The sequence below is a fragment of the Erpetoichthys calabaricus genome, chromosome 5 (genome assembly GCF_900747795.2).
Source record: "Erpetoichthys calabaricus chromosome 5, fErpCal1.3, whole genome shotgun sequence".
Taxonomy (NCBI): domain Eukaryota; kingdom Metazoa; phylum Chordata; class Cladistia; order Polypteriformes; family Polypteridae; genus Erpetoichthys; species Erpetoichthys calabaricus.
Genome location: NC_041398.2, coordinates 131698704 through 131770792, shown reverse-complemented (window position 1 = coordinate 131770792; position 72089 = coordinate 131698704).

The following is a 72089-nucleotide window of genomic DNA, read 5'->3' as shown; positions in this document are numbered from 1 at the left end:
TGACCAGGGTGCTTCTGGGAATTCTGCAGGAGGTGTTGCTGAGAGCAAAGTAGCCTAGTCAGCTAGTTGTTATTGTGATCTTCATCAGGATAACCCGTGTAAGATGGAAAATCTTTCAGGGTTATTTTTTTTAATTAATCCCAACCAAATTTGTTTTCTTACCGGAATTTGGCATTTCCATAAAGAGCTTCACACTTACTTGCTCTTAAACTCTACATCTAGTGTTGATTTTATGTTTCTTCTTTGTATTACAAAGCTGCTATTTACAGTAAATGCTTTGTTCTTAATTAGTATATTTTAAAGTCTAAAATGCCCCAGGCTGTCTCCACATGTAGAGGTTCACCCTTTTCTTTTTTATGGCTGTGCTATTTATATGAGATTCACTTTTCTGAAAGTTCTACTTTTTGCAGATATGTTCTGTCAAAATAAAGATTTCAGAATATTTTGTAATTAATTTTGGACTATAAATGTTAAAAATCCTTTATATTTTTGACTTTTTGATTGTTATATAATGTTAGGCTTATCCTAACAGGCTTCTCCTCTCATTGCTACATTTGCATACTGAGCAAAAAAAAAAAGCTTTGAGAACAAACTTCGATTTCCTGTTTTTGAACACAGTTATTGGTAATACTTAAGTTTAGGTACTGCAAAAATGCATTTATTACACATGCATTCTTATGTATGATCTTAATGAAAGCTTATTTTTGTGTTAATGATGCTTACAAAGCATCAGTAAGGTGGTTATTCAAATCTATGAAGTGTGGCATTTGATATACTAGTAAAAGCTACTTATGAATATGAAGGATTAATAGGCCATATTTTGAAGTATATAATAACAAAAGAAATATGTCTCTGTTAAGGCACTTGTGACTGTTCCAAAGTGATGTTATTTTAGCAGGCCACATTGCACTGATGAATAAACACTTTATACTTTGTTATTTTGATGTTTTCTAAGTGTCATTTTAACCAAAAGAAGCCTTCGTTAAGGTCTTGTTACATAACAGTATATAAGTAATAGATGCACTTTTGCAGCACCTAAACTGTTACCCAATTGCTTGTTGCATTTTTCCAGTTTTGGTAATTGCAATAACATTCACATTTATTCTTTGTTTTTTGTGAGATTATTATAATGGTTGTTTACTGACATTATCTGTTTTGGGGTGCAATACAAGAATTCTAAATTCAACTCTCCATCATTGAAGTTTTCTATTCACACCCAAAGTCTCTAACCCGCAGAACATCTCTCATTTAGGCAAGGCACAAATTTAAGTTCTTTATATTGTAGTAAATAAGCCCTTTGTCCACCTCTTGAACCCTCAGGTACCACTCTGATGACCAGGTGAAAGTATAATATTTCTTTATTTTCTCTATTATACTGTGCACAAAGCACTCTCCACACCACACTCATAAACCACTGCAATATACCAATCCTCCTCGCCCAGGCACGTCGCCACCCTACCTCCCAGCTCAGCTCAGTGTACTGGGCTTCCCACAGTCCTTTTATATCCCCGGACCCGGAAATGGTTCCTGGCAAAACCCACAAGTCCGTTTTCCTTCCGGGTCAGGGTAAACAGTCCTTTTCTTCACTCCGGGAGTACGTCGTTTCTTCCGGTCACGTGACTGTGACGCACTCCCGGGTTATAGGGCACGCAAGAGCCCACTAGCCCCCCTACAGCGACTCCCGGTGGCCCCCAAGGTATCCAGCAGGGCTGTGTATATAAACTACAAAGTCCATGAGGCCCTGCTGGCATTCGGGGCACCATCATGCTGTCCGGAGGGCTCCTCCTAGCAGCCTGGGGGTGAGGGCCGGACTGGGAAGCCGGCAATCCTCCACAATATATATATTTATATAAAGTAAATATATAAGTATATACACCTGTGACCAAGACGGCAGCTGCTGTGCATTTCTGCAGTTTGTCACCAGCAGCTCCATGCAGAAACTCTGTTAAACAGTATTTCAATGAGAAACAAACACACGTCTATGAAGCTCTGGGCTGGATCAGCCACACCTTACCATGTAACGTGCTTGTTACATGATGCTTAGAATATTTAAACCTAAGCCTTCACTTATGCTTTTGCTATCTCTCTCTCCTTATTCAGACTGTGTTTGACCCAGCTGATGCTTCTCAGCCACTGAACCTGCTTGACGAGGAAGGCTTTGTGTTCCCTGAAAAAGCAAGCTAAAGCAGGACGATCGCTGTCACACTTCGTGTGTGCAGTGTGTTTAAATGTTGAAGAAAAACTTTTATTTTGAATAAAACCTTGGTACTGCTTCTGGCTTTTCAACAATAAAGTTATTTTATTGGACTTGCTTCCCTGTCTCTAGGGCAACTCTTTGACCCAAACTTGACAACATATTTATATATACTGAGTGGTATAGTGGATGAAATGGCATCCCAAATGGTTAAGAAAATAATTTGATCCGGCCGAGAGGCCGTAATGGAAGGACCACAGAAATAGATATGAAGTCCGCATATGAGGAACCTCAATTCCTATCCCAGCTGAGATGGATGAATAATGGAATGGACTAGTGAAGGTTGAATATTATGAACAATTCATCCCCCAGTGTGAGAGGTGAGTTTAATTCCTCTGGCTGGCTCCTAACTTGAATACACACAGGGTTGCCAGGGAATTGTAGTACATTAGTGGCAAGAATACAGTCCTTGGTTGCAGTCAAGGGACACTCTGGGAAGAGAATCTTCCTGTTTCATGCACCTTCAATGTGGCTCAGGCACTAGAGGAGAGGACAGGAAGGAGATGGAACCTATTGATGTGCTATTAGATTATTGTTTGATGGATTAAAACCTGTAAAGGTACTGTTTTTAATAAATTAATATTTAATTGAACTTGCAACTGCCTGTCGTTGAGTAGTGTCTGGAGTCAGGGCACTGAGGCACCCTCTGGTGGTCACTATATATATTTTTTCCCCACACTTGCCTATTCTTTCTTCATTATTTGTGTTTATTTGTTCATTTATATTATGTTAAACCTTGTATCTAGCACAGAAGCAGAAGGCATTATTTCTGCTATAACATTATATTATTATGCACTCCATAAAGTTTTTTTTTTGTATTATTTGTATAGTCCTGCACGTGTTAGAACAGCATCTGGGCAGTGCTGCCGACACACAGATTTAGCTTCCTGGGTCCAGGTCCTATGCCCTGTTTTTGCCCATGTGAACTTTACATTTTCTCCCCAGGTCTGCAAGGGTTTTTCTCTGGGCACTCTCTCATTCCTTCCACATCCTCAAGTCATGCTGGTCTGGCAAGTTAATTAGTAATTCCAAATTGGGTATGTGCAAACTTTCCTGTGCTTTCACTCAATGCTGCCAAAATAGGCTCCAACCCCCACCATATAAGTCTAATTTATATTAAGTAGGTTTGAGAATGGTATGAAATATAGTGTTAAGATAAATAAACATCCATTGCTGATTCTATGTTTGCTTATTCCTTGCTCATTAGTATGTCAAAATTACATTCTATTTTGTTGAAAGTACCATCTACCACCACCAAAGCATACAGTAGTGTAAACAGTGTTCAACTATTCTGTGCTAATACCTTTCTAATCTGGTTCATCTTTACACTGTACTTGTTGACGTATTTATTAAATTAAGGCCATAAGTATTTGCTCCTCTTCCCTATGCCAAAACTCTAACCTTATAACTCTTAACCTGGACTAGCAAATGGCCAAATGGCGCAGATAAAACTTCATAAAAGACCTCAACTACATTTCACCAAATTTGTGTTGCAAAACTTTTGGCCTGCTGTTAGCTTTGAGATCTATACAAATTTTAAAAACGAAAATTCCGAGGTCCCGGCAAGAGCTTAAACATATATCCTTTTTAAATGCCTTTCAGACAGCCTTGGTGTCACAATCTCTCCTAATCCACTAACAGCTGTGTTTGGTGTCCTCCCAGATGGGCTTAAAGTCGAGAAGGACAAACAAACTGTGATTGCTTTACTGCACTATTGGCACATAGACTTATCTAGCTCAACTGGAAGAATCCTAGCCCACCTCTTTTAAGTCAGTGGGTAACTGATGTTATATACTATTTGAAATTGGAAAAAAATCTAATTCTCACTTAGAGGATTTGTTCAAAACTTTTTTTAAAACCTGGCAGGATCTAATCAATAACATTTTAGAATAAGGTTTTATACTGGGGAGAAAGACTCCTTTCTCTCTTTACTACTTTTATTCTGGCCTCCCTTTCTTTCTCATGGGTGGGTGGTTGAATTGAATTTAGTTTTGTTAAGTTTGACTTGATTGTATGGAATGTTACATGCTTTTAATAAATTCAATAAAAGATATGATCTAATGGTAACTTGTGCCTCAGTCATACTTACCACACCAAATGATTAAAGTTGCCATTCAGCAATTTAAATTTTTCATTTTTTTTTTATTACACTTGAACAACTAAGTGTTGTATATCAACATTTTGCACTTTGGCAGTGCCCACAGATTTTCTTGGTATTTTTGTGCATGCTTTTTATTCAACTGAACTAATGATTATGGTAAATATTATTGTTGATTAATTATTTCTTTACTTGTAAGTATCTGGTGTCACACACACATGCATTTAGGGGCAGCGAAAGGGCCCAAAAAAGCGTGAAAGAACAAAAGATAGGGGTTGGAACAGAGTACTAGCACTTTTTCTCTTCTCTCGACAGACTAATGGAAGAATAAAAAATCACCCTCACCTCAATATCATGACAATAAACCACTTCCCAATAAACCAACAGTGCTCGTGATAACTCCACTCCCAGTTTCTCCTTCAGAAGAAGACACTTCTTGTCCCATTCCAATGTCTTCACCTCCATCCCCCTCTGATGACTTCACTTCACTTCACTTCCTGTTGAAAATGTAAATTCCTGCCAACTCATTTCCCCTTCCTCCATATTGCATTTCCTATCATCCTCTTTAATAATATTCCTGTATGCGTCCAGGTGTCCATGTGTGTGTGTCTTCTGGTGAAGTGCGCATGCGCGGGGCACGGTGCGATGCACAATATTACTGTCAGAGAAAGTTACAGGCGTTTTACAGAAATACAAAACAGTATTACTGCGGGAGGAAATTAAAGGTACACAATAAAGTAACGCATATTACAGCCACATACAAGCCAGTATTACTGACAGAGAAAATTAAAGGCATATTACCGACGCGCACGCTTGTATTACCACCAGAGAAAATTAAAGGTATATTACGGACTTACAAGCCACCGGGTGTACAAAACAGTATTACTATCACAGAAAATTAAAGACACACAATACATGGCGGCAGCCCACGAAGAACGGTCAGCTCAGCAAGTAAACATCAACAAAAGAAAGGCTGAAAGACAAAGAAAAATACGACCAACAAAAAGAATGAGGTCAAAGTCCCTTGCCATTTAATATAGACTGTTCCTACTAATGTTTATGCACTACTGTTCTAGCGCCCGTTATTGTAACGGACTAAATGACTAGTTACTACATAAAAATACCATGAAGAAATCTCTGGTTGTCAATTGTATGTTTTACAATTTTTGACCAAAGTTTCAGTCCTTAGGTATTACCCTGCCAGCGGCTATATTATATGGGCAATTCCCCAAACTTTTGATCCTTTTCTAGAAATTTGATTCAGATCATCTGGACATAGTTCTTTTCCAGGGAGATATGTTACATCACTCATCCAAGTGACTTCCTCAGTAAGTCACTTGGATGAGTGATGTAACATATCTCCCTGGAAAAGAACTATGTCCAGATGAACTGAATCAACTTTCTAGAATTTCCTTACCTGGATTATTGAGCATGCATCGAGACATTTTGATTCTTTTGTTCTGTGTTTTATTCTTTTGCACTGGTTACATTGGAAGTCAATGACTAACACTAATTCAGTGAAAAATAGATAAAGAATATGAATAAAATGATAGCTGAAAGTAGACATAGTTTAAATAATTTAAATATTCATATGTTATTGTAGGCCTAGTGAGAACTTCTGCTGATAACATAAAATATAATATTGTGACAAGATTATAACAACCATGTTTATTGTAACTGCATTACACATTTTATGTAGACAGATGATGATGAAGACTTTGATGTTTCTGTAGATTTCAGACTGATCAATACCTAAAATCTAACAATTTTGTGAATTTTAATTAATGAGATAACACATTATTCCCCTTTTTATTCTGATTATCATTGACATCATCATCAGCAGCAGCTATTTTTACATGCAGATATTTATGGCCTTTCATGAAGGAAAGTGGTCACTCATTACAAAATGTAAGGTTTTTCGCTTTAATAAAATATTTCAGTAAGCGAGTATAAATGCTTATAGGAAGACTGTAAATAGGTTAAAGATAAATACGCTGGCATAAAAGAGACCTATTATGTCAGTGTTCATATCGCTCCAACTACAAATCACTTTTCTGCCTTTTCAATTTACTAATCAAATAGTTCTTAATTTATGTGTCCCAAATTTTAGTATAGTTGGACTTCAATGTAATGTAAAGTGAGAATGCCATTTCTAGGGCACTCAAATCAGTACACAACAGTTACCACAAAGTTGGAATTAAAAAAGAAACTGTGTAACCAATTTCTCTAACATTCAATGCTGCAGATCTGAGCAATAAGGGCAGGATTAACTGTGAAAGAAATGCCAGCTCATCACAAAATGGAACACTCTTCCTTAAATTACTTTGTATTGCTCATATTTTTTTTTTATCTGGGAAGAGTTGATAATCATATGTAAAAATAAAATGTGACTCATGGAGAAACCCTCACAGAAGTAACAGAACAAATGTGTGAAAACATAACACTTTATTTTACAGCAAAGTATATTAAACATTCTGTTTCATGAAAAGATTACACATACTGTTAATGTGCAGATTTTTTTCTGTCCTACTTTGAAATCTGTTTTCACCTTTTTCTACCGTATTGTAGAAAATGGCACTTAAACCTACAGTGACAGCATCCATGATTAGGATTTGTCTATACACACTGGAAATGCACACTCCATTTCTACAGGATGAACTTGTGGATCCCAAATAACCCTTGGCCACCAGACAACTTGTTTCAAGCTGCTATTAACTAAATTTCCATTGGGAAGCATAAGCAAAAAATGTGGCTGTTCCTGTAATGGCCTCATATAGATTATGAACAGATTCTGGTGAATACTTAAAAAAAGTATTTTCCATGGCAAAATGTACCACTTTCCTTGCACAAGTTTGTAAGGCTTCAGGAATTTGATCATAATGTTACTTTTATAGGGAAGGATTTTTAGGATGCACAGGAACAAGGGGAGCCTGGCACAGGAAGGGTGAAATGTATGAGTGCTCTTTGCATAGTGATAGTGCCCACCGTCTGTAAAGGAATAATTGTAAGGTTGGTCTGACTTCATTAAACTGGGCAAAAGTTGTGTCTGAATGTTCTCCGCCATTATAGCGTGTGAGGTGGCAGGGAAAGATTCTGAGAGAGAGAGAAAAAGAGAGGATCAAAGTGAGATCATCCTACCAAGAAAAATGGCTAGAGAGGACAATTGTGTATCTTCCAGTAGTTCACTTACACACTCTAATCTGCACACTTTGTCAACACTTAACACCAATACCATCTGGTACCCTAAACCTTTTCACTTGTTGTCCTTTTGCAATGGTAACCACACAGAAATCACAGGTTTTGGTCAATGTCTAAATGTAGCATTATATGCACATGAATTGATGCTAATATTTTATTATTGACTGTTGCTTGTATTTGCTGCTATCTATGAATTTGACTTTGGAACACAGGAATCTTTGTGAACATAAAGTGTGCTTTTCTTTTTTCGTGAAAATTTCACTTTGAATCAGGTGCTTTTGAAAATGTCTAATAAGACAGACTAAGTGTTAACGTTTAGTGAATGATTATCACTTCAAAGAGTGAAGTCTTTTTTCAGCCCATTTTTCAGCATCTAGCAAACTCCTCAGAGCTGGTAAGCAAAGTGTAGGGTTGCACATGTGTTGCTGATCTTATAATTTGTGCCTTGTGTTTTTTTTTTTTTATTTTATAAAAGTCAGCTGCTGCGCATAATCACATTTTCTACAGACTTGAGACTTTTAGCATCTCTCCCAAAGACTCTGCATGTGTTCTTTCTTAAAACAATGTGGTTTTGTTTTGAATGTTCTCAACAGTGAAAAAGAATCCAGTGGTGCAATAAAATGTGTAACATATTACACCATTGGAAGTTTCTGACAATAAAGGCCCAGCTACATTGATGCTTTCCCTTTTAAAAAAATAGCCCTTTATGTTTAGACAAAATTAAAAAAATAATAAAAACCTTTAATTGAAATTTGTTGATGCATCTTCTTGGTAATAGTATTATGAGATTGTATAGTTTTAATGAAAATACATAATACAATGTACAATATATTGTAATAAGTTGTCAAACAACTTTAAAAAATATTTATATTGGGCTTTTTGACTTTTTGTCTACTCATCATTACACATTTATTACTCCTTACCATTAAATGATAGTTAAATCCTACTTCATGGCAGTCCCAATTTTAAGCAAACCTCATTGTCTCCAAAAACATTTCTCATCAAAGCAAAACTAACTCTGGAAAAGAGAAGTAACTGAGCTCATCACGTGCATGTTTTATAGTGCTTTCTAATTTGATTTTTCATGCTTTAATCACTTGTTCCTTACATGAATTTTGATTTACTGTGTAACATTTGCTTTTTATTAATTCTGTTTACTAGTTTTATTACACATCATCTTGTCCAGTGGCATCAAGAGGGTGGTTTCAGATGTTTAAGCCACTGATGTATTGCGCCTAGCCCCTGATATCACCCACCGCCGCTCGGGTTTATATACAGTATGTGTAAGAATGTGTGCGGCACCCCAAGGGTTACCAACTTCTCAATTTAATATACTTGTAAGAATGTATGAGACATCGCAAGAGGAAGCTAAGACTCTGATATCCATAAAACTGAAAATCACCCCGGTTCTGCCCACTACTGGTACATTTTTAAGGAGAAGGCACACATCAGTACCTATATAAATAAAATTATAAGCTGTTTATTTGTCTGTTTCATTGTTTGCCAATCATAAAAAAATGGATGAACGGATTTTACAAAAACTTAAAATATAGGCTATATGGTAAACCTTGGAGAGGGGTTATAATGGGAGGGAAGCAACCTAAAAACCAGTGCTAATGTAGGGATTACAATTCCCACCAGGCAGCAGGAGTGTGCTGGGGCTGATGGGAGGACGCTATTATCAGCACATATAAAGTGGGATTGAATCTGAGACTGCAGGTACAGTGTTTTCTTCTCAACTAATTTGGATAACAACAATATTGTCTTGATAGGTTACTGCCTATTGCTAAGAATACATCATTTGGTCTCATTGTGGTGTATGTTTAACCATATTGAATTTCCAAAAGCCAGTTTTTGTCTATTTATTTTTAATTAAACCATTTAATGACAAATAAGCAAGTCCAAAAGCAGAGCACATTGTTGCTAGACCCTTAAGAAGCAATATTCCTTTTTTAAACCTCCCCGCCAAAAGATTTTAAAACTCCAAAAAACACTGTTTAATGAATATTGCAATTACAGTTGAAAGGAACTGTTTCATTAACCATTACCTATTACATTGTGATATATTATCAGCAAGTTTAAAAAATGGATGGATCGATGGATGAACTGATTGATAATATAGATAACCAAGAGAGTGAATTTTGGGCCATCAGACATGAGCAGTGGTAGATTGCTCCATGTTGGTCTAACATGCAGATAGGAATTTTATTACACTGTGTACATGTAACAAAAACTCTGAAATGAACTGATGACACACCATTTTTATCAAAGCAAAAACTTACATTTTTGAAAAAGCCAACATTATTGTATACTTGCATATTGTTCCTAAGTTTTATAAAAATAAAACAAAATGAAACAGAATGAAGCAGCCAAATTTATGTTTAGATATGGCAGTAAGAGAACGACTGAGGTTAGCATTAGTAAATTTTACTCTTTCTTGATGGTAGGCATTTATTCAAGTCCATTTTATGTTACAGCAATTAAAATTTTAGACTTTGATGATAATACATTGTTGTGATTTATAGCAGTTTTAAATGATCGTTGAATGAATCAACTTTGAATTATCATTCTAATATAATGTTATACTGCTGCTGGTACTGTCTCCTGTAATAATAAGGAGACAGGGAAGGCTGTTGGTAAACCCCAAACCCAATGTAGATACTATACATGGTCCATAGATTCAGTTATTCAACAAACCACTGTGAAGGCAAAGGGGCGCCAGAGAGCCCCAAACCCCAAACAAGAACACACCAGACAGTCCTAGGTTCAAATAAAGGGTGTGTTTATTACAAATATTTTGTAAACACAAGCACAAACACAAGTTTCTTCTCTCCTTTAATCAACTCTCCTCTCTCCACCTCACTGCCCTTCTCCAGTTGAGTGTTGCCTTCCTTCCTCCCAACTCCAACTCCCCTGGACAAAGAAGTGTGGTCTCTTTTATTGAGAACCTGGAAGTACATTCGGTGTCAGGGCTGTTACCCATCACACAGAAATTCCTACATAACAGGAGTACATCTCCCTGCAATGCCATCTTGAGGTATTCACGGACCCAAGGAGGGCTGCACTGTCAGACTACAATTTCCCACATTCCCGGCTGGTTTCTGAAAGGGCGCCGGTATTGAGGGATGCTGAGATATAGTAACTGGGGGAAATAAACAACCCCCTACCACAAAGACAGTTCTTTCCTGTCTTACCGTTTCTTCCTGGCCAGGGAAAGTCCTAGAAATACAGTATATCCGGTTGGGATGCCTGTGCATTTGTCTAGGGCTTCCTGCCCAGGTAAGGAATCTTCTTTTCTGCTCAGGATGTCTGTTCATCCACCCAAGAAGTCCCTTTCAGGTCTGGCAGCTTTCTCTCCCTTGGCCAGGATTCCTGTCTGTCCCCTAGGAACCTCCCAGGCAGGTAAGGAGCCATCTCCTCTCCTGGTCGGGATGCCCATCAATCCCATGTGGCACTTACACTGTCCACTTTACTAGATAAGATTATTTAGATTTAGATTATAGTCGATTTATGAAACCTCACTAAACCAGGGAATATGAATAAGAAGTGTTCCTGGTTCCAGCCCTGTAAGGAATTGCTACCGTTATGGAATCTTACACAAACAGAACAAAGTCTCAACTCATGACAGCAGAAAAATTAATAGTCATCAGAGTGGTAGTGTAGGTGACAGATGGGACATTAGCATTTCAGCAAGCAATGACAAAAGGGTCAACATTCCAAAAACAAATCAATATTTGCTTTCTTGCTTTAACTCATTTTGTAAATATATATATATATATATATATATATATATATATATATATATATATATATATATATATATATATATCATTCACACATAAACTATTGAATCAAGCATTATGACCACCTGCCTAAAGTCCTGTTGCTCCCCCATGTGCAGCCAAAACAGCTTTATCCTGCCAAGGCATGGACTCTACAAGACTTTCAAAGGTGTCCTGTGGTATCTGGTTCCAGATTTCTAGCAGCAGATACTCAAACTCCTGTAATAAGGTGGAGCCACCATAGATTGGATTGGTTGCTCTAAAACAACTCAGATACTCAATTAAGAATTTGGAGGTCAGGGAAACACCTTTAACTTTTTACTATGTTCTTCAAACCATTCTCTGAATCATTCATACAGTGCGGCAGGATGCACTATCCTGCCAAAGGATGCCATTTTCATCAGGGAATACCATTGCCATGAAGTTGTACCTTATCTGCAATAGTAGTTAGTACACATCAAATTGATGTCTAGATCACTGCCTTGACCAGGGTTTTCCAGCAGAACTTATCTTCTCACAGTGCATCCTGGTGCCAAACTTCCCCAGGAAAATGATACACAAGTATCCCGCTGTCCATATGATGCAACAGAAAATGGGATTTATTGGACACGGTAAACATCGTCTTCCATTGATCTAAGGTCCAGTTGCACTCTCAAACTTCCATGTTAGGCACTTTAAATATTGGACAGGGGTTAGTATGGGCAGTCTGATTGTCCAATGGCTGCACACAGGCTACACAGTCCCATATGCAGCAGATCTTGATGCACTGTGTGTGATGACACATTACTCCTGTAACCACCATTAAAATGATCTACAATTTGTGTCACAATAGCTCTCTGTTGGTTTGTACCAGACAGGATCAACTTTCATTGACTTCTACACAGTGAGTCTTGACTGTCCAAGACGGTGTCACTGGTTTGTGACTCTTCCTTCCTCAGACCACTGTCAGCAGGTACCCTCTAGCCTTGCTGTTTTGAAAATGCTCTCACCCAGTCATCAGCCTGTAACAATTTAACCCTTATCAAAACCATGCAGATTTTTGAACCTGTCCATATCTTCTGCATAAAACAGGTATTATAACTACCTAATTTCAGCTTAATATATCCCTGACCCTAACATGTGCAATTTTTACAAGATAGTGAACATCATTTGCTTAACATGGCAGTAGTCATAATGTTTTGGCATATCAGTATGTATACTGTATGTGCTTTACCGCACTGCTGTAAAAATATTTAAAAAGAATGTTTAAATTTTGTAGTGTTACAGTCTCAATTTCCTTTCACAAAATAATTGTTTTAAGATATTTAGTAGTAATAAAAAAGAAGTTTGGTGGTGCTCTACCTTCACATTAATTAAATGTCAATGTTCTCTTTTATTTGACTTTTTTCTACATTCTGTTGCATATTTGTTCCTCCTAACAGTGCTTTATACCAGTGGTTTGTAAAGTTGTTCTTGGAGGCCCATAGTGGCTGCTGGTTTATGTTTCCTAAACTTCTTAATGAGAAACCAATTATTGCTATTGAAGCACATATTGCTCAAGCAGCATGTTCATGCCTTATTTTAGTAGTCTTTTATATTAAGATTCCTCACCCTTAGTCTTTTATTTTATACTTAAACAGCTGAATTCACTGATTTAATTACTCCTTATTAGCATTAAGATGGAAAAGACAATGGAACCGGCAGTTCTCTATCAACTTGTTTCTGTTTACACCTTTATGAATTCATCATGAGCTATCTGGTTTATTGAAATATTTGGGATGAAACTGAAGAGAAAAAACTGAATGACTGAGAATTATTAATCTGCTTCAGGCTTAAAATCATTTGGATGATATCCTTGGAAAGGAAAAAAAATCAACAATATAAAAATAGTCTCTAGCTAAGCTGCAAAGACTTTAACCTTGAAGGATGGCTGTAAAGTAATTATTAATTTGAGCTTCCAGTACCTTATGTGTGGGTCTACCAAATCTAAACTCTAATGGTGAGAATTGATCAGTAAATAAGTTCTGGACACCTGCACAGGGTATGAAGTAATGATGGCCAGTTTCAGTCAGTTGATGGACATTAGGTAATGGTGGGATAAGAAGGAGGAAAGTATTTTGCATAGATTATAAGAAATGTAATATAAACCGATGCACATCCTACTTTAAGTGCTTGCAACATGGTGAAGTCTCTTTATTACTGTGCTGTGTAATAAAGATTGCAGTATATGATTTAAAATTATTCCTACCTGTCTTTGCTTAATAGTCATTTCTACCCCACAAAATGCATTCTATTTGTGATTCCAACAGATAGTGCATCACGAATATTTGTAGTAATGCATTTTATTACTATAAAATACTTTTGAATTTGCCATCTGTTGGAATGACACATGCAATGCCTACACCTTTGTAATATGCCAACTGTTAATGTTTGTGATGCGTTATCTGTTGGAATGACAAACACAATGCATTGTAATGCTAGAAATGTTTTCTTATGCACCACCTTTTGGAATAAAAGAAACATAGAAAGTGGATGGACACACAGACACGTATCCTTTTATTAAGGTGGACTAATCAACAGCTGAAAGCTATCATTTCAGACAATCACCAATGTTTGTTGGCCTTTGTACTTAATTAAAAAATAATTGCAGGAACTGGCTGAACCTAGAACCAAAACTGTGGTTAAAGCAATCAAAAATGAAGACCATGTAAAGACCCCTAGTGCCATGAAGTATGCTCAGCCTTCACACTGACTTGGAGTTATTTTCCTTGTTCTTGAACTGAAGTCATACTATATGTAACTTATGAGTTATTTTTTTCTCTTTCTTATGATCTGAATTCATATGTAACTGTATAATTTGTGCAACTGTTTAATTTTTATTTCATTTCAAAGCACCTAATGTTCTTATTTAAAAAAATAATTATTTAAAAAAGCATTTGGCATACAAAAGAAGTATCACCTTTAGTTGTGCCTATAAGAGTTAAAAAAAATGATGGTACTGCAAAGAAAAATAAGGTTAGATCTTCTGGCCTTGAGATTTAATATGACATTTGATCACTCATGCGTCTATAGTCTGCTGTACTTAAGCATTTGCTTTGATTAACAGGTCTACTATTATACAAAACCCTGCTGTGTCACAACTGTTAGTGGTAACCAAGATCTAAGATCAAGCTCTGCTGCACAGTGTTGAATTTATATTAGTTAGGGGGCCCTGACCAGATGGTACAACATTTTGAGAGTCCTTCACTTTAAAAAGTTTGGAAACCCACCTTCTGATAGAGTGAAGAACAGCATCACAATGTTCTGATATATTTTTTTCTTTCTATTTTTGTCTGTTAAAATCATTAATAGTCTTTTGTTCGACAAATAATGTCAGACCATTCATTTCACTGCAATATTTTATTAAAAATCACCTAAGAGATGCTCATCTGTTGACAAAACAAGGCATCCACTCATTTTCTTTCACTATCATTTTCCATAGGGTTACAAAGAGACAAATTGTATCTCAGCAGAATAAGATGTAAGGTAGAAACCAACCTTGGAAGGACTCCAGTACTCATAGACCTTTTTACTAATGGAAGAACCTTCAAACTAGATACTGGTAGAGGCTAGGATTTTGAAGTTTGAACAGGAGCACCACTGCACATCCATGCTGTTCTGCTGACAAACTGTTCATAACATAACAATCACAAAGCCGCATAGTCCAATTCAGGATTACAAGTGGCCAGCATTTGTACTGAGCTCAGTACAGGAGACAGCATAAAACAAGGTGGCACTCCATTGTAGAGAGCCATAAGTGCATGCTCCCTCATTCTCATTGAACCAGTTTGCAATTTCCAGTTAACCTCAGATGCATTTTCAAAAAAAAAAAAGTTTTTTAATCCTTCCATGAAAATTACCCTTTTTTTTCAAATGCAGGGTTTCATAGGGCTACAGTTAATCCCTGCAGTATATAGTTCAAGGCAAGATCCACCTCTGGGGACCTACCCATGACCACAGTTACTCATAACAGGCCAGTTTAGAACTGACAGTGAAGTTAACCTGTGCATTTCTGAACGTAGAAAGAAACCAGATTATCTAGGAGAACTCCTTTCGCAATATGGGAAGCAGGTACAAATTCAATTATGGAAATGACTAAAACAGGATTTGAACCCAGATCCTCAGAGATTTAGGGCAGTGGCAGGAATTATTAAATAAAATTTTAAAAAAGGGGCTATATCTACAAAATACTCACCTCTTTTCAAAGAGGTGTTCCTTCATCTTTTTTTAATATATGAAATTGATTTTAGGATATGAACACAAGCAAGACATCTTATTTTATATAACTAGGGGGCTTTGCCCCCTGGCTGCACTACGTGCTAGCCTCTTTGCGGTTCTGTCGCTCGGGTATGGGGATGCGGTTATACAATTTAAACAGATTTTTATTTTCATGGGATTTGTTGCATATGCATAATAGAACTATTTTACATTACAGCGAGTAATTAACCATATTAAAAAAGAGTAAAACGTAATTATTTGAAAGTAAATTATGTTTCATGTTGCATTATTCGTTGCGTAATATGATTTTTTTCTGTTTAGATTTGAAATTTACAAGCTAATACTTTTTAAATTTACACTTTTACTGTAAAACTTCAGTTAAAACCATTTTTTGAATTAAATTTTTGTCAATAATGCATTGAATTTTGATTTTGTGTTTGGACTTTCATCGTGACAACGTAACATACAACTGCCCATGATTGAATTTTGCTTCTTTCTCTCTATTAAAATAAAATGAATTTTTCAAATGTTTGGCTCTGAGATTTGTTAATTGTCTTTGCAAAAGCGATTCTAATTGGAATCTGTTAACGTTTTAATATGAATGGCATATCAAGATCTCATTTGTTGTTTAATGTTATCCGCAGAAGATGTACTACATTACCTTTCTTGCATACATCTTTCTTTCTACAGTAATATATGCAGTGGAAGACCGGATGGTGTTAACGGTTGTAGATATTCTTCTGGATATTTTAAGTTAATGTTTTCATCTTCCGCATGATCACCACCAATTGTTCCAGCATAGTCTATTGATAAGCATTTAACCAATTTTCCGTGTAACCAATCGTCATTTTTGGCATTAATTCGTTTGACTTTATAGTTTCTCAGTGCTAGGATTGTCCGAGTAATTATTTCTTTTGTTGATAACCCTTCGTGATGAAATTCTTCAATAAGATTTGGACATAATACGTCTTCTTTAATTGGGAACTTAAAGTGAGGAAAACGTTAAAATGTACAGTATAAGAGCTGAGAGAATAGAAACTGTGCCTGTCAAAAGCATTCACACTAATGAAAGGTGAGAATACTGTGTGTGTGGTTGAAAATGGTTGAGAGGAGGACATGACTTGAAAAAATCTATGGCCAAGGTCTCAACTCGCAGGACTTAAAAATATCTTCCAAAAAGTCTTGTCGCATTGCAGGATTTTTTTATATAATAGAGAGATATAATTTTTTACTTGTATATTGACCCACTTAATCATTTAAACTGTATGGTATTTATATTTTTAAGTGAAGTTATATAATTGAAAGTGTAGTGTTATTTTTAGATTATTTGTCATCCGACAGGTTATCTTCTTGCTATGTGTCTTCTTTGCATCCATTCTCCACTAGCCGACTTATTCTCATGTTATTCTAAAGATTTTAAGCATTTACCTATTGTCCATCCATTAGACTGATTTGCGTTGTTTTTTCTTGTTTTTTGTTTTGAATATGTGTTGTAATATGTATACATTGCAGCTGTAATCCAGTAACATTAATAATTCTGGACAATATGAACATTGAGGTTAAAATGTGATCTGAACATCTGAAATTTTGCCTTACCTGGTATAGAAATATTGTAGATGAAGGGTCCCACGTGTAATGATATCATAAAATATCTTAGTGACATGTTAAGAGATATAATTTCACCTCAGATTGCTATAAATACCACCTCTCTTTTAGTACAAAGAGATATAAATGCATATATATTTTCAACCAGTCAGCATTTTCCAGTCATGGAACATGACAGTTTCATGTTTATCTGTTGGTGGCACTACCCAAGTGCTGCATTTTTTTCACTGTTGTAACAGTTGGCTGGGATCCTTGGTTAGCCATCACGCCAGGAGAATGGAAGGACCAGGAGAGGAACAGTATCCCACGAGAGGGCTGCCGCCCTGGTTAGTGTCAGGGCCATGGGAGCAGAGCTTAGAAGCTCAACCCTGTAGGGGCCCATGGCCACCGCCAGGGAGTGCCTGGACAATCCCAGAACCCTGGACTGCAGCACTTCTGCCTCACCAGGACGTGCTGCAGGAAGATCATCAGGGAGAACCTGGAACACATCTGGGTGCCACATAAAAGGGGCTGCCTCACTCCATTCAAGGAGACGGAGTCGGGAGGCAGAGGACAGAGCTTGCGTGAGAGGAGTGGAGGAAGCAGGAGAAAAGAAGAATAGAGAAAGAAAGAGAAAAGGAAAGGACTGAGCTGTTGTAACTGATTGGTGCACTGTGTGCGGTGTTGTAACAGAAGAAATAAAATGTGTACTTTTTGGACTTGTGTGTCCTGTGTTCATCTGTGGCTGGGGTGATCCTCCACACTGTATATGCGTATGTATGTAAACCAATCAGCCACAACATTAAAACCACCTGCCTAATATTGTGTATGTCCCCCTCGTGCCACCAAAACATCTCTGACCTGTTGAGGCATGAACTCCTCCAGACCTCTAAAGTTGTCCTGTGGTATCTGGCACCTAGATGTTAGCAGCAGGTCCTTCAGTTTCTGCAAGTTGTGATATGGGGCCTCCTTGGATTGGGCTTGTTTTTCCAGCACGTCACACAGATACTCATTCAGAATTTGGAGGCCAAGTCAACACCATAAATTCTTTTTCATGTTTCACAAACTATTCCGGAACATTTTTTGCAGTGTGGTAGGTTGCATTATGTTGCTGAAAGAGGACACTGGCACAATGGAATACTGTTGTCATGAAGAGGTGTATTTAGTATGGAAAGTGCTATGTGTCAAAGTAACATCCACATAAATTGCAGGACCTAGAGTTTCTCAGCAGAACATTACCCAAAGCATTACACCACCTAGGCTGGCTTGCCTTCTTCCCATAGTGCATCCAGCTACCATCTATTCTTCAGGTAAACATACAACTTGACCAGGCTGCCCACATGATCTAAAAGAAAATGTGATGCACCAGTCCAGGCCACCTTCTTCTATTTCTTGATGAACCAGTTCTGATGCTTATGTGTCCACTATAAGCACTTTCGGTGGTGGATAGGAATCACATGGGCAATGTGACCAGTCTTTACCTAGGCTGCCTGATTGGCAAAATGCTGTGAAGCACTGTGTGTTCTGACACCTTTCTCTCATAGTGCATCAGTGAGCCAGAACTGCAATAAAGCTTCTGCTCCTTGAAAACCATTCTGTGCTCTCCTGTGCAACTTTGTGACCCAAGCTTAACTATATATATTAAATTGGTAAGTTAAAAAAATCAACTAATTAATCACATAAATGTATGTAATTAAACACATCTAATATTAAAACAAGTAATTATAAAATTAATACATAAAGTAAATACACACTGAATCACAAAATGAATCTAGAATCAACACAAAGGAATTAAAAAAAAGTTAATGGCATAGTTTAAAGTTAAACAATGACCTTAATCCTAAACTATTAACAAAATACCACTTGAGCAAGTACAACCTGAATCTAAATGCCTTCCTAAAAGGCAAGTTGAAAAGAAGGCAACAAGAAAACAATGCCTATGTATTTTTTCTCAAATTGGCATAGCATAGGAGACACAGACTGATTTAACACTAGAATTACCAGAGCCTACGAAAAAACTCGTAAATCTGTCCCACCTTAAATCGCGTCTTAAATCCGTTTGCACCTCTCCGCCAGAGTCCTTTGTCATCTAAATGTGCTGATAAACACAAGCTGCTAGCAGCCAGCTATTCCATCCCCCCACCGACTTAGAACGAATTTCTCCTAGCTCATGCCTTGCCTTGATTTGATTATCTGGGATTGAAGTGGAGTTTTAGAGTGGAAATAATATAGTGTTATTTGGAATACACACATTTTATGTGTGTTCCGTTTCTATAGTAGTCTGTGCAAACACATTTTTAAAACAGAAACGTTTTTCATATTCTAATAGTAAATGACAAAATGTAGGCATAAACTATATAACGTGTGAAGCCTGAAGTCCATATATCAAAGACACACTTTCACAAAAGGTACAAATAAGAGAACACATGCGATTTTATTCAAAAATATAACTGCACAAAAAAAAAGCCGCGTTAGCATGCCACATTGACACTCTTACTACAACCGCTGCGGTGGTGTAATGGTATCAGCTCCTGACTGGGAATCAGAGGGTGGCGAGTTTGATCCCGCACGGCTCCACTTCGAGAAGTGAACTGCTCTTATTCTTACAATTTTAGAATAACAACATAAATTTGATTTCAGTCTGTAACAGCCGGTGTAACTTATGATACTGGTAAAGGTTAGCTTTTTTATTTATTTTTTTTAATTCACTTTTCATTCTCGCAGTCGCATTCAGAATCAATCCATACAACCCCATCTGACATAAAGACGCGCTATAGGTCTGCAGTGTACCATGATGCATACTACCGCCCCCCAAAAGGGTTCTGACACACAAATGCTGGCGAAGCTGCCTTCTTCGTATCTCACCGTCACTTGAAATCAGCAGTTCTTAGCATTGCACCACGCAAGCTGTCGTATCAACCACCAACTGTAACTTGCTTTCTTTATTCTTCGGTTATAGTCTTGAATAAAAGTGCACTTTTATTTATGTGAAAACAGCTGTGTCAGATGGGGTTGTATGGATTGATTCTGAATGCGACTGCGAGAATGAAAAGTGAATTAAAAAAAAAAAAAAAAAAAGCTAACCTTTACCAGTATCATAAGTTACACCGGCTGTTATAGACTGAAATCAAATTTATGTTGTTATTCTAAAATTGTAAGAATAAGAGCAGTTCACTTCTCGAAGTGGAGCTGTGCGGGATCGCACTCGCCACCCTCTGATTCCCAGTCAGGAGCTGATACCATTACACCACCGCAGTGGTTGTAGTAAAAGTGTCAATGTGGCATGCTAACGTGGCTTTTTTTTTTGTGCAGTTATATTTTTGAATAAAAGCGCACGTGTTCTCTTATTTGTACCTTTTGTGAAAGTGTTTCTTTGATATATGAACTTCAGGCTTCATACGTTATATAGTTTATGCCTACATTTTGTCATTTACTATTAGAATATGAAAAACGTTTCTGTTTTAAAAATGTGTTTGCACAGACTACTATAGAAATGGAACACACATGAAATGCGTGTATTCCAAATAACACTATATTATTTCCACTCTAAAACTCCACTTCAATCCCAGATAATCAAATCAAGGCAAGGCATGAGCTAGGAGAAATTCGTTCTAAGTCGGTGGGGGGATGGAATAGCTGGCTGCTAGTAGCTTGTGTTTATCAGCACATTTAGATGACAAAGGACTCTGGCGGAGAGGTGCAAACGGATTTAAGACGCGATTTAAGGTGGGACGGATTTACGAGTTTTTTTGTAGGCTCTGGTAATTCTAGTGTTAACTGAAAGAGCACGCATCTCTTAAATCGGCATACATTAAAACTTGTGTTAACAATAGAATCCCTGAAGCCTACAAAAAAACTCATAATCCCAGGCCACCTTAAATTCCTTCGCACCTCTCCATTAGTGTCTTTTGTTTTGCAAATGTGTCGATCAGCACAAGCAGCCTGCTGTCCCATTCCTCCCCCCTGATGGAGCTGAGTCTGTCACAAAATTCTCAGAGCTCAGGAGTGTTTATTGTGGTGTGAGGTGCCTGGAGTTGTATAGGGTAAATAATATATATTTTTTGGAATAAATACATTTCATGCGTGTTCCGTATCTACAATGATCTGTGTAAGTGTAGGATGACAGGAACTGCTGAACACATAGCTAAAACAGCAACTTTTTCCATGTTATTCTAATAATGACTTGAAGTGTATAATATGTGAAGACTTTAGTCCAAATATGAGATAAACACGTGCACTTTTATTCAAGAATATAACCAAAGAAAAAAAAATCGATTTACATGTTGCTGACAATGAGTTAAAAACCCAAGCTCAAATGTCAATTGACAGAAAATTTATATGTATTCTTGAATGGTGCAGAGGTACGAATTGCTGCCTTATAACCAAAAGGTTCCGTGTTCGAGTACTGGAACTCTGCGTTTTGAGTTCTGAGCTACTATTATTATTGCTATAATACTATAAACACCACCTCCCTAGTACAAAGCGATATAAATACATATATATTCTCAACCAGGCAGCATTTTCCATTCATGGAACATGACAGTTTGATGTTTATGTCTTGGTGGCACTACCCAAGTGCTGCATTAATTTAACTGTTGTAACAGTCGGCTGGGATCCTCGGTTAGCTCTCATGTTTAATATAATAAAAACATATATTTGATTTAAGTCTGTAACACCCAGTGTAAATTTTGGCTACTTGAAAAAGTTAGGACTTGTTTTTTTATTATTCAGTTTCATTCTGTCAGTGATGTTCATGTGGTACAACAAACTTGCCTCTCCTTCTCTGGCATTTGTCTACATTCTTTTCACAAGAGCAGCAATGATTACAGTTGGTGCTGTGGTTGATGCCTGCTCGGAACTATTTGTTGTACCTGCAATCAAAGATACGATGTCCTGTGACTATCAGACTACCACACGGCATTTGCACTTTGACAACAAAGACACATATGCAGAACGTGAAAAACGACAGAATTGCTGCAATCTCTGACAACTGGCCAAGTTTTGTTGAGAACTGTGTTTTGAGTTATAACCCAGGGCAAAGACTTTTTTGAGTCTGTGGTTATAAGGCTTATGGAGCCGTTTCTGGACAAAGGCAGAACCGTAACAACAGACAGCAACAGAGGATAAAGGAAGATTAACTTTTATACCTAGATAGCACAATTTCTAAAGACCATTATGGTTTGGCGGCCAAGGAGAAGTCAAAGCCACAAGGCTGCAATTTTTTGATTTAGCTTTATAAAATGTAACTATTGTGGAATACTGGGGCACATACAGCCGACCTAACCTGATACAGACAGGGAGCGACACAAATTGCCACACAACACTCGGTGATTTGCAGATAAGCATTTCTTCTCACTCCCCCAAAGTACAGCACAGTCCATACAGCACCACAACACAGACCTTTCTTGAGCTGAAAATTCACAGTCCTTCCACCTCTACTCCTCCCTCGCAATCTTCGTCCTTCTTCCTCCTGACTCAGGCTCTCCAAATGGAGTGAGGAGGCTCCTTTTATGATGGCCCTGGGAGTGTTCCAGGTGGCTCATTAATCTGACCTGCAATCACTCCCAGGTGTTGTGAGAGCCCAGTGTAGGGCTCTGCAGCTCCCCCTGGCGGCCCCCATGGAACCCAACAGCGCTGTGCCAAACTCCAAGTCCCAGCATGCCCTGCATAAATCCATTGTGCCACAGTCATCCAGGAGAGCTGCCCTCTAGCATCCCAGGGGAGGTATTGCGCTACCGATGCTCTCTCCCCTGGTCCTTCCATGCAGTTGGCGTCCTGGCCAGGTAATGGCCATGGCCACCCGTTACACTATGTTTAAAATGCCATTTCTTCAAAATTGTACATGCAAAGCGACTTGTGTTGGTATATGACAAGTATTATATATAACTGATTTAACACTAGAATCCCTGAAGCCTACGAAAAAACACGTAATCCCAGGCCACCTTAAATTCCTCCGCACCTCTCCATCAGCGTATTTTGTTTTGAAAATGTGTCGATCAGCACAAGCAGCAAGCAGCCTGCTATCCAATCCCCGCTAAGATGACTGAGCTGAGTCCATCACAAAATTCTCAGAGCTCAAATCTCTTTATCTGGCAGTGAGGTGCCTAGAGTTGTATAGGGTAAATAATATATTGTTATTTAGAATGCATGCATTTCAGATCGAATCTGTCTCTGCCTCTCTTGTGCACGCACACACACATTCATACATGAAAAGGCAATATTGTAAAAAAAAGTTCAAATGGCATAGCATTTTCAAATAGTGACGATTTCACGTATGAATGTATGTGTGCGTGTACAAGAGAGGCAGCGACAGATTCGATCTCATTCAAGTGGTTACTGGAATATAAAGTAAAGACTTTCTCAAAGGTATAACAAAACAAGTGTGCTTTTATTCAAGAATAAAACTGAATAACAAAAAATGTAAGTGACAACAAGATACCAAGAAGACATGATTCACCAGCCTTTGTGGGTCTGATTATATCCCTTCAGCGATATCTTTTACAGGTAGCAAAACCTTACACCAGCTGTTACAGACCGAAAACAAAGGCTTCTTTTTTTTGGGCACATACACCTTTGGCATGACACTGCCAGATTTAAACACTAGCATGGAGAGTTGTTTGCGCACTAAAGTGACTATAGCTGCAGGTGGAAGTCCCATTTTACTTATGGTGCCAAGCAGAGTTGTGTCGAGGTGCAGCAGTCTATTAGCCAGCAAAAGCACTGTGAAGAAGCTGTCTGTTGTTACGGTTCTGCCTTTGTCCAGAAACGGCTCCATAAGCTTTATGACCACAGACTCAGAAAGTCTTTGCCCTAGGTTGTAACTTAAAACACAGTTCTCAACAAAACATTGCCAGATGTCCGAGATCGCAGCAAATCTGTCATTTTTCACATGTTCTGCACGTTCAATTGTTCATCACCATCAATGACTTGAAAATTATACTCTACACAAGTGCTGTGTCTGCGAATGGCAATCTCTGAGCTCCGTTTGTTGCCATTCTATGTCCCGCCACTTCAGACAGTTCAGCATGTCTAAGAGATTTAATGCTTTTGTGGCTGGTAGAATCATGGTGTGCCTTGGAATTTTGTGTGTTACAAAAACATGCCACCTCAGAAGAATGGTTGGTAAACACTGCACTTCCTACACCTTTGCTCCTGGCATGCTAAAAAAGACTTCCATAGCTGCTGTCATACTTAAAAACTAACACTGTATATTATTTGGATGGTTATGTTGCATTCTTTGCATAAATTAGCAAACATTCTGCAAACTGGAATAATGGGTATGGATAATCATTGCACTTCTGTTTTGTAGAATTTTGCCATTATATTAGGGCAGTCAGCACTGTAAGCTACTTGGCAGATTGCAGAGTTAAATGTAGAAGTATTAGAGACTTATTTTGGTTTTTGTGCCACTCAAAGAAAACTTATTTAGCAGTTATGTGATATGACATTGATTCAATCTTCTTACAGTAACATGAAATGAAAAAAAAGAAAGAGCGTTACTTAAGTTAAATTTTTTTTTTTTGTTTTACATTTGATACCTGTGTTTTTGATTATGTGCAATGCTCATGTATAGCATTTTAAGAAAGTAACTTACAACAAAATATTACATTTCCCCAAACGATACGCTTTTTGGAAAAGCATTTCTTATGTCGACAGATTTAATAAATGTTCAAAATGTTGATATCTTGTTGCAACAAGTTCATTTTTCTCAGTTTGGCTAAAATGGACACAATATAAAATATTGTGTGACAAAACTCAGATGTAACAGGTGTAACTTTGCAATCCATGGCAGAATCAAAATCCTCCTCATGTAAAACAGAAAGTTTTTTTCAATTGAAGCAATACCTAGATAGCCTCTAAAGATCCTGATCATCTGACTGAAATGTGAAAATAGTCTGTTCTTGCTTCATGTTTAAAATGTTAGTATTAATCCAGGATTTGTGATTAGGGCATTATCGATTTTTACTGATGCCCATACAAATCATTTATCATAACTTATTGAAACCCTAAACATTCCATTATTTGGACTTGAAATGAAGGCACAAGTTGAACTTCACAGACCATGCCTCATTTTTTTTTTGTACTGAGGGGACAATTCAGTCTCTGTTTTTAAGCAAGGAGAAGGTTGACCAATAGTGGCTGTTTTGAAATAACCCATAATGCTCATATAATAATAGACTTGGATTCCTGTAGTAAATTCCAATACATGCTAGACCTAGTGTAAAATCTATTGTATAGAGTGAGAAGAAATGCTTCTGGTTCAGTGTGTACAGTGTGTCATCAGGTAATTTTAATACACTATTATTAAAATATGCAGAAAGGAATAAATGACTTGGGTCACATGGTTAAGACACTCTTTATTTCATAATGTTTTCCCTGAATACAGTCAGCGGCTGGGTATGTGTGTGGCAAAAGAAGATGCCTACAGTGCAAGCTTCCCTGTTTCCAATTACCACAGGAACTTTGAGTTTTTTCATGGTCTGGTATACATTTTATTGGCATGTACTTGTGTCTGTCATCAGTGTGACAGGCTAAAATCAGATTTACCAATAATCTCAGTGGGTCAGGTTCACCCTGGGGGCACTGTAAACCAGTTAGCAATGGTTGATTTTAGAGTGTTAAGGGACTACAATGTTCTTGCTTCTATTGAAATTGGGGGCAAATTATAAGGAGAGGATATTTTGCTGCATACTGCCTGTGCAATTTTTCATGAGAAAATGATCAAAAAGAAGATAACACTAAGATTGTGTGTCTTGTAAACTAAAATGTATTTTTTACCAGCTTAGAACTAAAAAAGCAATGTAAAGTAATCAATAAGGTCAATTACCAGTTATTTTATATGCTGTAGCAACAGCGCCATATGCCGGAATGGATCCTATTGCATTTTACATGGCTCTTTTAGGTGGCTCACTATCCTTAAAATGACTGCTTATTGTTGCCTCACTAGATAGAATTCTTTTTGCGACTTGACAGGCTTGCCATTTTTATGAGCGCCCCTGCAGCTGCTGATGGAATGCCAGCTCATGTCGGTGACTTTTCTCTGGCTGATGCAACTTGCCAGAGCTGTTACATAGCCCCCTTCGAAGTCGCCGTCCCCAGCAACCCCTTCCAACTTTTTGAAACTGCACACATCTCTTTGAAATGGTGGGGTGGTCTTCATTTCTTACACAGTCATCCAGCCAGTGACAAAAGCACATCAACAGGGGTGATGAGCACTGCATTATCAGATTTCACAGCATGAATGTTAATGCTGCACTATCATGCAATGCACCATCGGTGTTTAATGCTGCACTTCTGTGCAGTGATCTGTCCATTATAAGTGAGTTGCCAAACCTCCTTGTCTGGAGCTGCAGGTGTACTAGTCCGTTGACCATCTACCTACACAGAACTGATACTGCAAACACCAATTGAGGTCCAGCTTTCAGCTTTGAGACACCCTCCATTGCTGCTCTATAACGTCTCTGCGATCTGCCTCGTCCTTTGCCAATAGTTTTACCAATGGAGTCAATGCCCACCCAATCTGTCATACTTTTTTCCAGCTGGAAGATCTGCTGGCATTTATGCACCCAGACCAGTGGATTTCATCAGATGGAGAAGAGGCGGTGAAGCTGCAGATGTGGCAGACTCTTAGCTGTCTTACCCCCTATACTGATGCTGCAAATGTCTTTTCAGATACCGGATCTGGGCCTCAAAACTAGACAGAAGAACCAAGAAGGTCCATTGCAGTCTCCGCAGCAATTGCCATTTACTAAAATCGGATGTTAGGTCTTTTTCTTTATTGCAATTTTGACACCAATGTAGCACCAGTACAGAGTGCCAGAGTGGATTCCTTTTGCTCTTTACATGGTTCTTTTAGGTGCTTCTCTATTCTTAAAAGGACTGCTCACTGTTGCCACACCAGATGGAATGTTGTTTGCGCCCTTTGAAGGCTTGTCTCTTGCCCCCCTGTCACTGATAATGTAATGCCAGCTCATACTATGGGTGACTAATGTGTCTCTGATGCAGACAGTGCAGTGCAGTGGTTAAGACTTTGGACTTCAAACCTTGAGGTTGTGGATTCAAATCCCGCTACTGACACTGTGTGACCATGAGCAAGTTACTTGACCTGCCTGTGCTCCAATTGGAAAACCAAAAGAAATGTAACCAAGTGTATCATACATGCTGTTAGTTGCTTTGGATAAAGGTATCAGTCAAATAAATAAATATAAATGATGCAACTTGTCAGTGCCATTACAATATCAAGAAACAGTCATCTTTTAGAAGATGATTCAACAGTCATCTTTTAACAATGTATTCATATGGCAACAGTTGTGAACTGAGTTATAGGACCCTTGGAGCCCTTTTTATACCCTTCTTTTTTATATTATTTATTTTTGAACTTGCAGCAGTATTTTAGCATTATAACAGTAAAATCATTACTGATTATTGGGCCAATTTGTATTACTGTTTTCTTATTCTTGCTTCAGGTTTTGTGATTGGGGACTTGTGTACCTTGTTGAAACAGATTCACAGCTTCTTGTTAACCAGTTCACCATCCATTTGGTGGCAACATTTTGGACAAGGCCCTTTCTTGATACAACAAGACTTTGCCCCTGTGTGTAAAGCCAGGATTATAAGGCACCATTTGATGAGTTTGGTGTGGAGGAACTTAAATATACTGCAGAGAGCATTGACCTCAGTGCTATTTGGGATGAATTGGAATGGCAATTTTTAGACAGGTCTTCTGATCCAAAATCAGTACATTACCTCACAAATGCTCTTTTGGCTGAATGGGCAGAAATTCCTACAGAATCTTGTGGAAAAACTTTCCAGAAATGTGGAGTCTGTTATAGCAACAAGGGAATGTGGGGGTTAGAGGACTCCATATTAATGCCCATTGTTCTGGGATGGTATATCAACAAGATCATAAATGTCAGGAGTTCACAAACTTTTGCCCGTTTAGTATATGTCATCATATGTCGTTATTAATGACAGTAGAATACCTGCAGCTCTGCAGTCATATATGGCCTATGGCCTTCTAAGCTCTAGAGGTTTACTTTCTCCAGGATTCAACCGAACTGGAGTTTTTATTCTTTCTTCTCTGGCCATCTGACCATAGCTTGCTATATATCTGTCATTCTAGATCATTTTTAATATTCATTTTTTTATTTCTTACTTTTACTTTTGTGATTATAATTTTCATTTTATTTTATCCACAAAGCACATTGAGATAACACTTTGTATGAAAATGTACTATAGAAATGTTGTACAATAATAACATTATCAATGCATTGGTTCCCCATTTATTATTATTATTGTTAATACCATCTGTTCACTTACCTATTATTTATGTATTTATCTATTAATAGGGTAGAAAAGAACCTGTTGTGCACTTGTCCTGTGTTTATGTAATTGTTGCACCAATGTCCTGGGGAATTTTATTTGATGACACTGTATGCTGCAATACTGTGAATGGATGGTAGGGCAATAAGGCCACTTAACTTGACTTTCATTCTTTTCTTTGTATTGTGTAGATGAAGTTAAAAGGTACTTCCACAGATATATTGGTGTTCCTAATTTTGTGGTATGACATTGACTTCATTTCCCCTTTTGTACATTGTATTTTTGTCAGTTTGTATTCTCTCTCTCTGTCTCTCTCTCTGAACCCTTTTGCCTGCCTGTGATTCCAAGTTTATTTGATCCCCTGCTCTCCATCTTCCTGGTTGCACATTGACATTCTGCTTTTTATTAGAAATTCAGAACACCAACTACAGTATAAGGCCTGTCTGCCATATTACAGTATTTATAAAACACAATTATTTTCCAAGATTTAAGTTAAGCTTCCAGTTGCAAAATATGGAACAAACCTATACTGTGTCAAATAATATTGCTGTGTCATTGTTTAGGATTACAAAGTTGTTATTGGCTTACCCCTGTGATAAACCCAGGGTGTCAGCGAGCCCCAAACCCCAACACGAACATACTTGAACAGTCCCGGGTTCAAATAATGGAAGGTTTTTTATTATAAATACCTCCAAAATGTAACACAAGCACAAATACAGGTCTTCCTCTCACAATACCTCCTTTCTCCCTACCGCACCATTATCTCTGGAATGGATCCTACAGTTTAACAAACTTCTTCCTTTCCCATAGGGCAAGCTAATCTTTAATAAAAAAGAAATTAATAGGAAAACTAACATGTAACATGTATAGTTATATTATTGTATATCTTTCTATAGATAATTTCTTCACATACTGCAGTCATAGCAATATTTCACACTGATTTTGTAATTTTCTGTAATATTTAAAAATATGCACAAACCTCCATCATGTCATCACACTACAGCACCACAGTGTTGCACATACCTGTTGCTATCCTTTCTTTATTACCTCCTGCCCCACCTTATCACCATCAATGGACTGGCTCTCTGTGGCTACTAGTTGGAGAAGAACTGTGAAACACAGACACAATTTTGTTCTCATTGAGCATATACGGCAAGTAGTGTTTCGGTTGCTTAATACTTGAATCATAAATTCACTAAACCATCACCCTTTCTTAATGGTATACCCAGAGCTTAAATTATAAAGCCTAAAGCATTCTACAAAATCTAGGTAGCGGCATTTAGTTACAACTATTCTTGTTGGCCACTAAGTTTTTTAGTGAACTGATGTTAACTGTGTTGTCATGTGAAGCACTGTACAGCAGTGTTAGCTAGATCAATATTTCTCAACCTTTTATGGTGTCAGGGTCCAGTTTTACCTTTTTAAGTTCAATGTTGACCCACAGACAGCACTTAAAGAGTGGGGACTTCTCCCCTTTCATGAAATGAGTGAGATTAGAACAGCAGTTGGATCCCCTTGGTGAAAGAAACACATTTAGAACCACAGGGGGGTTTCCCCTTCATATAACAAGCATGGTTAGAAACAGGCAAAAATATCAGACAGTCCGGTCAATATCTTCAGCGGTCAGCAGTAGCTGAAAAGGCTACTTGTGACACACCAACGGCAACCCACAACGCATTGAGAAACACTGAGCTAAACACGGTGTGTTAATAACGCTAGAAACTTGGTAAGTTTTAGGTAGTATGACCGACTGCAAGGCCAATCATATCTGCTAGCTAGCCACATTGACAACTCCTAGTGCTACTAATGTTGTGAACCAATGCATATGTGAAATGCCAGTTTTTTTCACTGATTTTAAATAAAAATGACATTTGTGTACATTATGGTGCATCTTCCTCCACTGCCATCATTTTTTGCTTAATGTTTGCTTTCTCAGCACCACCATTTATATTTTTTTTTAACTTTGGTGCCCATTGTAAAATGCTGAAATGTAATGAACGACTTAATGAAATGAACGGAAGGATGGATGAATAGTTTCAATTTCAAGAGTGCAGAGTTGTACCATTTGGGAAGGACCATGCAATGGATACCCGTAAGAAAAGTGGGGTTATATAACTTGGGGAGCGGCTGTCAGAAATGGCACTGACCCAGACGGAAATCTCACAGTGTTCCCAATGGCCACTCTGCCCCTGCTGATGAGGCCTTAAGCACAATATCACTTGCAAACAGCAGACATGCAAGCAATAGGTTCCCAAACTAAATGTACTCCTGAAAATCCCTGATAAGAGATGAGGGAACAGGGACACTTCACAGAGTCCAGTACCCATGCTATATGGACTTGATTTAAAAAGTATGCAAACGCCACACTTCCTCTGGAAATAGAAGAAATACACAGTGCACAGAACCTACTCTATATTCCTGAAAATAAATAATATTTGGGAGTAGAATTCACTGAATCTTTTCTGGGATAAAGCTTTGAAAAAATACAGAAAGTTTATATTTGTTATTCTACAGAATGCAATTGCCTGTGATTTTATAGAATACAACTGCCTGTACACTGTTGTGTATTACTTATTGTATATAGGAAAACATATAAGAACAAAACTGTATAAATCTTTTGATAAAACAAAATAAATCCCCAAAATATACTTATCTACAGAGCTCAGTTTATTACATCAAATGATACAAAACACAAAATAACACTCTATTTGACTGTAGTTAAGAGTAGCTATTTGTAATTTTGTTATGGCAAGGTCAAAAATAATTTAGTGGTCCTTAACTGAAGGTTTCATTAACAAGCTTTCAAGTGCAGGCAAGCTATTCTTGAACTTATTTTAGCATTTTTTGACATTTTCCTTCTAACTATTCAGTACAGTACAAAATACACCATATATTGTGCATTGGACTAATAACTCGCAACATATATGAACTGTCGATGTGGTATAATATTTATAATATTTTTGCCCTTACCTGTTCATGTGTTTTCCTGCAAATATGAACCTTTTGCAATTTTAATTTAAAGTTTCAGCTCAGCACTTTAGCAACATAATATTTTGTGTTGAATTTCTGATGAGGAATTTTGACTCTTGGAATTGTTTTGAAAGCACGAAAACAGATAATTCCCCACAAAATACAAGGTGGAAAGAATGGCATTGTTGGAGAAACCCAGTTTATTTTTTTATTATTGAATTTGGCAAATAGTGAGGTAAAAAAAAAAACTGCATCAACCTTTTCATATCCTTTAGTCACTTTATCCAGTACATGGTTAAATAAAGATAGAGCAACAGGCAAGTAGTGTAGCATAGTGGTTAAGACCTTGAACTTTAACCCTTGAGGTTGTGGGTTCAATTCCAGGTACTAACACTGTGTGATCATGACCAGGTGAATTTGCCTGTCTGTGCTCTAATTGGAAAAGCAGAAGAAATGTAACCACTTGTATCTTAACAGTTGTAAGCCATGTTGGTTAAGCCAAATAAGTATACAGTATAATAATAGGCAGGAGCCAACATTGGACTGTATGTCAACCCCTTGAAATGCACAGGCAAGTGTTACTTTGAATATGAATTTAATTAACACCTTTGTACTGTTTATTCTTCAGTCTGCCTTTTAAACATGCTTTGTTTTCTTCTGATGAGATCCATTGTTTCTGTAGCTGTGTGTTTTGGCTATTTTATGTCTTCATTTACACTAAGTTCTGTGTAGACTCAACTGTGCCTATAAGATACACTACCTCCTTAAGAAATCATTGTTTTCACACAAGGTTATTTACATATTGACGGTGTGAAACGCTAGTGAAGCTCATATAAGTCCATTTCACTGGTATAACACATCATAAAATAAAATAAATCCTAGTATTTCTGTACCATTATTTCTAAACCATTACTTACCCTCCAAGTGGAATGCCAAGTGTAGGCAAGGAAAAACGTACTATTTCTTGGTTTAAGCAGTTGTATAAACAACAAAAGGAAGTTGATCAAAAGTTCAAGTTCAGAAAGTTGCACAATGCCCAAAATAAAAAAGAAGTTGTCAGATATCAAAGTCGCAGTGAAAAGGTGAGTTGTAGCCAACCATCTGAGTGTCATATGGAAGTTTAATAGGGTACAGTACCAAGAAAAGTAGTTTATTTTGTCATTAAAGTAGAATGTCATAAACTTCATCCTAAACTCTTTTAATTTACTACTTTTTCAAATCCCATCGTAACTAAAGAAGCATGTTAAATGCTTCCTATTCTGTGTTCTTCTATGTGCTTTATGTGTGTGAATCACTACTTGCTTCTTAAATGGGCTTTCTCCTACGCCGACAGGACACAGAATACATTACATTCGTGATATTACAGCTCTTTGAACAATTTAAATACTAAGATGTGTACTTGATATCATTTTCATGATGAAATTAATTAAAGCATGTATTAAACATGGGGCCACAGTGGCGCACATGTTTAATAACAGTGTACATTATTTAAATGAAGTTAAAATTTATCTGTATAATGTAATATACATACTTTACTGCATTTCATCTGAAAAATGATATCAAGAGCTCCAAGGAAATCTAAATCCACTTAGAAGCCAGTCGTCATGATCTGTAAATACATGCTCTCTTCTATTGAATTGAATTGAATTCCTTTATTGTTATCGTATGGTACAATGAGATTCAATATGCAAATCCTCCATGGACTTATTTTCCTATAAAATGGTAAAATAACAACAACAAAAACAATAATAATACTAATAATAATAATAATAATAATAATGTGATAAAAAAACAATGAAAAATATACAATATGAAAGCATCTGTAACCAACTGTAATGCAAGTTTACAGTGAGGTAATTGTACTTATAAGTACAAACAGTTCTACTGGGAGCACTTGATGGACTGATTGAGTGCATTTATATCTCACGGGGTGAACCTGTTTCTGAACTGCAAGGTTCGTGCAGGAAAGGCTCTGAAGCTTTTGCAGAGCAGGAGAAGTTAAAATAGACTGTGCACATGACTGAGGGAGCATTTGCTAGAAGCTGTACCCCAATAATTCTCTCCGCTCTTGACACAATCTATGGTAGAGCTTTCCGATCAGCTGTTGTAGAACTGTGATTCTACACTCAGATGCATTGGGTTAAAATACTCAGTGATGCACTGAGAGTAACACTAAAGCAGCTATAGTATGTGGAATATTTTGGCCATTCCATGCACCATTATATGATTACAGGTTGGTTACAATCAGATACCTTAAACTAATAAACAATATGCAGTTAATGTCAGTGTATCTGATAAAGCTGTAACAGGAATGTGAATCTAAAAAATAAAGGGAGCCACCCAGGAACAGTAGCACTGCTTTGACAGTGGGTGCCGCCAGTTTGCAAAACCGAGCCAAAAACTTGCGTACGGTATGGTTTGAGCTGGCGTGAGAATGTGCATGGCTTTACACCATGTTTAATTTTTATACATTGCAATGTGAGTGTGGAAACGAGCATACGCAACATTTTTGTTCATACGCACCGTTTATACATAAGGCCCCTGGGCTGTGACTTTTTTAAAAAATATTTTTTCTTTTACAATTGTAATCTCCTCCATTGTCAGCAGGCCATAGTTCATATTTAACAGAGATAGTGTTGGTTTTTATTTATGTTTAATCGGTTTTTAGCTTGTTCTCTATGTGTTTTAACAAATCTGCGTTTATATGTTTACCTGCTCCGTATTTAGTAATTGGTATAATTTCTACTTGGGTTTTGACTGAGAATTGCTCACTGCGCCTTCTCTGCATTTGCATTTAGTGAAGAGAGCTATACAAACAATAAATTATATTGTAATGTCATTAAAGGCTGACTCCTGCCTTGTAAGCTCATTCCAGAGTATAGTAGGTTTTGGCCCCCAAAGCATTGCATTAGATTAAACATGTATGACAATCTTATGTAGTTATCATTTACATGTATGTAGAATTAATACTTTTTCTAAACCTGATTAAACTATCTTTAACATGTTAATGGTTGATATATAAGTCCAGCATATTATCTCTTAATAAATATCATTATTATTTATACCAGTAAGATTCTGAGAGCAAAATATAATTTTAAAGGCATGTCTGCAAAATATCTATACTTCTCCAAAGTTACCAAAAAATATATATATAATTGTGCAGATGTTAGTTTCCCTTTGTTAACAAAGTTTGCTCATGCCAGAATCTGCTAATTACTCTAGCTGATGTTAAGAACAGAAAGGCAAAAATTCTTTTTACGCAAACTTTTCAAGCCGTATCTGAAGCTCAGAGACCACTGTTGTTTTTGCAGACTCTTGTTATCCAGTATAACAGTTAGGGTTTTGCCATCCACTGAAAAATTCAACTGTCCCATTTTGCTCATTTAGACTGTTGAAAGTTATGGTCAAGGTGTCTTTAAGGCCAATCATTTTGCTGCTTCTTACTTTTCCTGGCATGTGTCTGGATGAAATTTTAGAGCTTCACTGAGCAGCAGTGTACCCTGAAGAACTGTTACTTCCTGATTTTTAACGCCACACCATTTTCACTCCATCTCTGGTGTATTGGTGTTACTGTGATTGTAATTAGCTACATCAGCTTTCGACATGTGCTTGTGACATCAGGTCGAATAGATATTTTTAGTTAGGAGCATTTTTTTTATTCTAAGACATTACTTAAATGTCTAGTTTATAAACATCTTTCCATTTACATAGCATTATTCCGTTTCCTAAGTTTTTTTGTTTCAGAATAACCCAACACTAAAAATAAGGCTTTTTATTTATATACTAAAACTTTTCCCTGCTTAAAGTGCGTCACATATGTAAAAAAGGGGATAATGGCATCATATAAATGAATACAATATGTTTAAAAGTAAATCATCATCAAGCAAATTTTGTTCTTTATCTTACAATTTCCTTTCAGAGCTCTGACAGTGCATTTATGAAAATCCACAGAATAAAAACCATTCATAAACCATTAGTCAAAGAATTCGCAGCAAAATGACCAGTGGTAAGTCATATAAAGTCATACATATACGGTATGTATATATGAGTGTATACTCATATAAACCTTTTAAAATGTTGAAGTTAACACTGCTGATTTTGTTGTGTTGATTGTCATTCAACTCTGCTGGAGCTGTTACATTACACTTATAGATTGCCTGCCTTTTAACATCCTGGAGGAACATCACATGGTTCCACCCTGGTCACTTCTTACTTGCTACCTCAGTGCTGCTGCTGCCGCCTATTGTGTTTTTACACCTACAGGTAATGGCCTCCGTATTCCCACACAGACACATGTGCGACTATTGTTACTACCAGAATAGCTATCTTTCTGTCTCCTGTAGGTCTCCTGCAGGACTTTTCACTACCATGTGACAGCCTAGGGGTGCAGTTGCTCCTGGCATACTCTCACCTGAGCACTTCTTCATATATTATGACTAGCAAAATACCCGCGCTTCGCAGCGGAGAAATAGTGTGTTAAAGAGGTTATGAAAAAAAAAAAAGGAAACATTTTAAAAATAACGTAACATGATTGTCAATGTAATTGTGTTGTCATTGTTATGAGTGTTGCTGTCTTTTATATATATAATATACACACACACACACACATAAACATATATATACATATACATATATATATACATATCTACATATATACATATCTACATATACATACGTATATACACATATACACATCCACATAAACATATATATATACATATACAAATTTACATATCTACATATATATATATATAGACATACATATATACATACATACATTCACATATATATATATATATATATATATATATATATACATATATATATATATATATTTATATATATATATATATATATATATATATATATATATATATATATATACTGTATATATACATATGTACTTATTGGCTCCTGTATTTAGGATATAGCAGGTTGGATAATGGACGGATGGACATCTGTATGCATAGCCGTATTTGCCCGTTTTCGTTTTTTTTCTTTGTTCAGTCAAATTTCAGTAAACCCGGAGCTTGTCAGTTCAAATCCTGGTACTGACACCACTGTGTGACCCTGAGGAAGTCACTTCACCTGCCTGTGCTGCAAAAAACAAAAGTAATGTAACAAATTGTACCTCAGATGTTGTAAGTTGGTGGAATAAAGGCATAAGTAAAATAGATAAATATGTATTATACACATAGGAACTATTCATTTATTTTCAGTTAAGTCATCTGCAGCAAACTTTTATAAATGAGGGTTTCTGATTTTTAGATAGTGCAAACTGTTTCTTCTTCATTGACGTTTTCTGTTGGAGAGCTTTTTTCATTTCATTGAAAATGAAAGCAGCAGCTGCCAAAATATGTAGCTTTCTTATTAATTTTTCAACATTGTGTAAAATAACTTTATAAAGTAACATAAAAGGTTTAAATACTGGTTATCCTTTTACACTAAAATATTACTAAAGAGATACAAAAAAAGTAAAATGGATATGTTCTTTTTCTTTAAGGAGATTAAATATTACTGAAGAAAGAAAAAAAAATATTAAACAGCCAAATGGGGCTATGCATACAAACTTAAAGGTTTAAATAAAACAGAAATATATATTTTATTTTTACTTGCTTAACTTGTGGAGGGTGTATCCTGTAGCAAAGCCCTAACTTTTTTCGTGAAAGCCCATTTCAGTCAATAAGTCTTAAAAACAGGTGTAAAGATATTGACAATAAGCTACGCAAACCCAGGAAGACATGGAATCGTTTAAATCAAGTATCATTACATCTTCCTTTCTTAAAGAGAAGTAAGGCAGTACTTATAAGCTTACATATTTATATATAGACATATATATATATATATATATATATATATATATATATATATATATATATATATCCGAAGCCGTGCAAGCACACTCTTGAGAATGCAACGTATAGTTGTACAGAAGAAAAGCAATCTTGCCTCAAATGAATGGCAACCTTTTGTAGGTCTATGAACTTAATTTAAACTTTAGGTTTACACGGTGCTTTCTTTCCGAAGTACCTGCACTCATGAATATGTCTGTATGTGTCAGTCGGTCAAATCCACGCGCTTCGCACCGGCGAAGTACCGCTTTTAAATTTTTATTAAGAAGAAAATAAAACGTTTTTAAATTGAGGGAAAATATACTAATAACAGTTTGTTAAGGATCTGTTTTTTTGTGAAGCTGCCTTTACTCGAGTGATCATTTCGACCTGACTTGGTGGCCAAGTATAAGCGTTACCTGGTAGGTAACCACCCATACAATCAGATTGTGAATCAGACTACGAATGCCGTGAATGTAATTACACACTCACTGCACTTGCTTACGGTAATCGAACCTCGGACGTCAGCGCTAGAGGGGCTTAGCAGCGGTGAAGTATTGCTTTTAAATTTTAATTAAGAACAAAAGAAAACCTCAGAGGTTCGATTCCCGTAAGGGAGTGAAGTGAGTGTCCGGTTACCTACCAGGTAACGCTTATGGTTGGACAGCAAGTGACGTAACATCAGCCACGGTGCCTTCAGTTGTGAGAAGCAGATCATAGAATGATTGAAAATAGTTTTGCATTTACCTTTTTAGTAAAAGGCGAGCTTTTAAGCCTGAGAAATCACCCCGTAAATGCACACGTTTAATTGCACATGTGTTAATATGTATGGTTACACAGTATTAAAAGACAGTGAAGAACGTGATTTACCTTTGTTCCCGCGTTTGATAAAAGGCGAGCTTTTAAGCCTGAGAAATCACCCCGTAAATGCACACGTTTAATTGCACGTGTTAATATGTATGCTTACACAGTATTAAAAGACACTCAAAAATTAACGTCATTTACCATCAGCCACGGTGCCTTCAGTTGTGAGAAGCAGATCATAGAATGATTGAAAATAGTTTTGCATTTACCTTTTTAGTAAAAGGCGAGCTTTTAAGCTTGAGAAATCACCCCGTAAATGCACACGTTTAATTGCACATGTGTTAATATGTATGGTTACACAGTATTAAAAGACAGTGAACAACGTCAGTTACCTTTGTTCCCGCGTTTGATAAAAGGCGAGCTTTTAAGCCTGAGAAATCACCCCGTAAATGCACACGTTTAATTGCACATGTGTTAATATGTATGCTTACACAGTATTAAAAGACAGTGAACAACGTCAGTTACCTTTGTTCCCGCGTTTGATAAAAGGCGAGCTTTTAAGCCTGAGAAATCACCCCGTAAATGCACACGTTTAATTGCACATGTGTTAATATGTATGGTTACACAGTATTAAAAGACAGTGAACAATGTCAGTTACCTTCGTTCCCGCGTTTGACTCGTGCTGTAAATCCCTTCCTTGTTGTTAGTTCACGTGATTACGTAGGAGGCGTGATGACGCAATACGTGACTCTGCCTCCTCCATTAGAGTATATGGACAAAAAATATGTTCCAGTTATGACCATTACACGTAGCATTTCGAAATGAAACCTGCCTAACTTTTGTAAGTAAGCTGTAAGGAATGAGCCTGCCAAATTTCAGCCTTCTACCTACACGGGAAGTTCGAGAATTAGTGATGAGTGAATCAGTCAGTCAGTCAGTCAGTCAGTCAGTCAGTCAGTCAGTGAGTCAGTGAGGGCTTTGCCTTTTATTAATATGTATAGATACATCTTTTAGCTAATAGTATAACTAGCCAGCACCAATTACACATTCATCCAACCATCCATCTTCCAATTCTTCTTATCCAGAGCAGGGTTGTAGGGAGGCTAGAGCCTAGCTACATATAAAAACTCTAAACTAGAATATAATGTGTGATAAAATAGCAGGCAGCAGACTGAAAAAGATATGGGGATGGCCACTCCATATGCTGAAAAATCAGCAGAGCAAAAAAACACGGCTTACAAAGTGGAGTTCACAATTGAACTGGCTAACAAACTGAGACTGCTCTATAAATATGAGTCAGGACAACTGGAACGGGAACTGATGTGGTAGGAAAAGGAATTTTGGGTAGCGGAAATTATGTCATCAGGGGTGACAAATGAAAGCTCAGGTAATGGGACAAAATTGATACAATGGATTCTTTCGAACAGAGAAGAATCTCTGGGTTAATCATCCAAGAAATTTAGTGGGATTTACTTAATCACATACATTAGAATGACCCAGAAATTATCTGGATCAATAACATTCACACATGGCATCCCCATCTAAAGGAGGAGAAATCCTGAATGGTGTACAACTGTCCACTATTACCACAAACACTTTTGCATTTTTTATTTTAAAGAAAAGGAGCTGGAGGGCAGCAACAATGAAGTGCTGTATGATTTCTGCTGAATGTTCCTGCCACTTTTTTCTTATAATGTTCTGAAATCACAAAGGTCTGTTTTAAACGTAAGTAATAATATGGATGGGAACCTGGAAAATTGTAGGGTTGAACATAATATAGCATGGAGCCAAAGAAGCGTAATAATGCATTTTTTTCTGTTCCTTAAAGAGGCACGAAGTCAACATTCCAGAATTAAGATAAACTGGTGTTTGAAGGCGAGGAGCCAATGGAAGCAAATTCTGTGTTTTTTTTTCTCTCATTTTTCACACATATGTCAACCTAACTATATAATACTTCAACAAAAGACTATAAACTATTCCAAAACATACGTGCTTGGTTAGTTCTTCCTTAACCTCCGTTTTACATATACAATATACTGTATGTAATGTAAAACACAAAAAAAAATCCATTGGGTGTTTGTAAGTGTAAGGAAATCAGCAAAAATTCCAGCAGCTGACCGAGACCTCTGCTGAAAATGAAGTAAAGATGGCGAATCATTGTCTCATACAGGAGCATTAAGAACTGAGTAAAAGTCAATAGAAAAATGTTAGTCTCCAGCAACATGGATCATCTGCAATCTAATGTCAAAGAGAAATAATATATTGTGACATGCCAGCCAGCCAAAAGCAGGGCAGCAACACTACAGAGCAGGCATTTTTTTCCATGTTATACCTACAGTTTACATCAGGGACAAATAAAAAAGATACTTGATCTTAAATGGTAGGAATGTATGAGGTTAAATAAAAAAGTAAAGGCAATCTGAAAATTACACAGTAACTGCAATAGATAGAATCTGAAGCAATACAACATGTTTGTGATGGCTTATGCATAGTTGGCACACACGTACCGCAGTGCTGTGCCGTTAGTCTTGTTAAAGCCAAGGTCAAAGGAACATGGACACTCCACTGTGTTGCACCATTGTTTCACAATGCACTGTGGTGAGATTTGTTAGGGTAGTGGGAGTGAAACCTGCTGAAAGTCACCAAAGGATGTTGGCTCAGTACAGACTCAATGAAAAATGTATCAATGGGTATAAAGATTTAAAGCAGGAAGAACAAGTGCAATCGACAAAGGTAGATCTAGTCGACCATCAACATTGTGCATACAAGTCCAGCTTGACATGCGTTAATCAGAGAAGACCAATGGATTACACTGTCCACTGTTGCTGTTCATTTGGATATCGCCTATGGCTCTTCACATGGGCTACTGTAAAGATGGGTACCTAAACAGCTTACTGATCTGCAGAAGCCAAAATCCTTTGGTTGAATTTCATCAGGTCACAATACCCCTTCCCTAAAAAATTCTACTGCAGTGCGTTTTGCAACAGTGGTACAATCGCACAGTCAAGAGTCCATGTTCATTTGACCATGGCATTTCCAGACTAAATGCAGAGCATTGCACTTTGTGTTTTCTAACTAACTAACTAAGTCAGTGCTTCTCAACCTTTAAGTATTTGCGACCCGAGTTTTCATAACAGTTTTAATCGTGCCCCCCCTAATGTTTTTTTGAAAGGAGCCCACTAATATCAATTTGTTCTTTTTTAATTAATGATATATCATAGATGCATATTTTATTATACCTACTTAACTTTTATCAACATTTATCTAACTCTATATTTATTTTTCTTGTATCAGAATGTAGTTTAAGTTAATTTGTTTTGGTTTCAATAGATGTATTATTTATATTTTTGATTCTTGTTTTCTTTTTTTCACATCTTCACGCCCCCCTTTTTGTTATTTCGCGCCCCCCCTAGGGGGGCCTGCCCCACAGATTGAGAACCACTGAACTAAGCCATCACCAGCATGTTGTATTGTGTCAACTTCTATCTGTTATAGTTACCATGTAGCTTCAAAATTGATTTTACTTTTTGATTTACCTCATAAAATAACTCATAACAAAGTCAAAGTAAATGATGGTAAGTATTTGGTAGAAGGGCATAGTTATAAAAGAGTGTAGGAGTAACAATGGAGAAGGGGGCAAGAACAGGACAATGGTTTGATGTTTTGATAGCTACTTTGGTGGCCTTAAAATTAGTATTGAGATAGGTAAGGATGCAAAACAACATAAAAGCACCCATATCCATCATTTAAGGTGCGGTTTATTGTACCTGAATCGAAAAATAGGCAGATTCAAAGAATATAGGAGATGTTGGTAAGACCAGGAATTTCAAGCAGAAAGGAGCAACAAGACCAACACGGAAAAGAAAAAATCAAAACAAGAATAGAAAGAGATCCTAAGAATGTTTTCTCTAAGTAAAATAAACATAGACTGCTTGTTCTGAGATGCACGTCTTCATCTTATTTATAGGTAGTGAGGTGACATCAGAAACTCGCAGATCATTTCACTGCAACTAAAACAATATGACAATACCCATCAAAAATGTAGTAGAAAATACAGGCACTGTAGAAAATTACTATAAATAAACATTTTTCAACAACATTAAAGTTTTCCATTTTTAATTTTGTTAAGAAAAAATAATAGTAGTGTGCAAAAAAAAAGTAATTCAGCACTGTTCAAGCTGTTTTATTCATTTTTTAAATTTTTAAATGAGAAGTTCACATTGTTATGATTTTTACTTTTTGAATGGTTATATTACTTATTTTTGTTCATTTTTGACCATTCTGAATTTGATGTTTTTAAATTTTTTTGTAACTGTTTATTTAATGTTATAAGTTTTCTGACAATGCACATCTGTGTTCACAGAAAATAACTTGATACATGGCTTTTTTTCTGCCTGGAGTGCTTATCTGATTCACTTCATTCATCCTCTGGCACTGAGTGACTGCTAGAACTTTCCTGTGTGTAGAGAATCATGAAAGTCTATATAAGTCACACAAAATGATGAGTCCAGGTAGTTAGACAAATACTCAAGGATGTTGACCTTGGCAAGGCATTAACAATAATAGCTGACAGACAAAGCAAAACAGAAAAAAAGCACAATAAGTAAATAAAGAATACGGTAAAATGTCAAACCAAAGCTGAATAAGAACTAACTTTATCTCAGTGCAGAATACTCTTTTGAATGTTGTCCTTGTTAGTATAATAATGCAGCGCTGCTGACTCACATCTTGGATGATTCATTGTCTATGTGAAGTCTGTGCCCTCCCTGTGGTTCCGTGGGCTGTTGCCCTGTTATTATGCTTTCCCAAATACTTGTGGCCATTAAAGGGTGCACTAGAGCCTTCCTAGAACCCAAATCAAACAACCAGGAAAATAAGAGATATAAATTGGTGCATTATTCACAAAATAATAACACAGGGAATGGGTTGGCACAAGAAGGTACAAAGGTATGAAATAAAGAAACAGGAACAAAGACCCAGCTAACACGCTTGGATTAGATAACACAGGTATTGGAAAACTGCCCATCTAGTTAGGTGTGCAAAAAATTCTTGTCCACAAAATAAACAAAATAAACCCTCCTTTATTCAATGTTGCTTACCATTCTTTCTTTTCTGTTGCCTTTCTTATCCCTGCTAGTCAGTGTCTTATTTCAATTTATCATATCACTCCAAGTGCAAAGAGCTTATGACTGAAAAATCCTTTTAGCCCAGTCCAGGAGCTGCTTACAGGTATATTCCAGAGATATCTCTACGGGGCCAAGACTAGCCTCTAGAACCCCTGGGTCTGTCTTTCTAGAAGTCCTTCTAGTTCAGGTACAGCACACATAGGAACTCTGGTTTCACCAAAACCATTTAAACAGAGATCTAAAATGGGAGATAATGCTTGACTAGTGTAGGCAGGCCAGTTCCATGGCCATGGTTGCAGATGTTATCAATTCTCTGCATCCTGAAGGTCACTTCTTATCCTGCATGACCTCAAAGTGTTTGTAGCACTGGTCTCATGTATTTCTGGTTTTGCCATGAATCTAAATTGGGTTTGGTGAGTTTGAAAATGGATGAATGGATGGATGTTGTCCTATTTAAAAATCTGCTGAGTGAAACAGTATGGCCACCATTGCTGAAAGTTCAAGTGCATAATGTCAAAAATATGCCTACATACTAAAGCCTTTTCATATTATGATAGTGTCAGACTGCTGTCATCAACCTTTATCTGTGTGTGTCACCTTAGAAAGACCAACCTTCATAAATATTTTAGATTGAAAAGGTAATAGAAATTATATCAGTTTTCATTTTCTTTAAAGGAGTTTGTTTTTCTGTGTTCCATGAGCTTGACTTAAAAGTAGGACAGCTTCACCCACAGGGGGAAAGTGTGTTTATTCACATGAGCAGGATGTAATAATCACGCAAAGTCTGACTTAGACGTTAAGGTGAAACCAAAAAATAATGTGTTTACCACTTTGGAGCCTCATACATAAGGAAAAAGAATGCATAGAAATAAATCAAGGCCTCAAACAATGGCATCGTTTCAAAAAGAAAAGAAAATTGTTTTGCCTTCCCTCAAAACATTTCTGTTGCATTTTTCATTTAGGAAGAAGAGCAGAAACAGCTTGTTGTCTCCAGTTTAGCCAAAGTACAATATAATCATCTCATTATTTCACACTGTTCCATTTTAAAGAGCCTGGTACATGTACAGCTTGAATAAAGACAACATAGTGATTGCTAAGCATGAATTCTCCCTTAAGAAAATATACATCAAAAATAAAGCTCAGAAAAGGAGAACAAACAGTATTGAAGAAACATCCATCCATCCATTCATTTTCCAACCCGCTGAATCCGAACACAGGGTCACGGGGGTCCGCTGGAGCCAATCCCAGCCAACACAGGGCACAAGGCAGGAACCAATCCTGGGCAGGGTGCCAACCCACCGCAAGTATTGAAGAAACAGAGAAATATTAAATTATATAAAAAAGAACCAGTAGCTCATTTGATTTGCATTTGGTGCACACAACACTTGTGCATTATATTTCTTACTTAAAATACTTTTGCTATTTCCACTGATGTATGATAAAATCTAAATCAATCTGTTATCTTCTGCTTATTGTGCATTAGCTAATTAAAACTTACTATACATTGAGCTGTATAACGGTTAGGTTCTGTTATTGTAAAAAAGTCATGACCACCAATAAACTTGTGGGCACTATCATTCCAATTATTGAAGTAAATGAAATATCATTTGTGAAGGAATAATCTGTTTCTATAGTCTGTAAACAGCCTTCTGAAAAATGATTATTAATACCTTAGACGGCCCAAGGTGTCTGTTCCCCAGAAAACTGCTCCCATCTTCTTGATTTTAGAGAGGAGCCCAAATTAAAGAGAATGCAATTCAGTTATGTCTCCACAGAAAATTAAGCTAACATTATCATTAATAAAGTACTTTCCATCTGTTACCCTCATTAACCTTTTCAAAATTTAATTTCAGAATAAAATCTAAAACTTCTAAAATCCTATTTAAATAGAACATAGCAGCAGCCCCTAGTGAAATCATCTTCCCACACTGGGGATTGAAAGAACATTAATAAATTATTATTACTGTTTTACAATGTTGAACAAAGCCTCTGTGCGGTGCTGAATAACTATCAAAATAAAAATATTCACAGTCATGTATATTGAAAAAAGGAGATCAAAAACAGAATATACATATGAAAAAGTTTGGGAAGTTTAATTCTTTGGATTTTTGTTTATCATTGGCTGAGCTTTCAAAGTAGCAACTTCCTTTTAATATATGACATGCCTTATGGAAACAAAACAGTAGTATTTCAGCAGTGACATTAAGTTTATTGGATTAACAGAAAATATGCAATATGCATCATAACAAAATTAGACAGGTGCATAAATTTGGACACCCCAACAGAGATATTTTACGTCAATACTTAGTTGAGCCTCCTTTTGCAAATATAACAGCCTCTAGATGCCTCCTATAGCCTTTGATGAGTGTCTGGATTCTGGATGGAGGTATTTTTGACCATTCTTCCATACAAAATCTCTCCAGTTCAGTTAAATTTGATGGCTGCCAAGCATGGACAGCCTGCTTCAAATCAACCCATAGATTTTCGATGATATTCAAGTCAGGGGACTGTGACGGACATTCCAGAACATTGTACTTCTCCCTCTGCATGAATGTCGAACTGTGTTTTGGGTCATTGTCTTGTTGGAATATCCAACCCCTGCGTAACTTTGTGACTGATGCTTGAACATTATCCTGAAGAATTTGTTGAAATTGGGTTAAATTCATCTGACCCTCGACTTTAACAAGGGCCCCAGTCCCTAAACTAGCCCCACAGCATGATGGAACCTCTACCAAATTTGACAGTTTGTGGTGTGAGTGCAGGAAGGGCTTCTTTCTCATCACCCTGCCATACAGATGTTCTTTGTGCAAATTGCGCTGAATTGTAGAACGATGTACAGATACATCATCTGCAGCAAGATGTTTTTGCAGGTCTTTGGAGGTGATCTGTGGGTTATCTGTAACCATTCTCACAATCCTGCGCATATGCCGCTCCCTGTATTTTTCTTGGCCTGCCAGACCTGTCTTTAACAGCAACTGTGCCTGTGGCCTTCCATTTCCTGATTACATTCCTTACAGTTGAAATTGACAGTTTAAACCTCTGAGATAGCTTTTTGTAGCCTTCCTCTAAATCATGATACTGAACAATCTTTGTTTTCAGATCTTTTGAGAGTTGCTTTGAGGATCCCATGCTGTCACTCTTCAGAGGAGAGTAAAAGGGAAGCACAACTTGCAATTGACCACTTTAAATACCTTTTCTCATGATTGGACACACCTGTCTATGAAGTTCTAGGCTTAACGAACTAATCCAACCAATTTGGTGCTGCAAGTAATCAGTATTGAGCAGTTACATACATTCAAATCAGCAAAAGTACAAGGGGAGCCACATTTTTGCACAGCTAGTTTTTCACATTTGATTAAATTTCATACAACTAAATACTGCTTCACTAAAAATCTTTGTTTGGAAAACACCCCAGTACTCAGATGTTCCTAGGAAATGAAAGACATACCTCTGTTATCTTTTTTGTTGAAAATAGAGTAAATTATTATGCAGGCTGAGAGGGGTTCCCAAACTTTTTCATATAACTGTACAGGGTTGTGTTCCCAAAGGAATCCCTGTTTAATGACGGTTACTGAAAGAAAAGAAAAAATAGATGCAAGCACAACTCTGCCACAATCATCTCGGTCCTTTGTTGTGTCATTTTGAAAAACTCTAGAGGTTGGTAGCTCTGGTTTTCCTCTAAAATATGTCAGTGTCTAAATGCTGACTTTTGGTGGAAGTTGCAATTATTTATCTCCCATACTGAAAGGGATGGGGTTTCGACCAGTGGGGAAAAAACATCAGTTGTCCTCAGGGGAAGAAAAGTTAATGCCACTTTGAACTCCTTCCTCATATTTGCCCAGCACAAGCCTGTAAAATGCTCCCTATGCCCATGTGTCTGACAATGTATATCGTTAGCTAAAGTGGGAAATAATGATATAGTTTATATCCTTCATTGTGAAAATGTTCAAAATGGTCCTCCACACTGAAAATATTTCAGTCATCTGAACAAATAAAGATATCTTAAGAATGTTGCATGACATAACTAATAATTCTTTCTTTGCATTTATATAGCGCTTTTCTCACTACTCAAACTAAAACCAAAGACTCACCCAAAAAAACTGTGAGAATCTTTATGTAGTTTATGAATACTTTTAAACTTCCCCTCATATAAGTCTAACCTTAATCAAATCCTAATTTCAGTTTATTAAAAGAAGATCTAATGATTGCTCTGAATAAAATTTAGCACTTTCGGAGCAATCCAAACCCAAAATTACACCAAGTGACCCAAAGTATATTAAAAGAATGCAGTTATTAAACAAAGCAAACTTAAAAGGGAAATGAAAATACAAAACAGGCAACAACAAGTACAAACCTTCCTATCTCTTTGGCCCTGAGTTAGCAGCTGTTAAAACCTTGTATGCCGTGTGGGATGGCTTGTCCACATACTCACCAAAGTACCACAGTGAATCACTCCCTGTTTCACTTTCTGGTTCTTTCTCTTTTTCTCTCCCTTTAAATATGTACAAATTTAACAGGTTTCACAAGTAAGAAGAGATCATTCAATCTATCAAGGCCTTTTAGTTAGATAATAGTTGTCCTGAGTTGTCCTAGTGTTTTAACCAGATAAGCTTGAAAGGTTGTCATGGTTCTGCTTTAACTGAGCTGATTATTTGTTCCAGCTATCCACAATGCTTTCTGGCTTCCATCTTAAATGCATTTTCCTTTAACTCAGGCTTTGTGATTCACCATGTAAAGAAAAAGAATAATGCTGGTTCAGTTTAAACGATGGCTTTGAAAATTTGGAAGATCTGTCATCCTTCTCTTTGAGCCTCTTGGAGTAGGAAATACCCATTTAGTCACAGGATACACATAGTTATTCTCCTCTGCACAAATATTAGTGCTGCAATGATTTTTTTGAAGGGTGGTAACCAGAACTGCAGAGATTTCTAGAAGTGGGTGTTGTTGGTGTACATTCAAAAAACACATTATTGCCAGCATAAAAGGCAATCTGCAGTAATGTCTGGTTTTCCTAATGTAATCGGAGCACTATATTGGACTCAAATTGCAATAAAGTCACCCAGTGAGAATGAAGCTGCTTTTGTTAACAGTATGCAGTGACATTCCATTAATGCACAAGCCATCTGTGATGATAATATGAGACTGACACGTCATGGCTCTATGGCCTGAGTCAGCCCATGATTCATTTATATTGAGGCAAAGCAGCTTTGGCAGACATAATGGCTCTGTACATGGCGTCTAGCTTACTGGTGAAGTAACAGGCAGAACCCTTAGCTTTTCATATGGCATGTACTATTTATCGCAATTGTAATCATGTAATTACATGTGCCAAGCAGATACCCGGTCAGATGCTGGCACCTTATACCTATCCCCTACCCCTGAAATGCAGAGGAGAGTCACCGTAATGGCAAATATTATCTTGCACACTCAGCTGTGGAGCTCAGCGAGATACTCTTGAATGCAGATGGCAGTGTCTTAATGCATTAGAAAGGAAACTGCTCTACCAGCCAATGGAATTCCACAGCATCCTGATTACATATGTATGAGGGTGATTAGCATGTATATATAGCATACTGTATATAGTTGTTTCAGGGTGTAACTAGGCAGGGTACGAGATGTGTTCATATAGTATGCGCACATTTACAAATTGATTGTGATTTATAAAGGATAATTTGCAGAGAAATGTGTGAATGCCAGGTTGAATGCAAAACAGTTGTTATGAGAATGGTATATATATTTTCAGAAAAATTTGGATTTCATGATATTTTTTGCTAATCACACTTCTTTGAAAAGTCACATCTTTGTCACATATGAGTGAAAAATGAGAATTGAGCTGTATTGTGAATGTAGCCATTTTTTTTTCAAATATCAAATGCAAGGTTTTATGCAGTGGTTTATAACAACACCGCAATTGCTCTAGTTTAACAGAATTAGTAGACCAAATCAGGACACCTCAAATTGAATAACTATAAATCCTTAATATATGTGCAGTAAAAATATATAGAGAAAACCTTAAACACAGCAAGCACAGACCTGAAATAATGGAAACTTAAGAAATCCTAGACAACTTCCTGCATTTAACACTTTTTTTCTGTTGGTCTCTAGAAAAATGCTCCATGAGTGTTTCCCTGTATTTCAAACTTTTTTGCCTCTCCTCTGAAGTCAAAAACTGCCTGGCCAATTTGTTGAAGTTTGATGGAAAACTATATTAACATATACAGTAATAATTTTGTGAGTCCCCAGTGTTATTGTTTACTTACTTCTAATTAAACACTGCATATAACATCATTTCTACCTGGGTCTGGGCAAGGTGGACAAGCAGAAGAAGCTTTTTTTCACATTTGCCTGTTTCACCTGATGTACAGTATAATGATCTGCTTCATTTATGACATTGGTAGCAGTTCGCCAACTGCTTCTTCCACTTCAACTATAGTTCTGCTTCAACTATAGTTGTTATCTTTGGTAGTTTGGCAATGGCCTATTGTACCATTTGCTTGATTTGGGCACTGCTTAGTTATTTGCTTCTTCTTATCATGATGGATCTCTTCATTGTCTACTGCTATTTAATGCAGATTTTCTTATTTTTGACCTTCCATTGTATGTAATGTCATGCAAAACGACACACCACTTTTTCACTGCTTTGTTTAGTGTAAAAATGCACATAATATTTTTTCAAGAATTAAATATATTTTTGTGGCTGACTTTGTGAAGATCTGGTGAGAGGACCCTTTGGTTTTAAAGCTCCCTTGCCTCATGGGTGCTGTGGGGTTTCAGCTACATCACTGCCTGCAACCACTTTTGTGCTTTATTGTGGCAGGATTTCAACAACAACTAATTCAGGATTTATTTCATTAATATAAATTACAAAAAAGTAATATTCCAAACACAGATCCTTGAAGGAATCCACTGATAACCTCACCCTGTGCAGAGCATTCACCACTTATATGTACTGGTACTTGTTTGTTATAGCCAATTAATTAGCTTGAATTCCAGCTGTGTAATTTACCTCTGAAGCTGCTGCTTGCAAATTTCAGAATTAATCTTCAGTCCATAATTGCATTAAAAAAAAATTAAAGCCTAATTAAATAATGCATACTTTGTTTATGTCTACTGATCCAGTTCCCAGTTCATATACAGTAATTCTAACAGATAACTTTGGCAGGATTTTAATATCATTAGAACATGCTGGATGATATTTAGTACATTATTTCATTTAATACTCCTGTAATGTATTTCTCATTATAGTTTTTTATAATTTGGCACAGGATATACAAGGGCTTATGCCTTTTAACTACTGGATTCAATTTTCTATCACTGTGAACTGGAATCCCTTTGACAACTTCCCAATCATCAGGCATGTCCCCAATTTAAAGTAATAGTCAACAGTAATTGTCAAAATTAAAAGGTGTCAGAGGGGAACATTTTTTGTAAAATGGGTGGTATTCTTTTTCTCTTATGCAAAAAAACCCCATGTAAATAATAAATGTAAAAGCCAATAGATGAAGGGGCAATAGACACTGTTACAGGTTATTGTTGATGGCTGTCTACAGGATGCAGATATTCTTGTAAAAGAGTTACCTGATTTGAAGGTTGGACTGCTTTGATTGGTATCTCATCAACATATAATATTGTGATACAGAATTGTCGGCTTTCTTTGGAAATTAATGTTCTGGGGACATTAGTTTCTAATCAGCATACAGTGGTATATGTACTTCTTGATAGCTGGAAGCAATAGATAGATAGATAGATAGATAGATAGATAGATAGATAGATAGATAGATAGATAGATAGATAGATAGATAGATAGATAGATAGATAGATAGATAGATAGATAGATAGATAGATACTTTATTAATCCCAAGGGGAAATTCACATACTCCAGCAGTAGCATACTGATGCAAAAAAACAATATTAAATTAAAGAGTAATAAAAATGTAGGTAAAAACAGACAATAACTTTGAATAATGTTAATGTTTACCCCGCGGGTGGAATTGAAGAGTCACATAGTTTGGGGGAGGAACGATCTCCTCAGTCTGTCAGTGGAGCAGGACAGTGACAACAGCTGAACAGCTGAAGCTGCTCCTCTGTCTGGAGATGACACTGTTTAGTGGATGCAGTGGATTCTCCATAATTGATAGGAGCCTGCTGAGCGCCCGTTGCTCTGCCACGGATGTCAAACTGTCCAGCTCTATGCCTACAATAGAGCCTGCCTTCCTCACCAGTTTGTCCAGGCGTGAGGCGTCCTTCTTCTTTATGCTGCCTCCCCAGCACGCCACTGCGTAGAAGAGAGCACTCGCCACAACCGTCTGATAGAACATCTGCAGCATCTTATTGCAGATGTTGAAGGATGCCAGTCTTCTAAGGAAGACTGTACAATAAACATTATTATTGTTTAACCAATGAAAATGTGCTTACACTATTGTTAGGCAGGGGAAATTGATATGTGCCATTGTTTAATCGATCTTCCTGTTGATCTAGATAGAGACTGAGGCAGTTATTTATTTCTGAGCAGTGGGTGATGTGAAAAGAGAGAGCGCAAGCAAAAGGAATGGAGCGAGGGCAGAGGATGGTATGAGAGTGCAAATGGTGTAGAGAGAGGTGGTCCACTGAGAACCTGTTAATATTCCTTCACAAAGAGCTTAGGGGCTCACAGGCAGACAAGGATACCTGGCTCATAAGACACAGGTAACACAGATGGTGGCATCTACCACCAGGTAGGAAGAGACTTTTTCACCAGAGAGACACCAGTTGTGGGTTCAGTAAAAGAGGGAAAACCAATGATAGAACGAAGGGAAGCCGGTGGACAAGGAGCTAGATGCGCCTAGGTCAGCGTAGCAACATGAGGAATCCAGAAGTGAAAAGGAACACTCACTCCACGAGGGAGAGACGCCAACAGAGATTTAAACAAGTTAGCAAGTCTTCTGCTGGGAAATAAGCATTTAGTGAGCATAGTGTTTCAGTGGGACAATTGGAAAAATAAGTGTTGTGGTAACAACACTTGGTGCTACTTGGACTTCACACCACCAAAGACTGCATCCTCCACTATTAGGTTTTAGTAGATTTTTAGAGTGTGGACTGTGTGCTCTTTTTTTAAAAGGTTTTCACTCCTGATATGTTTAGATTCTTATTTACTTTTACCTTTTTAGTGGATTTTATATTGCCTGGCGTAATACAAGTTACTGTTGTTTTTCTTGAAAATACTGCAGTGTCTTTCACTGTGTATTTATTCACCACCCAGTTTAAAGAAATTGTGCAATAATATCTTTAAATTTCAAGAGTTCCTAGACTCTTGATAAAAATGGATTGTGTAGTTGGATATTTTAACTGCGTTTAGGTTAGATTACCTATAAGTGTGACCTAGACACCTGTCACAGTTTCTTTAATTCATTCAGTAAAACTGGTGAAAACCTATTAATTTTCAACTCACTGAAGATTTGTTTTTATTTCTGCCAGGGACATTTGATTTTTTTCTTCTTTTTAAAAACTCATTTAAAGTATTTATTGATTTTTAATAAACACATCTCTAAGACTCTTCAAGCCTTAGAGTTTAGTATTTGTCCTTCCTCTTATTCTCACTTAACACATGGGGGTTGAACTATAAGGAAATTGTTAACTTCTCTATAATTGTAGCAGAGACATGAGGCTGGAGGTCCTCTAGCAGCCCCTAGTTTCCCAGCAACTCTGACCATTTTAAAGCTTTTAAAAGGTGCCAGGATAATGCACCCTTCGGGCAGCCTGCTCTTTCAATGGGGTCACATAGTTCAATACACATTACGATCTGGGACTGTCTGCCTTCTTGTGACCAGAAGATGTGACCTGATTGTTTCCTCTGCAGCCTGCTACAACTGTAGATTCACTCTGCTGTCCCAACCTACTCCCTGCTCTCGGATTTCCACACTGGCATAACATGGGGCATTCCTCTACATCTGTCAATTGGGAAAACTCTCAAATAAGATATGGCCTGATAATCTCTATATATGTATAATGCAAAGCTGACTGAGTGACACACTCATTAATAAAAACAATATTTTCTGTTTTGTTAAAATTCTGAAATTTGGCAGGATTGTAGATCTAGGCTAGTAGATATCCACTAAGAAAGGACATTTTGATAGTTATCAATATTAAGGGTAAAAGCCCCCCTACAATAGAAAAACTAAATACCCCAAAATCTTAAAAATGCTTTAACTGGTTTAATTGAAATTTGGTGACGTTATAGAAAAAAAAAATTAGTTGACCTATGTTTTTTTATATGTTGATATTTAATGATAATAATACTGTAGCAAGTGAGCAACGGTTAATCATGGGCTCTTTATTTTGTTGGGTGCTGAGTAGTAATAACACAAAGAAATGGGGATACCTGTTTATGCAAATGAAGACCGAAGTAGAAGGACAGATATTACACAAAGCTCAAAGAAGACATGCTTAGTAGGTTGCATTCTTGTACCACTTAATCTGTCAGCGTCTTCTTCATCGACAGGATGAAATGACTATGACATGCATACACGTTCAATGGAGGTTAAAGGGTAAGGTTGCTCCGTTTGAATTGTTGATGTTGCTTAAATACAATAAATATACCTACAACAACAGAGTTGGTGACGGGGGCTCTTGGTGGTAAAATACATGCAGTATTGTGGAGAACTGAGAACCCTTTGAGATCAAACTGTGATGTGCCACAATGCTCTGGTGTGCAAAGCAGAAACAGTGAAGTGGCAGTACAGAGTATAGGCCAGTTTCAAGACCTGGGTACAACACAACCAAAGAGAAACAGCATGCCTTGGCTAGCTTAAACAGTTGGGCATTTAAATAAAAGGATCCCCATAGACCAAACACACAGGAGGCAGACATTGTACATGTTTCACTATATTATTTTTTTTCACCTGTTCTTCTCTTTACAATACTTAAAACATTCAATTAATTTCATATGCCACATAAATGTGTAGCATGTAAACATCAATGCTGTATGTAATAAGTTAAAGTAGATCATGATTCTCTGTGTATTGCTTTTGATCTAAATCTTCCAAAACGTTTTAACAGTGCAAGATTACTGATCAATGAGTTTCATTCACATCTGATTAAAGCTACCATTTTTACATGATGTGCTACATGGTGAAATTATACCCCAAAATCCCTTTATTCCTGCTGATTACTTGTTTCAATTCAAAAGAATACAGTTTCCTGTGAAATTGTGTTTTCCAATAACCATCAACCAAAGTCATGGTCAGTCACTAGGAAAAGCATGAATTCTATGGCACAGATGTTTTAGTTGTGGCCAAGTGTATCTAGCATATTCCACAGTAAGGAGCTCCAATGAACCAATAATATTAGCCTTTGGTAACAAATAAATAAATAAATAAATAAAAGTACTCAGTTATTTACATATTACTTCAAATACATCTGATTAAATTGCATCACTTTAACTAAGGCCCATGGTCTTTGGAAAGATGGATAGCACAATTAGTTCAAAATATATGGAAACTGTTTGATGAGAAAAACATAATTTTAGAGCACCATTATTGACACTGAATGATTATCTGGAGTCTGAGCTGAATAAACTAATATTATCAAGTAAATATATCTCTGTGTTTCCCGCAGACTGAAAATTTAGGCCAAACGTTTCCGCCGCTGCCACTGTTTCTTCAAACACAAATGCATGAATGGATGTCTGGTTTGCTAGGCAGATTAGGTGAGAAAGCTTACACACAGTAGTGGGGGCTACATGATTTTTGTTATTCGTATCAGTATTGTTCATTTGTTTCTGTCAGTTTGTTGTCCTTTTGCAGAACTGTGAATTGTTTGTTCTTGTAAGAGCAGCAACCCATTGAAACAGAATGGAGTAGATATATGATTGGCAGCTGCTAACCATTTGAGGTGGGACTTCCTGTTTCTTTATTTGAAGAATTTAGGCCATCTTCTTAATTTCCCATACTTTCCATCAGTCACTGTTCCAGTCTGGACTTTGTGTGTGTTAGATGTATGATATTTTTTGTATGTATTGTATATGTTACGGCCAAAACCCGAAATTGGCCAAAGCGGGAAATGTCCGGCCAAATCGGGAAATGGCCAATGTCGCTGTAAATTGACCGGCCAATGTCCGATCTTTTCCTCGATTTCGGGATTTGGCCAGCCAGTTTGCGAAATGGCATGGGCGATCAGCCAAAGTCGGAAGAAAAAAGGGCATGAGCAGCAATTTGTTGCGCACTTAGTAGTGCAATTGCGTTGAGTGTAGCCTTGGTGGCTCCTGTTCAGCAAAGCGGACGCCACTTGGTTGTTTCACAATAATTAAGATCAGGTATATAAGTAGATTTCACATTTCTGTTATCATTTTAGCAATAAAATAGTGACTTAACATCAGGGACCTATTTTATTGACCTTAAGGTTAGTGTTTGGGCGAGGGGAAGGCCGTCTCAAGTGGCGTCCGCTTTGCTGAACAAGACCCGCCTTGAGCAGTTTCTCGTGTAGAATGGAAATCTCACTTCTGAATCTGCATCTGAAAATTTTTAAACATCTTCACACCTTGAGCAGACAGTCTTACATCAGCACATCGGATTTTGACCAGGGAGTTCTCACCACTTCGCGAAATGGCCGGCCAAAGTAGCATATACGCTGGTCATTTCTAGTACTTCGGACTTTGGCCACATCTCGCGGCCCAAAATGCGAAATGGCCGGTCAATTCGGGAACTGGCTGAACTTCGGGTTTTGGCCGTAAACATATATATTGTTTATTTGGTTAAGGAAACATTGAAGGCAATTTTTTCATTATACCAATATGTAGTTGTTTTTACTTATTAGGCTACTGCATATTTTGAGGCCGTTTCTAATGTATATGTTTTATATATACAGTATATTCCCTTTTCTTTACTGACTGGGTCTGTACTTCTGCTTGGCAATTTTTTTACATTTGCAACACTCCTTCTCTGCAGCTTTCACATTCCTTTCACATCACTTACATGCAACTTTATTTAACACTGCCTACTCCTCACACACTTTCCATAAGTCCAAACAGCTAGCTTACAGAGCACACCAGCAAGCTTCTTCCCTCTGCTATAATTTATAGCTCTCCTGAGTGATTAAGAGATTCCTTGCAAACCTTTATCAATTTTTGAGCAGCTTCATTTACTAACATTAGATTGAAGAGAGGAAAGGTTTGTAGTTGCATGCGTCTGCAAACGATTGAAGAGTATGCTGTCAGGCTTTCAGATTTATTAACCATGGAGAAACACTGCAAACTGGAAAAATGCCTTCTTTTCGAAGGTCAACAGATGGAAAGGACTGCACTAAAATTCATGCTTTGCCTGATTCGTGCAGACCAATAAAAAAGTTTTACTGACTGAAAAAATCTCTGGTACATGAGTTATTTTCTCTAAGTGCATTTTGATAGACCTCCAACTGCTTGGTACAAGCAGACTTTTTGCTCTCTCCCATCATTGCCAAGCCACCGCTGCAGAGCAAGAAGGCACAATGTACATCTCACATGTAATCTTCTCCCAAGCCAGACAAGGCTTGCTTTCTTCCTAATCACACTGTCTAACTAGATAGATAGGGGAACGCGCCTTGTGTGGTGCATGGTGGAGAAGGGACTTTATCTTTTTCCCTGTTTTCTCATATTGGTAACATTCTACTAGGTGTTTCTTGTTTGATATCTGATCTTTCATATCCAACCAAGCCAGTTCCAGGCAACTCACTTAATGCTACAGCCTTTCTTTGGAGCAAGCTCATTCATAAAAAAAAGCACTACTCATCATTATTCTTTGTATTAATATATTTTAACTCTACAGATGACTATGACCAGGGGTGGCACAGTGGCGCAGTGGTAGCGCTGCTGCCTCGTAGTTAGGAGACCTGTGTTTGCTTCTCAGGTCCCTCCCTGCGTGGAGTTTGCAATGTTCTCCCCGTGGTCTGTGTGGGTTTCCTCCGGGTGCTCCGGTTTCCTCCCACAGTCCAAAGACATGCAGGTTAGGTGCATTGGCGATCCTAAATTGTCCCTAGTGTGTGTGTGGGTGTGTGCCCCATGGAGGGCTGGCACCCTGCCTGGGATTTGTCCCTGCCTTCCCACCCTGTGTTGGGGCCCCCTGTGGGGAAAGACCCCCGTTGACGTATAGCGGGTTGGACAATGACTGACTGACTGACTGACATATGACCAGTTGATCAAACTAGGATGTTTGCTTGACAGTTTAAATGTACCATTTAGTAATAAACAAAAAAAGTTTTGTTTGAATATTACTTTAAAATATTAATTTGAATTAAATGATGTATTTGAAAAAAAAAAAGTGCTCAGTTCAAACTTGTTTTGAGTGGAGTACGGGGTTGACTTTCTCCAGGACTCGGGCCTTGGAATGTACCAGCCAGCCAAGATATTTTGAGGCAGTTGCTACAATGAGAGCTCTGATTCACAGCTTGCTGCACTTTTTTTGTTTAATTGTTTCATCTTAACATTCCTCTTACAATGGCCATTAAGCCATCGGGGTGTATTTTTTTGTAAATGAAGTGTAACAAATATATATATATATATATATATATATATATATATATATACACTGTGACTTATTACCACAGTATTTTATTAAACTGGCAGTTTAGTTTACATTGTCACAGCTTTTCTATTTGCCACAAACATTTTGATTTCAATAATTTATTTTCATTAAAATAAAAAGTAAAACATGGGTTTGCAAACCTTCTCACCTACAAACAATGAGTATCTTTTGAATATGGAGCTGCATGTAGCATATTAGCTACAATTTTAAATGGCTCTGTGCCATATTAAAATTAAGTCATGCAATATGCCTCAGCAATTTCAATTATATGAGAATTTTTGAAGTTACAAGTTAGCATTTCAATTGAAATAGAAAAGTGTGTCAGTGTGCACTTATTCAATTTATATATTCTGTTTGTTAATTTGTTTGTCTGTAAGGGTCATTATTATTATTTATTTATTTATTTATGTGCTAATGTATTTATGAATGAAAGTGTTGGTTATTATTAATGTTTATTAAAAATAATTGGGAAGGTTCAATTTAGCATTATGCAAAACAGAAACAATTAGTATTTAAGTAAATTAAACCCACATAAAAATGTAATCATCCATCCATCCATCCATTGTCCAACCCGCTGAATCCGAACACAGGGTCACGGGGGTCTGCTGGAGCCAATCCCAGCCAACACAGGGCACAAGGCCAGGAACCAATCCCGGGCGGGGTGCCAACCCAACGCAGGACACACACAAACACACCCACACACCAAACACACACTAGGGCCAATTTAGAATCGCAAATCCACCTAACCAGCATGTCTTTGGACTGTGGGAGGAAACCGGAGCGCCCGGAGGAAACCCACGCAGACACGGGGAGAACATGCAAACTCCACGCAGGGAGGACCCTGGAAGCGAACCTAGGTCCCCAACTGCGAGGCAGCAGCGCTACCCACTGCGCCACCGTGCCGCCAAATGTAATCATAAACCACTAAAATATAATGAAAATGTTACCCGACCAGTGAAAGTTATGAAGGGGAACCCCTGTTACACACAACAAGCACAATTTAGAATCGCCATGCACCTAACCTGCATGTCTTTGGACTGTGGGAGGAAATCGGAGAGCACCCAGACATGGGGAGAACATGCAAACTCCACACAGGGAAGACGCAGGAAGTGAACCCAGGTCCTCCTAACTGCAAGGCAGAAGCACTACCCACTGCGCCACCATGCCGCACACTTAAAGTGTCAGCTTTACCTAAAGCTTCCCTGAGCCGTGAGGAAGGATTATCTGCTGAAAATGCTATATTTTCCTCCTTTTTGAAGATAACAGACAATAACTAATTTGATTGTAATTGAGAGATATTAGGAAATGTTTTAAAATAAATTTTCAAGTGATAAAGATCACATCTGATGACAGTTACCATACTAAAGTAGGAATATTATATATGTTGATGTGAGCAAACCATTATGTGCACTTCAAAACTTTAAAGTTATTTTTTTATTATTGTTTTTAATTAACCTTTCAGTGAACGTCTATTAAAGTTTTTAAGGTTTGCATATCTGATTGATACATTAATCACCATATTTTTTGTGTTTTTTAGCCTGATATTTGTGCAAGTGTTTTCAGTGCTGGATGGCTGAATACTGTTTTTGAATCTGTAGTTCCAACATTTCCTGTGTCATTTGTTTTCCTGGTTTACAGACTCACTACTTTGCTTTTGTCTGCTCTTTTTGCTACTGTTCTCCTGATTGCTTGTTCACTGACCTTGTCTTTGCTTATTCCCAGTTGACAACTTCTCAGCTCCTGCCCTCTAAGAACTGATAACTGGTGGCTTTAGTCTCCTTTTAGCTGTAGTAACTTTATTGTAATTTGCCAGTATGGAAGAAACGTGAAAAGAAATGAATCACTCAAAATCTGTGATAGTATCATTGAATAACAGTCATTTTACTTTTACATTACATTTCCATATCTCACAGATGATCTTCCTGCCAAGAGGAATTAAAAAATCTATATTAAAACAGATATGTGCCAGTGGAGTTTGTTTGGGTGGTTTACAGAACTTTGAATGATATAGTATGGTAGTTCTTATTATATGTGGATTATGAACAGCATTCTGTTGTGATGTTATTTTACTATATTGTTTATGAGTGGTTTCAAGAATGGGTCAAGTTGTGAAACATGAGGGATTTTAGGACTCCTTAATTAACCCTTTGAACACCCTGAAAGCCTGAAAATCAAATATTAAAGATAGTCCCTGAAGATATATTTTGAAACATATTGTTGTCTTATTATTCACACAGAATCTATTACTGAGATTTCATAAAAATTACAGTCTGAACTGGCAGGCAGCCTCTTCTTAGGCTGGGCAGGAAGTTGGATGTCTTCAAGCACTTCACAGCTTTGCCGGACTAGATGTAGGGAAGGGAAGCACACACACTTGTGGGAAAGAGGACCGACGCTTTGAGAGAAACCCCAATTAATAGGATCCTCCTACATTCATTAGTAATTCCCTTGTTCTCAGTGATGCTGCACAGTGTGATGGTGAATAGCAGTAAATGGCAGTGATTTGAGGCTACAAATGTAGCATTCACATTGCAAGGGAACGTTACTTTACCCTTGACGTGTCTTGCATCTTCCTCACGTTCTCTTAACTTGCTAGAGATGCAGTGCCTAGTTTGTAGAAGGGTGGTATATTGGTTCACAGTATGCAACTGTTGTGTTTATGAGTCACAGACATAGTGAAAGGTTCTCTGAGGCCCATAAAGCAGGCCAGGTTTCCCAACTACTACATGCGATGGTTTGGGCTAAGATGACATAAAATGGGGAACTGGCATTAAAAGTTTGAAATTTCAAGATAGTTCTAGAAAATACCAAAATGTTGTTTTTTAAAAGAATTCATGGAGTCAGCTGATCTAATTAATTTCAGTAGGTCATTCCAGAGTCTGGGTGCTATACAGCTGAAGGCCCTGTCACCCATGGAGTGTAGATTAGTGTGGGTACAACAAGATTACCAGAATCAGAGGACCTTAGTGAGCGGACAGGCACATAGTGATGGAGAAGGTCACTGATGTAGTTTGACGCAAGGTCGTTTAAGGCTTGTAGGTTATTAGTGATTAGTGGAATTTTTATATTCAATTCTGTAAGACAAAGGGAGCCAGTGAAGGTGAAGCAGGATGGGTATTATGTGCTCGCTGCTGCTGGTCTGTGTAAGGACTCTTGCAGCCAAGTTTTGAATAAGCTGGAGCTATGATATAAGATTAGAAGCGGCACCTGCCAGTAGGGAATTACAATAATCGATAAAAGCATGGACAAGTTTCTCAGCATTAAAAAAGGAGAGGAAGAAGCGAACACGGGATATATTATGGAGGTGAAAGTAAGAAAGTTTCTTAATGTGATTTATGTGGACGGAATAAGAAAGGGAGAAAGTCAAAAATGACACCAAGATTCTTTACAGTAGAGGCAGGTCTGATGAGATCACCGCCAAGATTGACTGAGAAGGAGCTCATTTTATTAAGTTGCACTTTAGTATCAATTTGCAGGAGTTCAGTTTTGTTGCAGTTTAATTTATAGAGTTCTGCTCCATCCAAGTTTTAATTTCACTGAGGCAAGTTGTGAGCTGAGAAAGCTCTGATGAAGTTCCACTTTTAACATTGAAATAGAGTTGAGTATCGTCTGCATAAAAATGATAACCCAGTCCAAAGCTACGAATAATATGGCCAAGGGGAAGCATGTAAATACAGAAAAGCAGAGGCTTATTCCAGTACTGCAGAGGGGCTTCATGGTTTTAGTCTAAACTGAGGTTAAGCAGAGACATGATAGCAGTGTTTAAAATTATGAAGGAAATTAGTATGTTAGATGGCAGCTGTTATTTAAAATAAGTTATTCAATCAAAACACATAGATGGAAGACTCATCACAGGTTAATTTCTCACAAATATTAAGGAAGTTTTTCTTCACATAAAGAACCATATATACAGTACATGGAATAACATACCATATAGTGTGGCAGACAGCAGTCCATTGGGGATAAACACATCTCAATATGGAAATATTTTTCAAAATTTAGGAGAAAGCTTTTTGCCACAATCTCTCTGTCCTATTCTTCAGTTTATTTGTGGGAAAAAAAATCGGACTCAGCCTGCCTGTGATCTGAGTAAAAATTAACATTTCACTCATTCGCTGAGTTGGGAAGGGGCTGTGACGTGACACAACTTCATAGTGAAGTAAAGCATATATTCATTTTGTAACCCGCTTAATTCAATTTACAATTCATGTCAATGCCAAAAGCACCGGTAACAAAGCAGAATCAGCCCTGGACAGGTTAACTCCTCACAAACCCACACTTTATTATAGCAGTTTAAATATAGTTTTGTGGCTATTTTGCTTATTTTTCAAGTCTTTTGTTTGTCACTGTCATGCTAGGTTTTTGGGTCACTTCTTGCACTCTGTGACACTGTCTTATTGCATCAGCCCACTGCACATGATATTTCAGATACAGTCTATTAATGATGTGGTTTAAGATTCCAGGCGTTACAGCACAGACTGTGTATTTTACACAACAATAAAGAACAGATTTTCTCAAACTAAAAAAATAACAGCAAATATTTTTGGTTAGAACTTCTGGTAATTATTTTTTGCTTACTGGGCAACATTTTCTAGTTGTGGTATATATAACAATTTTTTCCCCAATTGATTGACCCTTGCCCGTTTTATGATTCAGTGTTTGCCATTCTTAACCTCCTGCCTCCTGTGGAAATTAAATAAATAAAACCTCCAGTGACATACATTTTTATGAAAAAATCTTCTGGTTAGTCACACCATGTCAGTTTAAACCCAGTATGATCAACATGTCTTTCAAACTGCCAGATACATCTTTGTAAACCGTAGGGCAGTAAGGCAACAACCCTGTTCAATGTGCCACCACCATTCTAAAATATAAATAATTCAAAACCAAAATACACTGTGTCAATTAAACCAAAATATATTTGCACATAAAAAATTTAACCCCACTTCACCTAAACCAATAAGGTAAAAAAAATAAAGAAAGAATACCATCTTTCCTCTGAGAATTATGTGAAACTTGTCATTTTGTTCTGTTGGTGTGTCTTGCAACTTTAAATTTAATCATTTGCACTTTATAAAACTGTTCTGGGATCCTCATGAATCAGACGCACACCAGTTTTTGATGTGGTTTGAAAGCAAAAAGTAAAATTGAAACAGTAAAAAAAAAAAAAAATGTGTAAACAAGTAAAAAATGTAGTTGGCAGAATTAATAACAGTGCGTTGTTCTAAAAATGCCATGTAAAGTCTGATAGCCTTTTAAAAAAGACACATTGTAAACTCTGGTTGAAGAAAGCCTATATTGTTTTCAGTTTTTTGTTTTGATAGTATTTATGAAGTTACTAAGGATATGTGTTTAATAACATCTATGTCTAATTATTTTTTATAAAATCATCTCACAGTTCACATTCTTTCAACAGTTTAACCTTTTTCTTATGTTAACAGTTATGTAGAAAGTAGTTATGAAAAAATACTGTGCCACAATTGGATCCTTTATGCTGACTTAAGCACCATCCAGTCGACAGAAATAACCTTTCCTTAAGTCTTTAGTATCAAGCCTGCGACTTGTCATTTCAACTTTGATAGTTCACAAGGCCAGCCCTTGAGACAGAATAAAATGTGAAAACAATTAGAGAAACGTTTTGAAAAAGGTATTTTCCTAGGACCACCCACGGTTATGCTATTGCCCTAAGGGGTCAAGTTTTGTCCATTATTACATAGATTGCCATAGTGCCAATAATTTAAATGAATAGTAGTTTTAGAATGGCACATATCCGCTTACAGTATTTGAAAACATGCTTGCATTTCTGTACAGTGCTTTGAGCATGTAGTGAAAAATGAATCGACTTGAAAGTGATCCAGGAGGAGAATTTGATGAACATTGCGCTGAAGTCATTATTAGTAAATCCAAATAAACAAGAAAATCAAAGTAGTAAAATCTAAAGACTCCAAAACTCAAAACAAATCCCAGGACAAAATGCTCTAGTTCATAAATTGGCTATACAGCATTTTGTTTTTTTTTTACTTTGCAAAGTGCTGTTTACTTGCTTTAAGAAATCATGCTACTCTAGCACTTGTAAAAATATAACAATATACACATGTATATAACTAGTTGTACTACTGTCTAAGGCGGGTTGAAGTCTAAGACTTCAGTGTTGACGTTTGCAGTGGACCATGCAATGCATGTTTCTCTGTTATGTGCCATTTGGTATGACATTCGTAAAAGCAGGGTGTTGATGTTTGTGATTGCAGCCATCTATTGAATGATAAACATTGGATTGACAAAGACATTACAACCAGACAATTACCCTTTTATTAAGATGGATTAAAGTTGTCACAGACAAGCCAGGTGAGGTAGTGGTTAAGGCTTTGGACTTCAAAAACTGAGGTTGTGGGTTCAAATCCTTGTTATGACCATGAGCTAGCCACTTCTCTTGCATGTGTTTCCAATTGGTGCACCAAAGCTCAATTATCAATCTATCTACTGATCCATTTTCTTAAAGTTGCATTTCTATTATATGATTTAGAGAGTTAGAACCTATCAGGCATCATTGGATGCAAAGCAGGAATCAACTGCGTCTGGGATGTTGGTTAGTCACATAGCACACACTCACTCATAACTAACGCAATTTACAATACAGCATATACATCTTTTTGATGTAGGTATTTGTCATCATAGGGCACACTCATTACACACTCGGTGCTTACTAAAATCCATGCCAGGTTTTAACTTGCTAGGTAACCAACATGTACATGAGCATAACAGAAGCAATTAAAAATACTAAAATGATGCTTGGTGTGGGTCATAAGCCATGAGAGCTGCACCTAGCCAGGGAGCAGTCCTCCTAGCAATGTATGTTTTCAAAAATTGTAGCCATATTTAGAAATAGAGACATTAAGCCAGAAAAATAGAGTGCTAATAGAAAGAAAAATTTAGATTGTTTTTAATATGGCTTTCATTGCTGTGTACAAACAATTGAAAGAAGCCTGTAGGAAGGCAAACTTGACTACTGCAATGCATTATACTGTAACTGGCTGCTCAAATTGTTCTTTTAAGCAGTTTTCAGTTAATTCAACATGCTACTGCAGAATTGTTACATTATCCAGGAAAATACAAACACAAAATAATGATTCTGAAGTCCTTACACTGGATCCCAATCATGGCATCAGGAGTGTGGCACTTTGTGATGCTGCTCTGTTGCTAATGGAAGAGTCATATCAAATAAAGAAGCACTGGAATCAGACATGCAGGTTAGGTGCATTGGTGATCCTAAGTATTGGTGATCCTAAGTTGTCACTAGTGTGTGTGTGTGTGCGTGTGTGTGTGTGTGTGTGCCCTGCAGTGAGCTGGCGCCCTGCCCGGGGTTTGTTCCTGCCTTGTGCCCTGTGTTGGCTGGGATTGGCTCCAGCAGACCCCCGTGATCCTGTAGTTAGGATATAGCGGGTTGGATAATGGACAGATGGATGGATGGAATCATTTGATCAAAAGATTCTCTCATCTGATTGGATGACTCAGCACAGACTCTACTATAGAAAACCCAGAAGGGGGTAGTCAGCCAGTTGGCTGAGGTCTCCATAACTGTGACTGTGTCTGGCTTTTTCTTTGACTTTCTCTTTTACAATTTTAATCTCTTCCGATATCAACTGGCCATAGGTCAACAATTAACTAATAAACTACTGTGTAACAACTGTCTTGTGTGGTGGACATCATTGACGAGTTTTCAACATTCAACCTTTTCAACATTACAGTAAAAAAATGTGAATAGCCATTAGGAACTTATGCATTATCTAGAATGGAGCACCTGACCACACCTAAAAAGGTGAAGATGCAGAAGCAAAAGAGGGGAGAAGAGAGGCCAGGAACAGTGCCAGAGAAAGGTTGTTGATATTACAGGGAAAACTACACTGCCTACAGGAGGGGTCAGGAGAACCTGAGTTTATTCATCCATCCATCCATCCATTTTCCAACCTGCTGAATCCGAACACAGGGTCACGGGGGTCTGCTGGAGCCAATCCCAGCCAACACAGGGCACAAGGCAGGGAACCAATCCCAATTCATGGATGGCAAATTTTCATAAAAGATAATTTTTTCCATTTTATGGAGAAGCATGGGAGATGGCCTGACAACCCTGTATAGGGAAGTTTCCCTGTATTGCGGTATCCATCCAACCATCCATCCTCTTCCTCTTATCCAAGATTGGGTTGCGGGGGCAGCAGATTGAGCAGAGATGCCCAGACTTCCCTCTCCCCGGCCACTTCTTCTAGCTCTTCCGGGAGAATCCCAAGGCATTCCCAGGCCAGCTGGGAGACATAGTCCCTCCAGCGTGTCCTGGGTCTTCCCCGGGGCCTCTTCCCGGTTAGACGTGCCCAGAACACCTCACCAGGGAGACGTCCAGGAGGCATCCTGATCAGATTCCCGAGCCACCTCATCTGACTCCTCTCGATGCGGAGGACCAGCAGCTCTACTCTGAGCCCCTCCCGGATGACTGAGCTTCTCACCCTATCTTTAAGGGAAAACCCAGGCACCCTGCGGAGGAAACTCATTTCAGCCGCTTGTATTCGCGATCTCGTTCTTTCGGTCACTACCCATAGCTCATGACCATAGGTGAGGGTAGGAGCGTAGATTGACTGGTAAATTGAGAGCTTTGCCTTATGGCTCAGCTCCTTTTTCACCACAACAGACCGATGCAGAGCCCTCATCACTGCGGATGCTGCATCGATCCGCCTGTCGATCTCAAGCTCCATTCTTCCCTCACTCGTGAACAAGACCCCGAGATACTTGAACTCCTCGACTTGGGGCAGGATCTCGCTCCCAACCCTGAGAGGGCACTCCACCCTTTTCTGGCAGAGGACCATGGTCTCGGATTTGGAGGTGCTGATTCCCATCCCAGCCGCTTCACACTCATCTGCGAACCGATCCAGAGAGAGATGAAGATCACGGCCTGATGAAGCAAACAGGAGAACATCATCTGCAAAAAGCAGTGACCCAATCTTGAGCCCACCAAACTGGACCCCCTCAACGCCCTGGCTGCACCTAGAAATTCTGTCCATAAAAGTTATGAATAGAATCAGTGACAAAGGGCAGCCTTGGCAGAGTCCAACCCTCACTGGAAATGGGTTTGACTTACTGCTGGCAATGCGGACCAAGCTCTGACACCGGTTGTACATGGACCGAACAGCCCTTATCAGGGGGTCCGGTACCCCATACTCTTGGAGTACCCCCCACAGGATTCCCCGAGGGACACAGTCGAATGCCTTTTCCAAGTCCACAAAACACATGTAGACTGGTTGGGCAAACTCCCATGCATCCTCCAGGACCCTGCTAAGGGTGTATTGCGGTATGGCTTGGTGTAAACCTCACAATAACAAACATTAAGATAAAAAAGGAACAGTATTTCTACAGGTGGACATTCAAGGGGCGTTTTCTCTATTAGTTAAAACTTTAAGATAATTGTTTGTGTATTTATATTTTATCAGTGGATTGTCTTGTATTGTGATCCATCAGTATGGGGGTTGCACTGCAGCATGGAATTTGTGTAATTAACAATAATTTTATTTCAGCCATCATTTTGCATCTGTTGGTGTGCTCAGTACTTGCTGTTTGGTTAATAGGGAAGTAGGGTCGATGACTTGTGCTCTAGATCATTTTTTTTTTTTTTTTTATTTGGTGCCACTGTAGGGAACGCATGTTATAATCGTGACATTCTGAGATTAGAAAAGTGACCAGAGGAGAGGTACAGTTGGTTTCCATTTTATTTCATTTTCTGTGTGTTTTGACATAGATGGTATATATCTTTTTATGAACTAATTCTGCATTTTTTTGCTGTTTTGTATTATTATATTGTATAAATTGATATTTTACAGTATTTTAGTCTTCAGTGATCACATGGCTTTCTTCAGGGCAGCAACTGGCATTTTCCTAGGCTCAGATGACTTTTTTTTCTGTCCATCAGTGAGCTTGAGTTTACGATGTGCAAAGTCATCTATTTTATGATTGTTACAAGTGTACCATTGAGTTTCAAGAAATTATGTGCTCAGGTACACTGACAAGCAGAATAGTCCTTCATCCTTGGAAAATCTTGGCCCAAGCAAGCAGATGAAACCTTTGTCACTCATAACAAATGGTATCAAAGAAATACAGTAAATACTAATCAAATACTAACGCCTGCTCCTTTAAGTTGATTGTCCCTTTTGCTTTTACGTTAACTGTAAACTGCTAAAACGTATAGCTAGACAGGTAAATACCTGACTGTGTAATAAACTGCTACTAGTTAATGCTTAGATATCTAAAAAGCAACTATGGATTAAATCTGTTTAAATGGTGAAAGAAAGTATTTTATGGAGTTAAGGTACATTAACACATCTAAACGTTGGGCTCATTGGCCACATGGATGTGTTGATTAATTCTCAGCCAAATATGCTTCAGACTGTTTAAAACTTTGAACACAAGGAACAAGTAAAGTTGTATCTCATTGGGCCTGTCTAGGTACTATGTACAATATAATTCATAACTTACTATACAGCCACTATAGATGTAGCCAGCTTGATGGTGAGCTTTGCTTCCACGTCTGTTTTCCACTATAGTTTTACATCTTGTGGATAGCCATAGAATTTTTTTTTTTTTTAAGACATAACAGCTTAGTGAAAATAGTGATATCGATAGACAGTCCATAGTTATGTTGTTTGTGAAAAAGGTATAAGGCTGCTAATGACCAAGACAGTGACAATCAGTTAGATGATGTGGAACCTGTAGGCTCTGGCATGGATGCCGATAGCTGCCCTGAAGGCGTTTCATTTTCTTGACTGTCAGTTATCAGTACTTTATGGACATTCTGCCACTCACTTACTGCAAACAGTCAGCAACTACCAAATATGTTGTTTGCAACAAACATAAGCAGTGCAAAGAAACAGTTCATATTTGCAGCACAAGTGCTGCATGGTGCTATGCTTAAAGTTCTCATATTCAACTGCAGAATTTTAGTCAGGTTTCTGATAAAAACAAAGTAATTAATAGCTTCTTTAAATTTTTGGCAGAGTTACTGTTGCTTTCTAATACATTTTTTTTATTTTTTTACAAATTTTCAGCAGCATCCTGGTAATAAATTGTCCAGAGGTCAATGTGTTAATGCATTTATAGGATCATGTTTGGAAAATGTGTAGTTTTGATCTATGTATTGAAAAAATGGCATACCAGAGTGAGAAAACATGCCAGTGAAAAACATACTTATTCCTGATCTGTGGGATATGATGATATGATGCAAGGAGGTGATCCATTGTGTTTGAAAAGAAGAGAAATTGACTTGTGATATGATTAAATAGTCTCAAATTATGAACAGTCTTGGTCTTACTGTGGTAGAGATAAGACCCCTTAGGAGATAATGATCTCAACTTGTTGATGTTTTGGAAATATTTGAGGAATAGGAACTACTTTTCAAGTTGGGTCAAATAACCTGTTCTTGTCCAAACGTTTATGTTTAGGATGTGGGAATACGACTCAATAATGCATGTTTAAATGAGCCATTTCAATTTGTCAGCTCATTACTCAGTGCTGTTCATCCAAGCTGTAATCAAAGAGCTGGTCAAAGAAGTGTTTTATTACATCTTTAAATTTTACACCAGACTTAATAGTTTTCATGCTTGTGGTTAAACCTGTGTTCATCACAGGTGAATAAATTAAAAGAAATATCATAACTTAAAACAAAAAAGTTGTTTCAAAATATTGCCAGACAAAGTAGTTCCTTTAATGTGGTCTTGGTGAATAAAGGTTCAAAATACTGCAAATACACCATCAATATATTTCAAAGCTTGGTTGCTAAGAAATTCTTTTAATTTCTAACACAATGTTGGTAGCTGGCAAAATACATAGAGTGTGCCTTTGTGGGCTATAAAATCTCACTGTAGCAATCAGAAGTGCAGAGGTTCTCACTGTAGACAAGTGGGTTATTGCCAGGTCTTTGAACTACAAAAATAAATAGTGAATAGAACGGCATTGTGTTGGCCAGGCCTTGAGGTCTAGAGTCATCTGTCTTAGCAAATACACTGGTGGGAGTATTTGGCTTGGACCATATCCACCACATGTGGTAGTTGTAAGGTTTTTAAAGCACTCTTATGAGAGCACGTTCAATAAAATGCTAGGTAGGGATTGTCTTTGAAAAAAAGTCATGAATTAGTGCTCTTTTTTGGTTCTGTTGGGGTCCAATACATAGTTTCATTTTTGTAGGGTATGCAATAAGTATTCAGTAATGAAAAGACAAATGATTTGTAGAGGACTGTAAGATGAAAAAGATAAATAAGGCAATATAGCTTTATCACCAGTTGTCAATAAACTGCTGATTCAGGTTTCATATTCTTTTGTTTATAACAATTGTGATTTTTTTATATATTATTGTTCTTTGTTTTCTGTAATTCTGGATTTAGAAAGCATATCCCCTCTTTACTGTTTTTACAATAATTATTAGTAGATGCCCAAAGTTTATAAAGCTACTGTATATTCATTTAATGTGGTATAAGTAGCTCTGTAATGATTTCTTTAATAACAGAAAACAACATAATTCTTAGAAAATTAAATGTAGTTTCTTTTTTAGATAATGACTTAATAAATGTATTACATTTTAAACTTTAGACTTAGTAATTAGTGCTCTGTCATAACAGCTTGAGGGATCAGGGTTTGATTCCTGATTGGGTCTATCAGCGTAGAAGTTTTCTGTATCCATCTTTATTTTTCCAGGTACTTTGCTTTCTTTGAACATCTAAAAGACAACCAAGTTTGGGGTGACTGCTGGCTCTACATTGTCTGATTTAAAAGATTTTCAGCATCCACATGATTGTAGCTATTTGGGCTACCTTCTTCCTTGCTACATGGGGAGGCACAAGTAGGGTGCTTTCATTGCCTCTTTGCTTTTCCTTAATTTGACTGACTTTTCTTTGGTGTATGGTGAAAACTGATTGTTCACTTTATTTTAGAACTAGCAAAAGATCCGCGCGGTCGCAGCGGAGAAAGGAGTGGGGAAAGAGGGTAGGAAAAAGGAAAGGAAACAGGGAAAAAGAACCGTAAACATGAGGGTGTGGAAGGGGTGGGGCATTGGAGGGGGGCGGCAGAGAGATATACAGACACATAGACACACACAGATACACACAGACAGATATAGAATATACATATACACATAGATTTTTATATATATATTTTATATATATTAGATATATATATATATATATATATATACACATACATACATACATATACACACATAGATGCACTTACAATAACATAGAAATCAATATAAACAACATTAACATCATTATCATATGAGAATATGAAGTAATATATAAGAAGCACATTTCATATAAATATAAATTATTAAACAGTAAAATCTTCTTCAATAATTTGCTACCGTGGCTTTTCGTTGGTCTGTCCAGGATTTTAAATGACATGTAGCTTGCAAACCGTTTCACGTATTGACTTGAAATGTGGTACACATATAATACGTCACGTCTGCTATCCGCTTTATGGGTGATGAATGTATTACTCTTTTTATGTTTATTTTATTTTAGAATCAACTCCTATCTGCGCACACCAGGGCGGCCTTGGGCAGATGCGTATGGTGTATTCACTCCATGTTATCGTGCATTGCGCTGTCAGTGGTATTTTCATAAAAGAATTTGAACAATATATAAGAAGCGTATAAATTATTAAACAGTAAAACATTAACATTTAAGAAGTAAAGTTACATTGAGTACTACTGCAGTGCCTTCAGGTATACCTCATTTTTTCTTTGCCCATTACATGCTTAAATGTATACATTTTTTGGTGTACCTACCCGAGAACACGCGACATATAACCGACCATGGGAGAAGCGTGGATTTTAAACACGCGTTGAGTTCATCTGCTGGTCTCCCTCGTGGAATAACTGGTAATGTTTGAGTAAAATCTGCAGCGAGTAAAACGACATTACCTCCTTTTTTTTTTTTTACGATCTCTGAGATCTTGCTTTTTTCGGTTCAAGGCTTCATAAGCTGTTTTATGTTCAATGTTGTACTTAATAAGTACTAATTATCCCAAACCATCATCTTTGAATGTTGCAAGACTTTCGCCTTGTATGTAGATCGGGGTAATTACATTCATTGCATTCCTAGTCTGAATCACAATGTGATTGTATGGGTGGTTACCTGGCACTGTAGGGTTGCAACCCGTCCTTTAAAATACGGAATCGTGCCGCGTTTGAGAATGAAATTGCGCGTCCCATTTTGAATCAATACTGGACGGGATTTATCCCGTATTTTTTTTATCATTTTTTTTTTAAAGCAGCGTCTCATGCAAATCATCCCACACGCATTTTATGAAGATGCCTCCTTTCCTA